The following is a 71,244-nucleotide window of genomic DNA, read 5'->3' on the forward strand; positions in this document are numbered from 1 at the left end:
TCTGGACTCAATGCTGGCCACCTTAGAAGTCTCCAGTGCTTTCTCTAAAACCATTTTCTAGTGCTTTTTGAAGTGTGTTTTGGGTCATTGTCCTGCTGGAAGACCCATGACCTCAGAGGGAGACCCAGCTTTCTCACACTGGGCCCTACATTATGCTGCAAAATTTGTTGGTAGTCTTCAGACTTCATAATGCCATGCACATGGTCAGGCAGTCCAGTGCCAGAGGCAGCAAAGCAACCCCAAAACATCAGGGAACCTCTGCCATGTTCGACTGTAGGGACTGTGTTTTTTTCTTTGAATGCCTCTTTTTTTCTCCTGTAAACTCTATGTTGATGACTTTGCCCAAAAAGCTCTACTTTTGTCTCATCCGACCAGAGAACATTCTTCCAAAACGTTTTAGGCTTTTTCAGGTAAGTTTTGGCAAACTCCAGCCTGGCTTTTTTATGTCTCGAGGTAAGAAGTGGGGTCTTCCTGGGTCTCCTACCATACAGTCCCTTTTCATTCAGACGCCGACGGATAGTACGGGTTGACACTGTTGTACCCTCGGACTGCAGGGCAGCTTGAACTTGTTTGGATGTTAGTCGAGGTTCTTTATCCAACATCCGCACAATCTTGCGTTGAAATCTCTTGTCAATTTTTCTTTTCCGTCCACATCTAGGGAGGTTAGCCACAGTGCCATGGGCTTTAACTTCTTGATGACACTGCGCATGGTAGACACAGGAACACTCAGGTCTTTGGAGATGGACTTGTAGCCTTGAGATTGCTCATGCTTCCTCACAATTTGGTTTCTCAAGTCCTCAGACAGTTCTTTGGTCTTCTTTCTTTTCTCCATGCTCAGTGTGGTACACACAAGGACACAGGACAGAGGTTGAGTCAACTTTAATCCATGTCAACTGGCTGCAAGTGTGATTTAGTTATTGCCATCACATGATTTTTCGAACAGTGCTAATACTTTTGTCCACCCTTTTTTTATGTTTGGTGTGGAATTATATCCAATTTGGCTTTAGGGTAATTCTTTTTGTGTTTTTTCATTTAAGACAAATTAAATGAAGATAATAATAACAAAGAATTTGTGTTTGCAATAATTTTCAGGAAGAAACTGAGTATTATCTGACAAAATTGCAGGCGTGTCAATACTTTTGGCCACAACTGTAGTAAGACTTAGCAGCTTTACTGTTAGCTGGAAAATTGGGGCAGTAACTGCTGACATCTCCATTTCCCTCCCCTTCTATTATCCCTGGGGCAGAATGAAGAGTAGCATCACAGGGCAGTGCCATTTTGTGGGTGACTGCCCTGTGATCTGCTATCATCAGCAGTTACTGTCTCTCAATCTCCCATCAGTCTTCATTTGTCTCTCTCACCCAGATTACATGATTCTCTCATCCCCCTCCACAATATCTGGCCATTCACTGCAGACCTGCAGCTCCTTATCTTATCTTCCTGAGGGATGAATCACAATTCCTGGCAGCAGCTGACAGCTAATGCTAATGATACACTGTTCCTCCTTGTCTTGGCAGTCTCTGCTACTCTGCCCCCGCTTTTCTCCTGCATGAATCTAGGATCTGTTCTGCTGGATGCAGAACGGCTTATGTTAGCAGATCCCATGGCTCCATGAAAATGGCAGCAGAACACTCCCACTACTGTGAATTGTGCCGCCCACAGAGGTGTGCCCAGTTCACAGCAGTGACAGTTGCCTTCCAATAGATAGGGTCGGCGTCCATCTGTTATCTCCTATGACCATGGGGTGCCGTATTATGACACTGAAAGTGTCGTGCTGCTACTGTGAAAGCAAGATGTCAGCCCCCAGTGCCTTCTTCAAACTCCTATAACATAAGAAATATGTTTCAAATGCAATCAAAATTTGGTTATAACAGCAGGTTATGCTACATTACATTGATTTATTAATGAATAATGATCTACAAACGCAGTACCTACCCTTTAAAGTGCCACCACAGTTTTGTGCACTTCTGAAAGGAAGGATGCCGGCGAACAGAAGCCAACTCTGCTACCTCATTACAGAGAATCGATCCCTCAGGGGTTTCATCTGAATCACTCAGAGATTTAGATGGAAACCCTGATGAAAGTGCTCAGCATAGAGTCAACTCAATCCACAAAAAAGCAAGTCCCCACTCAGGTCATCTGTTAATGGAAATATAGGGGCTTCCACGTTACTGGTTGCACAAAGGCTCTGGAAAAGCGAAATGGCTCCTTGCCCCTCAAAAGAAATTCAGCAAATTCTGCACTCCCAAATCCAAATGCCCCCCTCCTTTCTGAACCCCGCAATGTACCCAAGCCACATATAACGTCCATATGTTCTCATTTCTGTAGTGACGAGAGCCCGAATAACTTACAGGTGCATGTCTCCAGAAGCATGAGCTGGGCATAATGTACTGGTCACTATAAGGTGATGGTCACTACAATGGCAGTTTGCAATTTTCACTGGACAACTTTCATTGCTGCTTGTTTCTGGAAAACACCCATGGATTCAAAATCATCACTACATCTGTAAATAAATTACTAAAAGGGGTATAATTTCCAAAATGGGGCCACTTGAGGGATCGATTCTGCTCTTCGAGCACTTAGGGCCTCTGTATATGGAGCCCACAAATTATTCTAGGAAAATCTGAGCTCCAGAAGGCAAATAGCGCTCCATCCCTCCCGAGTCTCTCCATATGTCTAAGCAGTTCTCTACAGCCGCATATGGTTGCCACGTTCAGCAGAAATGATGGGACAACTTATGTCATTTTTACCCACTTGTTTTGTGAAGATGTAAAATCTGAGGCTAAACTAATTTTTGTGGTCAAAATGTAATTTTTTTCTTTATAGCCCAATGGTATAAAATTCTTTGACACACCCATGGTGTAAATATAATCACTGCACCCTTAGATTAATTCGTTGAGAGGTGTAGTTTGTAAAATGGTGTTTCTGCTGTTCGCTGTTCTGGCAACTCGGGGGCTCTCCCTAAGGGTCATGGCACCTGCAAACCATAACAGTAAAATCTGCACTATAATATGGCACTCCTTCCCTTCTGAGCTTTGCACTGTACCTGTAAAATATTTCCCGATTACATAAAGGGTATTGGTGCATTCAGGAAAAAATGGACCCAGTTTGTTGTAAAAAAAATGTTCATATTAGCCCTTAGAAAAATTAAAGACTTCAGGCTAAAACAAAATTTTAGTGGTAAAAATGTAATTTATTCTTTCTTCTCCACTCAATGGTATAAAATTCTGTGAGGCACATATGGTGTCAATATGATCACTGCATATATCGGGTATCGGCATGCTCAGGAGAAATTTCCTATCACTCAAAGTCACTGCAAATGTAAGGTGGTCTTTGAAAAAATGGTTCTGTATATTTTGTTGGAAAAATGAGAAATTGCTGGTTAACTTTTAACCATTATACCTTCCTAACAAAATAATAATAATAATCTCTCTGATTTAAGAGCAAAAGAATTCCACGTTTGAAAATTGAAAAACTTTCAAAATTTTCACCAAATTTCCATTTTTTTTTTTACAAATAAACCCAAGTTGTATGGAAGAAATTTTATGATTATCATGAAGTAGAATTTGTCATGAAAAAACAGTCCATTGAAATGTTCCAGCATTATAACCTCATAAAGTGAAATGTGGTCAGAATTGTAAAAATTGGCCTGGTCATTAACGTGCAAAGCATTCTTAGGGTTAAAGAGGTTAATATCTGCTACTGCCTTAAAATCTGTATTTCCTTTATGGACAAAGAGCCAACAAATGATTGCCTGTTAATTCTATAGGTAATTGAAGCTATGTGGGATAGTAGTTTAACAGGATAGGTAAGCAGATAATTTTTTTTTAGCCTGCAGCGCAGGATGGTGTGTGTCCATTCATCGGTGATTAATGTTAATAGCTGTGACCTCGCGGTGGGGCATCTCAAGAAGGTAAAAGAGCTCCAAGGGTTCACACCTACAGCTATGGCAAAAATTAAGAGACCACCACATCAAAACCCTGTCACGCACATCCCATTTTCCAGACCTGAACCCCATTGAAAACCTTTGGAATGTAATCAAGAAGAAGATGGATAGTAACAAGCCATCAAGCAAAGAAGAACTGCTTAAATTTTTGCACCAGAAGCAGTGTGAAAGGCTGGTGGCAAGCATGTCAAGACGCATGAAAGCTGTGATTATTCCACAAAATATTGATTTCTGAACTCTTCCTGAGTTAAAACATTGCAGAGCTAGAAATGAAGCACCTTTTCCTTAATCACGCCTGGCTGGCACTCCTTTTTGGACTGTCTCACTTATCGCCTGAGTTAAAACAGTATTGTTGTGTCTAAATGATTATGAACTTGTTTTCTTTGCATTATTTGAGGTCTGAAAGCACTGCTTTGTTTTATTTTGACCATTTCTCCTTTTCAGAAAAAAAATGTATTGCTTGGAAATTCGGAGAAATGTTGTCAGTAGTTTATAGAATAAAACAGCAATTTACATTTTACTCAAAAATCTAATATATAAAGCTCAAAGTGTGTATGTGTGTATGTATGTATGTGTGTGTGTGTGTGTATGTGTGTATGTCCGGGATAGGCATCCGCACCGTCGCAGCTACAGCCACAAAATTTGGCACAGTCGCATGTCTGGACCCCGAGAGCGTCCTAAGCTATGTTGTGAGGTGAAATTTTAACCCTGCGCATTCCAATTCACCAAACAATTTTGCCCCTATCTACATACTGGGGAGAAAGTGTGTGTGCGTCAAGTCCCGCCCCTCATTATGATGTAATAATGCCCCTATTTGCATACTGGGGAAACAGTGTGTGCGTGTCAAGCCCCGCCCCTCATTATGATGTCACAATGGTTGCCATGGCGACGCTTATGTCATCATATATTGCAAGCCCCGCCGCTCATTATGATGTCATAATGGTTGACTATGGGATGGAGGATGTGTGATGGGTATATGGGCACTGGACTATGGGATGGCGGATATGTATGACGGGTATATGGGCACGGGACTATGGGATGGAGGATATGTATATGGGCACGGGACTATGGGATGGAGGATGTGTGATGGGTATATGGGCACAGGTCTATGGGATGGAGGATATGTATGATGGGTATATGGGCATGGGACTATGGGATGGAGAATATGTATGATGGGTATATGGGCATGGGACTATGGGATGGAGAATATGCATGATGGGTAAATGGGCATGGGACTATGGGATGGAGGATGTGTGATGGGTATATGGGCACTCGACTATGGGATGGAGGGTATGTATGATGGGTATATGGGCACGGGACTATGGGATGGAGGATATGTATGATGGGTATATGGGCACGGGACTATGGGATGGAGGATATGTATGATGGGTATATGGGCACGGGACTATGGGATGGAGGATAATCATATTTTTCTATAACTAACCACAGTTAGTTACTATGCCCGGGCAGCGCCGGGCTCTTTAGCTAGTATACCTATAAAGAGAAAAATCAGGCAAACAGAGCATTTGGAAGTGGTCTTTTAATTTTTGCCAGAGCTGTATAATGGGTGAATGGGACACGCTGTAGGAGATGGGTTCCAGAGGCTGGTTCCCCAAGCCCGTTACTGAAATTCTTGCTTTTATCTTGATTTTGCAAACAGAGCATTTCAAGCTTGTAAAAGCAGCTATTAATAATGAGTGATGTGTGATTGATAAAATGTTTATATATAAATGAAAGGAGGAAGCTGATAAATAAAATAATAAATATCACTTTTCTCTGATCAACGGTGAAACTGTTTTGAAAACGATGATTTATGACAGGTTTCACGTCTATAATATGATGATGAATGTTCTTGTGTTTATCAATATAAGAACAGTGCAAGAACATTATCTCTTATCTCAATCTATCCCTTTTCATTTTAACTTTTATTCAAAATAAATTTCCTTTTTATTCAAATCATCTGTGAAGACTCGATCCTTGCTAGGAGTACATTTCCATATCTCTTAGGTGATTAGTTCTTTGGAGCTCTATCATTATCTTCTGTTGAATCATCTAGACCTCACTATGCAGATGTTGTAAAATCTAGGTTTCATTATAATCTACAGAAATCTCATTTAATTATGACCAGGATCTGCATTGCATGTTTTACTATGAAACGCTGCATAATTTCAGAGAAAACATACTTTGAAAATTTGACCAGGGATTATGTGTCTAAGATAACCCGTCCAAGGCAGATCCCCGTTGTCTTATCCTCTCCCAGATCCTTTTAACAGGAAGGTCTCTTCCTAATACATAGGAAGATATCTATCTGACCAAATGAGTGGAGTATGGAGAAGCCGTTGGTAATCACCCTTGTACTAGACACATAGTACCTGGCCGCCTTTCAAATTACGGTATGTTTTCTTTGAAACTCAGCAGCATTTAGTAGTGTAATACTGCAGCCAGTGTCTGATTCATGCTGCTTGATGTTTGGGTAGAATGAATCAGATGACAATCAATTTGTCAATCAACTAACCTTGAATAATTAAGAAGATTCAAATCAGGGGGATACTATGAGTGTTCTCGGCCTGCTAACTTCTATTCTGGGTGTAGTAGTCCTTTGGACCAAGACCAACTTAGGGTCACTACAACAAGAGATATTGTCACAATGGAACAAGTCTTCTTTTGGTCTGGATCAATGGATACAAAATTCAGTCTCCATGAAGCAAGATCTCTTATGGTAACTTCATCCCAGTCACTTTTCTTAAGGAATATCTAAGTTAAATGTTCCATGATTAACTCCTACTATGGCCTCCAATACGGGTTGAGGAACAAACCTAGAACAGTCTTCGTTCAGAGAAAATGGATGCAAGGTTGTGACAGCGGCGTGTGTCTACCCAATGCACCACTGGATGGGCATTACTAAGTGGCTACCTAGTTTTCAGTACAGCCTGTGATGGTGAGGATAGGCTTGACAGTTAGGGTAGCCACTAGGTGCCACTCCAGGGCAGTCTCTGGACCTGCAGCAGCTTACCGAAGGGGTCACAGGCAGAACACGATGTACAGAGGGCCAAAGCAGGAATCAATCAATCAATCAATCAATCAAATTTATTATCGCCAAGTACATATTACATATATACAAGGAATTCTTTGTGGCAAAGAGGCAACATAATATATAACAACAGATACAACAAGTAACATCTAACAAGACAGATACAGTATATAGTCTACACATGACGATTTAATTGTTGAACAGAGAGTGGATAGAAGCTGTTCATATGGAGGTTGGTGCTGCATTTGGGGACTCTGAAGCGACGTCCTGAAGGGAGTAGTTGGAATGAGGAGTGTCCCGGGTGAGAGGGATCGGATGAAATTTTCAATGCGTGGGATCGAATACTCTTATCATAAAGATCCTGGATTTTAGGCAGGGGGAACCTATAATTCTCTCTGCTGTTCTGAAAGTCCTTTGTAAGCGGAGTTTGTCATGCGCAGTGGCTCCCCCATACCAGACTATCAGAGAGGAACAAATCACAGATCTGATAACAGCATTAAAGAATAAGATCAGCAGATTCTTAGACAAACCATATCTTTTCAGCTGACGCAGGAAGGACATCCTCTGTTGTGCTTTTCTTATAACAGCATCCACGTTTTTCCCCCATTTAAGATCATGAGAGATGATAACACCAAGGAATTTGGTCTCTGTGACCCTAAGAACCACTTCGTCATGGATGTAGATTGGAAGTATCTCATGTTGATCTTTCCTAAAATCCACAACCATCTCAGCAGTTTTTTTAGTGTTGAGTACAAGATTATTGGCTTTACACCAGTCACATATTCTTTCCACCTCATTCTGATACAAGTCTTCAGCATTTCCCCTGATGAGACCAATCAGTGTCATATCATCGGCAAATTTCAAGATTTTTACTGAGTCTGCTGAAGAGATGCAATCATTCGTATAGAGAGAAAACAGTAACGGGGACAAAACACACCCCTGAGGTGCCCCGATGTTTGTGACCAAGGTGTCCGAAGTGAATGGTCCAACTTTTACACTCTGTATCCTGGCTGTCAGGAAGTTATAAATCCACAAGCATAAGTTGAGAGGGACTCCAAGAGCTACCATTTTCTTATGAAGTAAATTCGGATCAATGGTATTAAACGCTGAGCTAAAGTCCATGAAAAGAATCCGGACATATGAGTGCAGTTCATCTGTATGATCCAAAATGTACTTCAGTGCCAGATTGACAGTGTCGTTTGACGAAAGATTCTCCTTATAGGCAAACTGAAGCGGGTCCCATAGCTTCTGCGTGAATTTTCTCAGGTGGGACATCATTATTCTTTTGAAGACTTTCATAGCTACAGATGTAGCCAGGGGAAGAGTCTTGAGGAGATCATTTGCATATTCCCAGTGCCTTCTGGGATAAGTGAAGAGTCTCCGCGAGCTCAACGATCACTGGGTTTTGGGCGTTGCAGCTGAAAAGAGGAAATCGGAAAACCAGGGGAAGAGTCTTGAGGAGATCATTTGCATATTCCCAGTGCCTTCTGGGATAAGTGAAGAGTCTCCGCGAGCTCAACGATCACTGGGTTTTGGGCGTTGCAGCTGAAAAGAGGAAATCGGAAAACCAGGGGAAGAGTCTTGAGGAGATCATTTGCATATTCCCAGTGCCTTCTGGGATAAGTGAAGAGTCTCCGCGAGCTCAACGATCACTGGATTTTGGGCGTTGCAGCTGAAAAGAGGAAATCGGAAAACCAGGGGAAGAGTCTTGAGGAGATCATTTGCATATTCCCAGTGCCTTCTGGGATAAGTGAAGAGTCTCCGCGAGCTCAACGATCACTGGGTTTTGGCCGTTGCAGCTGAAAAGAGGAAATCGGAAAACCAGGGGAAGAGTCTTGAGGAGATCATTTGCATATTCCCAGTGCCTTCTGGGATAAGTGAAGAGTCTCCGCGAGCTCAACGATCACTGGGTTTTGGCCGTTGCAGCTGAAAAGAGGAAATCGGAAAACCAGGGGAAGAGTCTTGAGGAGATCATTTGCATATTCCCAGTGCCTTCTGGGATAAGTGAAGAGTCTCCGCGAGCTCAGCGATCACTGGGTTTTGGCCGTTGCAGCTGAAAAGAGGAAATCGGAAAACCAGGGGAAGAGTCTTGAGGAGATCATTTGCATATTCCCAGTGCCTTCTGGGATAAGTGAAGAGTCTCCGCGAGCTCAACGATCACTGGGTTTTGGCCGTTGCAGCTGAAAAGAGGAAATCGGAAAAACCGCGCGCCGATAGGGCTCATCTTTCATCGTTTTTAAGAAATCTCAAGATGGAAGAGGCCAGGAGCCATTTGGTGAGCTGCATTTCTTGCTACATGTTCACAGACTTACCAGTGGAAAAGCCAAACTTCACATGCCACAAATGCAAGCTTGTGTCCCTGTTGGAGGAAAAGTTGCAAAATCTCGAAGAGAGGTTAGCTACGTTGAAGATCATTAAGGAAGGTGAAGAGTTCTTGGACAGAGCAGAATTATCTCTTCATGTTACAGAAAGAGAAGAAATTCGAAGTGCACCTGAAGAAACAGAGGAATGGAGACATGTGACCCAGAGAAGCAGGAGGATCAGGAGGCAGTCAGCACCCATACTGCTCAGAAACCAGTACCAGGCTCTCACGCAGGAAAACAATGAAGAAATACATCAGGATAAGACTTTGCCAACAAGCAGCAACCTTGTACGCCTTCAGAGTCCTCCTGGATGGAGAAAGAAAAATGTTGTGAAGAAGAAACGGAGAGTGGTGGTCATGGGGGATTCCCTGTTGAGAGGAACTGAGGCCGCTATCTGCAGACCGGATATAACTTCAAGAGAAATGTGTTGTCTTCCAGGTGCAAAAATTAAAGATGTGTCTGACAGGATATCAGGACTCTTCAGACCTACAGATGACTACCCATTCCTGCTACTACATGTGGGGACAAATGACACTGCAAGAAACGACCTGGAAACCATCTGCAGAGACTTTGAAGACTTAGGCAAGAAAGTGAAAGAACTGGGAGCGCAGGTGGTCTTCTCTTCCATCCTCCCAGTGGATGGCCATGGAACAAGGAGGTGGAATAAGATTCTGCAGGTGAACAACTGGCTACGTCGATGGTGCCGTCAGCAACGATTTGGATTTCTGGATCACGGAGTGAACTACTTATACGATGGACTACTTGCTAGAGATGGGGTGCACCTTACGAAGACTGGTAAGCATGTATTTGGAAGTCGCCTTGCTACACTTGTAAGGAGAGCTTTAAACTAGAACAACATGGGAAGGGAAGCAAAAGACCAGAAAAAGCCATACACCTGACAAATGCTATTGAGAACTCTGCTATTAGAAGTGGAAAGGAAGAACAAAGACGAAAGAATCTAATTAATAAAAATATTGGAGAAAGAGAAACCAATCACAAACTAAAATGTTTCTATACTAATGCACAAAGCATGGGCAACAAACAAGGAGAATTGGAACTACTAACACAGGAAAAGAAATATGATGTCATTGGAATCACTGAAACTTGGTGGGACAATACACATGATTGGAATACAAGACTAGAAGGATACAACTTATTTGCAAGAAACAGACTTGATAAACGAGGAGGGGGTGTCGCATTGTATGTTAGAAACGCGTATATCTGCACAGAGATTGAAGCTTCAGAGACTGGGAGTTCTGTGGAAACTGTTTGGGTAAGAATACAAGGACAGAACAATGGAAAGGACACCATTGTAGGCATTTACTACAGGCCGCCTGTGCAAGCTGAAGCTATGGATGAACTCTTTATGCATCAAATGGCCAAGTTCTCCAAAAAATATGACATAGTTGTCATGGGAGATTTCAACTATCCAGACATTTGTTGGGAATCTCTCTCAGGCAAAACTAACAGGTCAAGGAAATTCTTATCCTCTCTTGCTGACAACTTTATCTTCCAAAAGGTCAGGGAGAAAACAAGGGGAACTGCTACCTTGGATCTAATCCTTATAAACAGGGAGGAAATGGTTGAGGAGGTAAAAGTGGCTGGGACCCTAGGAGGTAGCGACCATGCTATTTTAGAATTTTGGATAACTAGAGGCGGAAGACCTGTGAAGACTCAGACGTCAAGGTTAGATTTCAGAAAGGCAGATTTTAAGGGATTCAGAAAGAGAATTGGAGGGATCCAATGGCTGGATATCCTTAAAGACAAAAATGTCCAGGAAGGATGGGAAATCTTGAAAAATGAAATTCTCAAAGCACAGTTGTTAACAATTCCGAAAAGAGGGAAGAATAGGAAGCAGTTAAGGAAACCAGGATGGATGAACACAGAACTTAAGCACATGCTAAAAAGGAAGAAAAAAATGTTTATAAAATGGAAAGAGGGAGGCATATCTAAAGAAGAATATAATGCTGTCTGCAGAACCTGCAGGGCACAAATCAGATTAGCTAAAGCTGAAAATGAATTGAGGCTTGCAAGAGATGTCAAAAGCAATAATAAAGGATTTTGGGGATATGTCAAAAGTAAAAGAAAAGTCAAAGATGCTATAGGATTTTTACAGGATGAAAATGATGAAATGGTAAGACAGGATGTTGAGAAGGCTGAACTTTTAAATTCCTATTTTGCATCTGTTTTCTCTCAGAAAGGAAATGTAACATCAACTGTTATTCACTGTCCTATTAAGGGAATAGAAGAATCCAGGATATCTATAAACAGAAAGATAGTGAGGAAACACTTAGCTAGCCTAAATGAATTCAAGTCTCCAGGTCCAGATGAATTACACCCCAGAGTACTGAAGGAGATAGCAGAAGAAATTTTTGAACCCCTCTCTATAATCTTTGAAAATTCTTGGAGAACAGGAGAAGTGCCAGAAGACTGGAGAAGAGCAAATGTTGTTCCTATCTTCAAAAAGGGGAAGAAGGTGGACCCAGGCAACTATAGGCCGGTGAGTCTGACTTCTATACCAGGAAAGATCTTTGAACAAATTATTAAACAACATGTATGTCAATACCTGGATAAGAATGAAGTGATTAAACAGAGTCAGCATGGGTTTGTAACTAATAAGTCATGTCAGACTAACTTAATTTCCTTCTATGACGGTATCACTGATTGGGTGGATCAAGGAAATGCTGTAGATATAGTATATCTTGACTTCAGCAAAGCATTTGACAAAGTCTCTCATACAATCCTTATTGAAAAAATGATTAAGTATGGAATGGACAAGGCAACTGTTAGGTGGATTCATAACTGGCTTAGTGATCGGACCCAAAGAGTGGTCGTAAATGGCTGCACATCCAGTTGGAAGAATGTCTCAAGTGGGGTACCACAGGGCTCTGTCCTGGGCCCTGTATTGTTCAACATCTTTATCAACGATTTAGATGAAGGAATTGAGGGTAAACTGATTAAATTTGCTGATGACACAAAGCTAGGAGGGATAGCTAATACTAGAGAAGAGAGAGAGAGGATTCAAAAAGATTTAAATAAACTGGAGAAGTGGGCAGCAACTAACAGAATGGTTTTTAACAGGGAGAAATGCAAAGTACTACATCTGGGCAATAAAAATGGAAAAAGCATATATAGAATGGGAGGAATAGGGCTAAGTGACAGCACATGTGAAAAAGACTTGGGTATACTAATAGATCACAGACTGAATATGAGTCAACAATGTGATGCAGCAGCAAAAAAGGCAAATGCAATTCTAGGATGTATTAACAGAAGCATACAGTCTAGATCACGTGATGTCATTATTTCCCTCTACTCCTCTTTGGTCAGACCTCATCTGGAATATTGTGTCCAGTTTTGGGCACCACATTTTAAAAAAGACATCAACAAACTGGAGCAAGTTCAGAAAAGAGCGACCAGAATGGTGACCGGTCTGCAAACCCTGTCTTATGAGGAAAGGTTGCAGGATTTGGGAATGTTTAGTTTGCAAAAGAGAAGACTGAGAGGAGACTTAATAGCTGTCTACAAATATCTAAAGGGCTGTCACATTGTAGAAGGATCAACTTTATTCTCATTTGCACAAGGAAAGACTAGAAGCAATGGGATGAAACTGAATGGGAGGAGACACAGATTAGATATTAGAAAAAACTTTTTGACAGTTAGAGTGATCAATGAGTGGAACAGGCTGCCACGAGAAGTGGTGAGTTCTCCTTCAATGGAAGTCTTCAAACAGAGGCTGGACAGACATCTGACTGGGATGATTTAGCGAATCCTGCTTTGAGCAGGGGGTTGGACCAGATGGCCCAGGAGGTCCCTTCCAACTCTACGATTCTATGATTCTATGATTCTATGTGAGTGCTACTGGTCTATAGTCGTCAGACTATACTACTACTAAATGTGGTCAGACAATCCGGGGTCAGGGCAGGCAGCACAGGGTCAGAGTACAAAGCGCAGGTCAGTAATGGATAGATCATATAGAATGATTAAACAAGCTGGATCAGTAACAGGAAAGACTAAACAGGAAAACACCTTGAAGACTTCATCCACTTCAAATTTATGTTAAGAACCTATAACGCTGCCCTTCACCTTGCCAAACAGACCTACTTCACCACCCTGATCTCCTCACTAGCCAACAACCCCAAGAAACTTTTTGACACTTTTCACTCCCTCCTCAGGCCAAAAGCACAAGCCCCTATCACAGACATTTGTGCTGATGACCTGGCCTCCCACTTTACAGAAAAAATAGATAATATCCGTCAAGAAATCTGCTACCAACCACCAAGTGCTGTGACTCCCATCCCTTCCTACATCTCCCCTGGCTCACTCTCCACATTTGATCCCATCACAGAAGAAGAAGTCTCCAGACTCCTCTCTTCTTCTCGTCCGACTACATGCACTACCGACCCCATTCCCTCACATCTCCTCCAGTCTCTCTCTCCAGTCGTCACAACCCACCTAACTACAATCTTTAATCTCTCCCTCTCCTCGGGCATTTTCCCATCCTCCTTCAAACACGCCATCGTTACTCCATTACTAAAGAAACCTGCTCTCGACCCATCCTGCACAAACAACTACAGACCAGTCTCCAATCTCCCCTTCATCTCTAAACTTTTGGAACGCCTAGTTTACTCCCGCCTTACCCGTTACCTCTCCATTCACTCCCTTCTAGACCCTTCACAGTCCGGCTTCCGCCCCCTACATTCGACTGAAACTGCACTCATCAAAGTGACCAATGACCTTCTGACAGCAAAACGTAACGGTGACCACTCTCTTCTCATTCTTCTTGACCTATCTGCAGCTTTCGATACTGTTGACCACCATCTCCTACTCTCTAGGCTCCAGTCACTAGGCATTAAGGACACTGCACTCTCCTGGTTCTCTTCCTATCTCTCTGACCGCTCCTTCAGTGTTTTGTTCTCTGGCTCCACGTCATCTCCTCTTCCTCTTGCTGTCGGGGTACCTCAGGGCTCAGTCCTTGGCCCCCTTCTTTTCTCTCTCTACACGGCCCCAATTGGACAGACCATCAGCAGATTTGGCTTTCAGTACCATCTTTATGCTGATGACACACAACTATACACGTCTTCCCCCGACCTTACCCCCGCTGTACTACAGAACGCCAGTGACTGTCTGTCCGCAGTCTCCAATATCATGTCCGCTCTCTATCTGAAACTCAACCTCTCCAAAACTGAACTTCTTCTCCTCCCGCCGTCTACTAACCTCCCTAAATCTGACATTTCCTTCTCCGTGGGTGGTACCACAATAACACCCCGGCAGCAGGTGCGCTGTCTGGGTGTTATGTTTGACACCAATCTCTCCTTCACATCCCATATACAATCCCTTGCCCGCTCTTGCCGCTTACACCTAAAGAACATCTCTAGAATCCGCCCTTTTCTCACTATGGAAACAACAAAAACCCTCACTGTTGCATTGATCCACTCTCGCCTGGATTACTGCAACGCTCTATTAATTGGCCTCCCCGTCACTCGACTATCCCCTCTCCAGTCCATACTCAATGCAGCGGCCAGGATCGTCCATCTGGGTAATCGGTACTCGGACGCGTCCGCTCTTCGCCAGTCCTTACATTGGCTGCCCATTCATTATAGGATCCAATTCAAAGTACTTGTTCTCACCCACAAAGCTCTCCACAGTGCGGCACCCCCTTACATCTCTTCTCTCATTTCTGTCTATCGGCCCAGCCGATCGCTGCGCTCTGCAAACGACTTTCGACTAACCTCTGCACTAATCCGTACCTCCCACTCCCGACTCCAAGACTTCTCCCGTGCTGCTCCTATCCTCTGGAATGCTCTACCCCAAGAAATCAGGACTATCCACAATTTGCATAGTTTTAGGCGCTCCCTCAAAACACACCTGTTCAGAGCGGCCTATCACATTCACTAATCAAAGTCATTCTCTGTGTAAGTGTGCGTGCATAGCCCATTCACTATCTCCATCCATCCTTCACTCCCGCAAGATGGCTGGACCTTTATTGTAAATACACCATTGTAAATACACACCTGTACTCTGTATCTCACTCATCTCATTGTAGATTGTACGCTCTCACGAGCAGGGTCATCTTATTTCGTCTTATTTTGCTTTAATTATTGTATTGTTAGCGTTGTTACTTATGACTTGTGTTTTGAAACTGTTAAACTGTAAAGCGCTGCGGAATATGTTGGCGCTATATAAATAAAGATTATTATTATTATTATTATTATAGGAAAATTAGAAGCAGACTACAAACTAGAATTTAAGCTCAGGCAAGGAGTGGAGGGATTAGCTACCTATTATATGCCCTGCTCGCAGTGGATAGGCCATGGAAGCAGAACTCTGCAGGACACAACAGGATTAAATTCCTGCAGAGTCCAGCCAAGCATCATTATATTCAGGTGGACGCAAAGGTAGATGCAGCAGTGCTGGAAGTGCTGCAAGAGACAACGCAGCAAGATGGCCTGACACAAGGACAAGCAGAGCGGTGAGAGAAGTGAGTAGGACAGCGCTGAGAAGGCGCGTGAGTTACTGATGTGACATAGGGAAAGCCCAAAAGTCTTCTAATTACAGAAACTACAGAGTTGTATACTTGGCACTTCTTCAGTTTACTTCTCTATTACAAGGACACAAAGTATTAATTCTATCAGATAATCTTCCCACTGTCTTTTGTCTCGATAAGCAATAATAATAATAGCAACAGCAATAATTTTCTTCTTTACCGGAGTTCAAAGTCAGCAAAGATTTCCCACCCATTAAAATTTGATATTATTGCTGCATACTTCACCCCTCGTTATAGTGTCATTATTGTGTATTTATGGATCAGTGTGGCTAATTAGTTAATTTGCTCAAATGAGAGCTGACACTCTGCTGTTTTCCTATGTACCAACTGGGAGGACAATGGAGATGTTTAATGCACCCAAATTGTGTGTCTGTAGCTTCATGGCATGGGTGTACATGGACAAGCCTTATATCACCAAGCACAATGCCAATGATTTGATGGATTGGTATAAAGTACATCACCAATGCAATGTGGAGCAGCGTAAATGAGTTCAGTGCAGTGATGAATAACACTTATCTGGCTGTCTAAAGAATAAGGCTGAGTTTGGCAAATGACAGAACATTCCTGTAAAGTTTGGTGGAGGAGGCCCATAAAGCCATGGTTGGGGAAGTTTGATGTGGAAGAATTTGACTGGCCGCACAGAGCCCTGTGTCAATTCAAGCTAGGTTTCTTATGTCCAACATCAATGTCTGACCTTCTGAATATTCCTCTGGATGAATAGGTAAAAATTCCAATAAGCACACTCCAAAATCTTGTAGAAAGCCCTCCCAAAAGAATGGAAGATGCTATAGCAGCAAAGGGGAGATCACCTTTATAGTAATGCCTGTGGCTTTAGAATGGCATGTCATACAAGCTCCTATAGATGTAATATGTATGTGTCCCAAAACGCTTTTCCACATAGTGTATGTTGTAATGTCAGGCTCACTAGGTGAGATGGATCCTCAAAGCCCATGTCCAAGTCGGCAGACAGGTGCAACAGTAAGTTGAGGCACGCGTGAAACAGCAGAGGTTCGGGAGACTGCAGAGCGACAGGAGTTCTGAAACAGGTAGCAGAAGTGCTGGAGACCACAGACAAAACTCCAGAGTAACAGGAAAGTTGTCATACCAAGACACAGGTGAGTGTGCCTTGGTAGGCCTTATATAAGTGCAGGCAGATGATCACATGGTATCACGCCGGGCCCTCTGCAAAGCCCAGCAAGGAGCACAACAGAGTTCAGCGGACTTTAAGGCTGCAATAACTTTTTAAGGTATTCCTATGGATTTTCTTTATCTAGGTTAAGTTAGTTACAACATATACATATTATTGTCCTCTTATAAAGGTGTAATTTACTAGAGCTACTCCCTCGTATTTCCTTTCTAAAACACGTGTTTGCCTTTCCTAGTTTGTATCACCAGGAATGTCCTAATGGGTCTGACGTCTGCACACCTACTGATACAATACGTTGAATAGAAGAAAATGCTAGAGAACCTGAGAGATGATCTGGGTGGAGACCAAGAGTGAGACAAACTAACCCCCATTGGATTGAACGTCCCCATCACGTCCACGTTTACACAAGTCTTTTCTTGAAGGATCGCAGTAAATTCCTTAAGGCTATAGACAAAAAAAAAATGGCATTTCTTTGCAAGACATTTCTGCTGTAAAGGGAAGGGGCTGTATCAACAACACGTCACTACTTGTTCTACCTGTTTCACTGCTCTTCTACAAAACCCAAGCCCCCTACCTACAGTTTTATTCACTTACTCACCAGAGTGTGTCTTCTAAGCATCGTGGCTGAAAGATGACGGCCTTCAAAGGAATATGGACAAGACAGTTTTGGACCTCCATGGCTGGAGAATTTCTGGCTGTTTTCCTTTTTTTGGTCATAAGCTTAGGTTCAACTGCAGGGTTGAATGAACCTGGACCTAGTGATACTCATATCGCTTTCTGCTTTGGACTCAGCATTGCTATATTGATTCATTGCTTTGGACACATATGTGAAGCTTTCTTGAACCCTGCCGTGGCAGTGGCTATGATATGTACCAGAAAAATATCAGTGGCCAAAGGAATTTTTTACATCGTTGTCCAATGTGTGGCCGCTATTTCTGGTGCTGGAGTGATAGCTCTCATTACACCACAAGATAAATGGCCGGTTGGAATCACCAAGGTAATTGTGATCATCCTCGAATTCTCTGAACATAATTTGTAATTACAGAGGATGTTACCTAATTTTTATTTTTTGATGACTAAGGAAAACTAAGGGAAAGAGTGAGGACTGCATGATCAGTTTAAGTATCTAAACCTAGCAATGCATCTATCTATCTATCTGTCTATCTATCTATCTACGGGATTTCTACCTATCACATGTAACTCTAGATTGAGAAAGTTAAAGGGATGACATTTTTTAAAAACGTCTGCTTTTCCCCAGAAATTCCTGCACGTAAATAGGGTTGATCTGCAACCCCTCTGCCCATGTACAGCAGTGGCGCTGTTTCTTGAGTAATAACAAACCTTTTTTTTCAATCCCATAATATTTTGTTTTCTTAATCTCAGTTAAAAATGTCCTTTAGGAATTATAGTTATAAGATTTTTTTTGCACCTTTTATGAATATTTTTTTTTATTGGTGCTCAACAAAAAGAAAATTGATGACAATTGACATCGTCAGATCTCTCTGATCTTGAGGAAATCCAACATTGTTAATTGCATTTTTTTTTCCTATGGCCCATTAGTACTGAAAGAAAGATAGCGATGGTGGCCAAGACTGAATTCTGGATTTCTCCTGTAGCAATGCTAATGTACAGGCCCTACATCTTAAAGCCCCAGTAGCCCTCTTCTTCCGATGGATTAGTTGTGTCCATTCCATTATTTTCCATAGACGCATATAGAAATAAGTGGAGAACCCATTTTGCCATTATGATCACAAATGTTGTATAAACTATTTATTGGTGTTAGAGATGGAGCTAATTATGCAAAATGGAAGTTCTTGGAAGATTAATCCCACTGGCAACGCTTATGTACCTCACAAAGGTGAGTGCTAATCCACACAGTAATAATAATAATAAATAATAATCTTTATTTTTATATAGCGCTAACATATTCCGCAGCGCTTTACAGTTTGCACACATCATCATCACTGTCCCCGATGGGGCTCACAATCTAAATTCCCTATCAGTATGTCTTTGGAATGTGGGAGGAAACCGGAGTGCCCGGAGGAAACCCACGCAAACACGGGGAGAACATACAAACTCCTTGCAGATGTTGTCCTTGGTGGGATTCGAACCCAGGACCCCAGCGCTGCAAGGCCACCGTGCTGCCCTACCATCTATGTAGGAGCACACAATCATAGCTGATTGCACTATTTGGACATGTCTCCTTTAACTAGTGGTCTAGATATCTGTGAATTCCAGTTATATAAAATCCCTAAACTGATGTTTACATGTCCAATCTTTATGGACGTAGACTTGTCCATTGTAGAACATGGAATTGTCCCATCAATAAGCAGATATGGATGGTTCGGTATATTCTGGTCTAGCCTAATATCAAGCCTAATAGAAACCATAGCTATGCTCATAATTCAATGTATATACCATGATTTTCCAATTACAGGACCATGCTACTATTTCCCATGGACAAGCCCTTCTGGTGGAAACAATCATATCATTCCAGTTGGTCTTCACAATTTTTGCGTCATGTGATAAGAAAAGGAGCGATATCAAAGTGCCCATTCCTCTCATCATTGGCTTATCTGTTACCATCGGACACCTGTTTGCAGTAAGTGTACAACTTCAATTATAATGGATTTATTGGGAAAGGTATAATATTGGTCTAAAGGCAGTGATACTCAATGTATGAATGTTGCCCGAACTCACTGACGTCAGATGGAGTGGCCAACCAGCTAATGTGTATGGCGGTATATTGACTTTCTCAGACATTTGAAGTGATAAAAAAGGATCAGGTGTGTTGTCTTTCAACATGCCCTATCATTTTTCTAAAGGGGAATTATTTTTTTCCCTTCTCCCTGTTGAGCACACATGCTTGCTTGACTAAGCTAAACTCGGTGAACAGCTGTCTAATATAAAATCTACTATAATAGAAAATACCGGCTGGAAATATTGTGCCTCATAACACATATTTTATGAAATAAAAGGAATTGTTAATGAGGCTTTATTCACATTATCATTTTTGTTAAAAATAGAAACCACAACGCTACACGTGATCGATGATGTAAGTCATTTCAGCGGCAACAAATACTATTGACTTGTAAAGGGGCCTCTTGTTTGTTGGGATGTCCGTCATTTTTGCACCTTTAGGAATGAAATTCCAGGACGCTCATGTACAGCAAGGTGCATTATAGGGCTGTTTTAATACAATGATATTGATGACCTGTCCTTAGGACAGGTCATTAATAGCAGATGGGTGGAGGTTGGCACAGACACTCCCACAATCAGATGTTTCCCAGATTCCCAGATACATGCAGTTGTGGAGTTCAGTAGCACAGCTTGATCAACTGTCTAGATGCCGTGGCCAGTTATCACAGATCTGTTCCTATTTGTACCCACCAGCGGCCACTAAACTCTTGATGAAGCTTTGCTGTTTAAAGAGGTTTTCCAATACTTTAACATTGATGACCTAGCCATAGGAAAGGTCATCTATGTCTGATTGGTGGGGGTGTGACACTCAGCACCCCTGCCAATCAGCTGCTGTCAGTGCCGGCAGCAGTCAGAAGTGCTCAGTTACGGAGCTGCTCAGTATATTGATAGTGGCCGCGGCCAAGTACTCCACATCCATTTTGATTTGAATAGGAGGTGGATGTTCAGAACCCGGCCGCGACCACTATCAGTAGGCAGAACAGCTTGAACACCAAGAAAAGCTGACCAGCAGAGCTACCGCACCCCCAACAATCAGACATTATGACCTACCTTAATGATAGGTCATCAATGTTAAAGTAGCGGACAACCTCTTTAACTCCACAACTGCTTACATCTGGCCGGCACTTAGAACAGCTGATCATGAACGTGCCGGATATCATATTCCCAATCATCTGATATAGATGATTCATCTTATGAATAGGTGTACGAAGACTCGGCACCCAGAGGTATGCAGTAAAGGTCCAATATAACAGAAAAATTAAGGTTTTGGGTCCTGAATCTGAACCTTCATCAGAATGGTGTGGATTACTATGGGGATTTTAGATACAAAACTGTGAATTGCTTTAGTGAATGTGACAACCGCAATTTAAGATTCAGAGCTGAAACATATGGTACATTTTTCTGATTGCATGAATAAACATTCCCTTTTCTTCACTCCATACCTCTGAGTGCCGAGTTTGCATATACCTACATTTACAGATTAGAACAATACTCCAGCACCAACTCATCTACGGACTGACATGTGCCATTACCTGCTATGTATCATCTCATGGATAGGTCATCGATATTAAAGTAGTGGAACAACCCTTTAAGGCATTAATAAGCAACGCAAGTATTTACTAAAACGGATATCTCAGCTGAGTGACAAGTCCTGTATTATTCCGACAAATTCCTACACAGAATAAAAATATAATACCTACGCGCAAGAAGCTACGTAGAGTCCTCATGCACCTCAATGTGAGGGGTGCAGAATAAAATCACTAATAGACATCCCAATATCAGTGCCCATATGACTTCTTATTTTAGCCTCTGGATGGCCCATGACCGAATTTAAGAATACAATCGAATGTGTCAATGCCAGTTTCACACGACCATCAGCCACGACCATCTGTTTGTGATGTCTGAACCGGAGGCAGGTGACAGGTCTCCTATCCTGGACTCGGCAGCCTCATGGCCATATGTCACATATCTGCACATAGCCTGCTGGTGGATAGTAGTAAGCCCTGAACCATTTCATGTAATTTGTCCAAATTTATCAAAATGGAGCCAACTCTATTCAGTAACAGATTTGAAGATATTTTTCCTTTCGTCGCGCCATCTCATGATTGTTATACATGTTTTTTGCACCATAAACTAAGTAACCATTAGTGCAAGCTTTGAGTTTTGCAAGTATCGATACAAGTTCAGAAGAAACATAGAATCCCGACAAGTGACATATTACATGGCTTACTCATGTTACCTGATCCAATTACCTGACTGGTAAATGAGTGGCTCAGCCCAGCCCGAGTGTAGGCAGGAGATACATTTTGCATTGTTGTATAAGCAGTCTTGTCTGATTTTAGACTTTTTTTTATACTTCTAGTGTTACAGTAACCAGTTACACAAAGCAGACAGTATAGGAAAGTGATTTTTCCATTGACCTTATTTTCAGCTGATACTCTTCTTAACCCAAGCAGGATTATCAGTCCAAAATAATTAACGTGGTGGTCAGAAACCAAAGGTCAATTTCATACTAAAGGTCCATTTATTTATTTTCATAATCTAATGACTTTTCAAATATGTTTCAATTCATTGTCGGACACAAACAGCACAGGGCTCCATGCAAGAACAATATATGGGCCTTTTACAGTCAATATGTCATAATGATGCACAATTTCTACCTCTAGAGGTGGAAATGGGCCCCTTACTTCTTGGGCCCCAGGTTGCATCAATGGTATGTCCACTACTGCTTTAATTAATAATTTCCCACCCATTCCTCTGTTCTCTAACTTACTCAAAAATATTTCCAGAATCCGTCCCTTCCTCAGCCCTCAATCTACTAAAACTCTTGTACATACCCTCATCATCTCCCGCCTTGACTACTGCAGCACTCTCCTCTGTGGCCTCCGTGCTAACTCTCTTACACCACTCCAGTCTGTCCTCAATTCTGCTGCCCGACTAATCCACCTCTCTCCTCGCTACTCCCCTGTCTCTCCCCTCTGCAAATCCCTCCACTGGCTCCCAATTCACCAACGAATCCAGTTCAAACTACTAACACTGACCTACAAAGCCATCCACAACCTTTCCCCTCCCTATATCTCTGAACTAATCTCCCAATATCTTCCCTTACATAATCTTCGATTCTCCTAAGACCTCCTACTCTCCTCCACACTTATTCGTTCCTCATACAACCGCCTCCAAGATTTCTCCCGAATATCCCCTATCCTCTGGAACTCCATGCCTCAACACGTCCGATTATCCACCACCCTCGGATCCTTCAAACGGAACCTGAAAACCCATCTTTTCAGGAAAGCTTACAACCTGCAATAACCATTCTGCCGTCTCACCTCCACCCGAGCTGCCGCCTCAAAACCACCAGAGCTGCTGCACCCCCGACCTTCTGTCTCTTCCACTATCTCTCCGAATGTAAGTCCACAAGGACGGGGTCCCCTCCCCTCTGTACCAGTCTGTCATTGTAAATTTGTTTACTGTTAACGATGTCTATAATTTTGTATGTAACCCCCCTTCTCATGTACAGCACCATGGAATTAATGGCGCTATATAAATAAATAATAATAATACTGTCTGCTTTTTTTTAACTTTTGAAGACATTATGTTAGGAAATCACTTTTGCATGTGGTATATTCAAACAGGATGTCATCTATGGGCCAGGGCTGCGGTCACTGCTACAGCTGCTTTTCCCCACACTGAAACCAAGCATCATCAGTGACATTCATTTCAGATACTGGGCTAGTTCCTGGTCTACTGAGCACATGCTGATCGTCGACCTCGACATGCTCAGTATGCACTCCTTGCGCTATACTCCTTTCAATGGTCACTGACATTGCACTCCCTCTTGAGCTCTAAAAATCAATGATTATCGGGAAGAGACCTCACTGTCAGGATTGAACATGAGAACAGAGACCAGCCCGTAAAAAAGACGTCACCACCCTGAAATGCGACATCTCAACATCTCCTTGCTCACCGCATTCTCTGCTTTTCATTGTGCACTGACAGTGCACTCTCTTTCTGGCTCATCACTTATATTTAGAGCGGGCAAGGGAGCGCACTGTCAGTGAGCAATGAATATATCACAGGGATTAGGATCTCATACTGGGCATGTTTCAGAATTGACAATTGGAGCATGCTCAGAAGACCAGGAACAAGTCTAGTTCATGAAACAGAAGTCACTGATGATGCTTCTTTTCAGGTTGGGGAAAGCAGCTGCAGTAGTTTATGAGGAATCGCTCCTGTCAAACCAATCTAATCAGTTTTTATGAAGAGGTAAGCTATAGACTGGACCAAGGTGAGTTATTGGATGTGGAATATCTTGATTTTTCCAAAGCATTTGATACCGTGCCACACAAGAGGTTGGTACACAAAATGAGAATGCTCGGTCTGGGGGAAAATGTGTGTAAATGGGTAAGTAACTGGTTTAGTGATAGAAAGCAGAGGGTGGTTATAAATGGTATATTCTCTAACTGGGTCGCTGTGACCAGTGGGGTACCGTAGGGGTCGGTGTTGGGACCTATTCTCTTCAACATATTTATTAACGATCTGGTAGAAGGTTTGCACAGTAAAATATCGATATTTGCAGATGATACAAAACTATGTAAAGCAGTCAATACAAGAGAAGATAGTATTCTGCTACAGATGGATCTGGATAAGTTGGAAACTTAGGCCGAAAGGTGGCAGACGCAGTTTAACAATGATAAATGTAAGCTTATACACATGGGAAGAAGGAATCAATATCACCATTACACACTGAACAGTAAACCACTGGGTAAATCTGACATGGAGAAGGACTTGGGGATCCTAGTTAATGATAAACTTACCTGGAGCAGCCAGTGCCAGGCAGTGGCTGCCAAGGCAAACAGGATCATGGGGTGCATTAAAAGAGGTCTGGATAAACATGATGAGAGCATTATACTGCCTCTGTACAAATCTCTGGTTAGACCGCACATGGAGTACTGTGTACAGTTTTGGGCACCGGTGCTCAGGAAGGATATAATGGAACTAGAGCGGGTACAAAGGAGGGCAACAAAATTAATAAAGGGGATGGGGGAACTACAATACACAGAGAGATTAGCAAAATTAGGATTATTTAGTCTAGAAAAAAGACGACTGAGGGGTGATCTAATAACCATGTATAAGTATATAAGGGGACAATACAACTATCTCTCCGAGGATCTGTTTATACCAAGGTAGGTGACGGTCACAAGGGGGAATTCTCTGCGTCTGGAGGAGAAAAGGTTTTTCCACCAACATAGAAGAGGATTCTTTACTGTTAGGGCAGGGCAGTGAGAATCTGGAATTCCCTGCCTGAGGAGGTGATGATGGCGAACTCAGTCGAAGGGTTCAAGAGAGGCCTGGATGTCTTCCTGGAGCATAACAATATTGTATCTTACAGTTATTATTAGGTTCTTAAGAAGGACGCAGATCTGGGAATTTATTCTGACAGAATTTTATAGGCTGAACTCAGTGGTGGGATTCAAATTTTTAACAACAGGTTCTGTGTTTGTTTGCAGGAAAACCACACCCACTTTAAGCCACACCCATTTAAAGACACACACATTATTAAGCCACACTCATTTACACGCACCTTTTCCTCAAACTTATACAAGTAGGGGCGCAGTCAAGGAGCTGTTCCCTATAGGCAGCACAGGTCCACAATAGGCAGCACAGGTCCCCAATAGACAGCACAGGTCCACAATAGGCAGCATTGTTCCCCAATAGGCAGGCACAGGTCCCCAATAGGCAGGCACAGGTCCACAATAGGCAGCATTGTTCCCTATAGGCAGCACAGGTCCCCAGTAGGCAGCATTGTTCACCAATAGGCAGGCACAGGTCCCCAATAGGCAGGCACAGGTCCCCAATAGGCAGCATTGTTCCCCAATAGGCAGGCACAGGTCCCCAATAGGCAGCATTGTCCCCTATAGGCAGCACGGATCCCCAATAGGCAGCACAGGTCCCCAAAAGGCAGCATTGTTCCCTAATAGGCAGCACAGGTCCCCAATAGGCAGCATTGGTCCCTAATAGGCAGCACAGGTCCCTAATAGGCAGCACAGGTCCCCAATACACAGCACAGGTCCCTCATAGACAGCACAGGTCCCTATAGGCAGCACAGGTCCTCAATAGGCAGCACAGGTCGAAAATAGGCAGCACAGGTCCCCAATAGGCAGCATTGTTCCCTATAGGCAGCACACATCCCCAATAGGCAGCACAGGTCCCTAATAGACAGCACAGTGCTGCACAGGTCCCCAATAGGCAGTACAGTGCTGCACAGGTCCCCAATAGGCAGGCACAGATCCTCTGTCCCTTCTGTCCACCCCAGACTCCTCTGTCCACCCCAGACTCCTCTGTCTCCTAAGTCCATCCCAAATTCCTGTGTCCCCTCTGTACTCCTCTGTCCCCTTTGTACTCCTCTGTCCACCCCAGACTCCTGTGTCCTCTGTCCACCCCAAACTCCTGTGTCCCCTCTGTACTCCTCTGTCCACCCCAAACTCATGTGTCTACCCCAGCCCAGACTCCTCTGTTCTCCTCTGTCCACCCCAGACTTCTGTGTCCCCTCTGTACTCCTCTGTCCACCCCAGATTCCTGTGTCCCCTCTGTACTCCTCTGTCCACCCCAGACTCCTCTGTCCCCTCTAGTCCTCTCTGGACTCCTTTCTCTCCCTCAGACTCCTCAGTCCCCTCTGGACTCATCTGACCCCTCTAGTCCTCTGTCCCTTCTGTCCCCTCCGGACTTCTCTCTCTCCCCCCAGACCTCTCTGTCCCCTCCAGACCTCTCTGTCCCCGAGACTCCACTGTCCCCCCCAGACTCAGCGTGTTCCGTCACGACGTGTACCTGAGCGCCTGACCGCGTCCTCACAGCACCACACGCTCTCTGGGCACTTGCTGCAGGATGGGGGCGCATCTCCTTGGTGATATACGGTAGCTGTAGTTCCAGGTTCTTGCCTCCTGGGGCTGGGCTGGAGGTGAGCTCTGTGCTCCCTGTGGATGTGACGCGGCAATCCCCGCACTGTGCTGGCTGCAGCTCCGGCCCCTGTATAGTCCTCAGAACCGGATCGCAGCTCTGAATCTCCCCGGTTCGGGGAACCGGCTGCTTTTTTAACAACCGGTTCCACTAATGTCTTTTTTCGGCCTTAGGCTACTTTCACACATCAGTTTTTTGCCGTCAGGCAGGATCCGGCTATTTTTAGAAAAAACGGATCCGGCATAAATTTTGGAGAACTGTAGAAACGGATCCGTTTTTTTGCTGGATCCGTCTAGCAGGTTATATCTGTTTCCTGGGGGCTGGCCAATTGGATCTGAGCATGCGCAGAACTTAAAAAAACGGATCCGGTGGCTGGATCCGTCTTTTTCTGGATCCGGCGCATTCCGGCGCCCATAGACTTTCATTGTAGCAAAAAGCTGGAAGCGCCGGATCTGGCGCTTCCGGCTTTTTCGCCGGAGAGAAAAAACGTTACAGTAGCCGTTTTTTCCAGACACCGGAATGAGACAAGTAGCCGGATCCGGCAAAAAACGGATGAAACGCAATGCGATCCGGCGCTAATGCAAGTCAATGGGGAAAAACTGGATCCGGCATTGCATTTTGCCGGATCCGGTTTTACAAAAAAAAGCCGGATCGCGCCTGACGGCAAAAAACTGATGTGTGAAAGAGGCCTTACTAACTATGTTACTATGTTAGTGATCCTTAGACCCTGGCCATCTGATGACTTCCCATTTGAGATCTGGGGAGTTTCTTGGCCAAGTATGCCATTCTTAATTACACTTGCAGGCATATGATAAGCTCAATTCATTATGAGGCGCACACCCCTTAATGAGATTGCACATGTTCTCAGGGTGTCTAGCCAGAAATGTTACTCCTGTCAAGTAACACTTCTGGTGTTATGTACACCGCCAGTTTTAATTATTTTGTGAGGCAGATATTGCCATCCTCTGTCCTGCCACAGGTCCTCCCCATCTCTTCGGCGTGGTGTTGCATAAAAATGCCACAAGTTGCAATTTTTGCTGCAACTTTGAGTTTTGAAAAAAATTTGCAACTTTTCAAAGTGTTTTATGTTAGAATTCTTGCGTGAAGACTTTGCTGAATAGGGGCCTATCTGACCACCCAATGGTTGCAATTTGAAGCAGCCCATGGACGAAAAAAAGGAAGGTTGCTAGTATAATGCAATATTATATCAAATTATTTTTATGAGAAAATGGTAATTTCTAAACAAATTCTAGAAAATATAAGGAAGATAACATCTGTATTCCACAGCACGTTTATACAGTGATTGCGAAAGTATTCGGCCCCCTGAAACTTTTCAAGCTTTTCCCAAATATCATGCTTCAAACATAAAGATACCAAATGTAAGTTTTTGGTGAAGAATCAACAAGTGGAACACAATTCTGAAGTTGAAGGAAATCTATTGGTTATTTTACATTTTTGTGGAAAGTCAAAAACTGAAAAGTGGGGCTTGCAATATTATTCATCCCCTTTACTTTCAGTGCAGCAAACTCACTCCAGAAGTTCATTGTGGATCTCTGAATGATCCAGTGTTGTCCTAAATGACTAATGATGATAAATATTATCCGACTGTGTGTAATCTAGTCTCCGTATAAATGCACCTGCTATGTGATAGTCTCAGGGTTCTGTTTGAAGCACAGAGACGTGATACTGTTGTGGAGAAGTTTAAAGCCGGATTTGGATACAAAATGATTTCCAAAACTTTATACATCCCAAGGAGCACTGTGCAAGCAATTTATTGAAATGGAAGTAGTATCATACCACTGCAAATCTACCAAGACCCGGCCGTCCCTCTAAACTTTCATCTCAAACAATGAAAAGACTGATCAGAGATGTAGCCAAGAGGCCCATGATCACTCTGGATGAAATGCAGAGATCTACAGCTGAGGTGGGACAGTCTGTCCCTATGACAACAATCAGTTGTACACTGCACAAATCTGGCCTTTATGGAAGAGTGGCAAGAAGAAAGCCATTTCTCAAAGATATCCATGAAAAGTGTCCTTTAAAGTTTGCAACAAACCACCTGGGAGACACATCAAACATGTGGAAGAAGGTGCTCTGGTCAGACGAAACCAAAATCGAACTTTTTGGCAACAATGCCAAACGATATGTTTGGCGGAAAGGCAACACAACTCATCACCCTGAACACACCGTCAAACATGGTGGTGGCAGCATCATGGTTTGGGTCTGCTTTTCTTCAGCAGGGAAAGGGAAGATGGTTAAAATTGATGAGAAAATGGATGGAGCCAAATACAGGATCATGACTTATGGATATGGGACGGACCCCCACTCCATCTTAAAACCACCATAACTACAGTAAACTTAGGCACTAGAATAAATACACAACACATTTTTTTGGTTGTCAAAATGGCCACAGCTTTATTTAAATCACAGGATTAAAAACAATCACAGTAGGAGTCAGGTGAAGTGCTAGTACATTGGGATTCACAAGTACTGTGATATCCCCAGCTGTCTGACATACAGAACCAGGCCAGACAGCCATAAAGGGGGCGGCACGCACTGGCTTGCCATTCAAGCAGAGCCAGTAAACTTTCAGGGCACCAATGACCCTATTATCCTCACTCCTGTGCTTAACCACTGTGCCCGCCCCTGATTGACGTTACCATTACAACGTCCTTGAGGCTGGCCACCAAAGCCGAGCCTGTTCACCACCATGAGGTTTTACATCCTCTATTAGTTAAAATGAGTCCCCCTTAACTTGCCTGCAACTTCCACCTGACTCCTAAACCGCAAAGCTGTGACGGGTTATAAATTCACATTTGACACCTTTTTTTTTTTTTTTTTTTTTTTATAAATCACTTTAGTAAACTTATAAACTAGAAGTCCCTGCAAAAGCATTAAGGGGACTAGCTTGGCAAACCTCCGACTCACAAAGAGTCATCCTACAGCACTCAGGAGAGGAAAAACCCCCTGTGGAGGAAACCTCTAGGGAACCATGGCTGAAGGATTGCCCTTCCCTTGGGCTTAGAAGGTTAATGCCGTTAACTCTTTATAGCCATGATAAAATTGAACCTGGAACAAAATATACAATGGTAAGTTCAAAAATACAATAAAGCATTCATCATACAAGCAATAATTAAAACGTTTTAGGACAATGATTATAAACAGGGCGGGTGGGCGGGAAATGCTTCCTCCTGTTCATCCTGTGCATGAAAGAGGGAGAGAGACAGATTTCCTGCTCTATATAAGCCCCACCCTCCTCACAGTAACCCCCCAGGCACAGACATACTGGGCTTCTTACTCTTATAGCAACATCCCTCGTGCTTAAAAATCTATACCACTACACCAAAAAAGCTGCAGGAGTAAAGGTCCACCCATCCCCAAGTCATGTCCTCCTCCGCCTATGGCTCCAGTGGTTTCTTTCTTAAAGAAAACATGTTGGAGTCTGCAAAAGACCTGAGACTGAGATGGAGATTTGTCTTCCAACAAGACAATGATCCCAAACATAAAGCAAAATCTACAATGGAAAGGTTCACAAATAAACGTATCCAGGTGTTAGAATGGCCAAGTCAAAGTCCAGACCTGAATCCAATCGAGAATCTGTGGAAAGAGCTGAAAACTGCTGTTCACAAACGATCTCCATCAAACCTCACTGAGCTCGAGCTGATTGCCAAGGAAGAATGGGCAAGAATTTCAGTCTCTCGATGTACAAAACTGATAGAGACATACCCCAAGTGACTTGCAGCTGTAATTGCAGCAAAAGGTGGCGCAACAAAGTATTACCGTAAGTTAAAGGGGCCGAAAAATATTGCATGTCCCACTTCTCAGTTTTTCTGCAAAGGAATACGTGGATTTCATCCACGCTGCCCAAATGATGAAATTCCACCTGGTATTTCCTGAAGAAGAGGTTGCAAAAAACCTTGAAACGCGTAGAATAAACCACTGTCAAACTTTATTAACCTTCTGGAATTTCATCATTTGGGCAGCGCAGACGAAATCCACGTATTCTTTTGCAGAGTTCTGTTTCAGATAGTCAGTGACCGACTTGTGGATCTGCAGCAGCCCTTATCTATACATGCTTTGAATACCTACTACCAGGTGAGCAGTTTTCTGTCAAACCGCTTACTTTATTTGTGGGATAAGACCCTATATTGCACTTGTGTCTCCCTCTTTCCTCACAATACTTTTCAGTTTTTGACTTTCCACAAAATTTTAAAATATCCAATAACTTTCGTTCAGCTTCACAATTATGTTCCACTTGTTGTTGATTCTTCACCAAAAATTTACACTTGGTATCTTTATATTTGAAGCATGATATGTGGGAAAAGGTTGAAAAGTTCCAGGGAGCCGAATACTTTTGCAAGGCACTATACCTACAGTCATATGTTAAAGTTTGGGCACCCCTATTAATGTTAACCTTTTTTCTTTATAACAATTTTGGTTTTTGCAACAGCTATTTCAGTTTCATATATCTAATAACTGATGGACTCAGTTATATTTCTGGATTCAAATGAGGTTTATTGTACTAACAGAAAATGTGCAATCTGGCTATGAAGTTCAAAGCTCAATGAGGTTACAAAACCAATTTAGTGCTTCAGGAAGTCAGTAAAAAGTAGTTAGGAGTGTTCAAATCAAGAAAATGATAAGGGTGCCATACTTTTGCACCGGTCAAATTTTGTTTAAATGCAGATTGCACATTTTCTGTTAGTACAATAAACCTCATTTGAATCCAGAAATATAACTGAGTCCATCAGTTATTAGATATATGAAACTGAAATAGCTGTTGCAAAAACCAAAATTGTTATAAAGAAAAAAGGTTAACATTAATAGGGGTGCCCAAACTTTTACATATGACTGTATATTTATATATAGTGGGATATATTGTTTTTCTTGAGGTATGTAAAAAAATGGGCAATAGCCTGATGTGAACAGGATCTTACTCTGAATTCACATATATAGAAATGGGAATTAACAAATGCTTTGTGATAATTCTGCATATAATATTGCTGCACACGGCACTCATGTCCAAACTTTACTAGAAATACTATCTGGAAAAAATCTATTGTTTTATGACATCTACAAGCAGCAGCTCAAAAGGAGTTTTGGCGAGTGTTTGGTTGCAGTAAGAACATCAGTAGTGTACACGCTGTTTCACTTGATAAATCACATTATATACAGATACATTATTCTCATCCTATTGTCTTCATCAGATTCCATACACAGGAGCCAGCATGAACCCAGCCAGATCGCTCGCAACCAGTATTGTGTTTGCCAAGTGGGATAATCACTGGGTGAGTTGACATTCTGTCTTTTTAGGTTTATCTCCTAACAGTCTTGGAAATGTAAACATTTTTAAATGGAATCTGTCAGCAGGTTATTGCTATGTAGTCTAACAGCAGCATGAGGTAGGGCCAGAGATCCTGATTCCAATGATGTGTCACTTAGTTTACTCAATGCAGCAGTTATGATAGAATCACTGTTTTCTCTGCTGCCCATCTAGCAGAGCTCAGTTGTTGATCTGTGTAGCTCCTACCCATCCACCACCAAAATAATTTATTGGACTAGGAAGCATGAGGTCAGTTGTCCTGTAGTGATAATCTCCCGATGATTAAACACTAATTGAATTGAAACAATAATGCAGCCCCCATAGAATATAATGTAGCCCCCTCATAAAGTACAATGAATCCCCCATAAAATATAATCTAGCCCCCCATAGAATATAATGCAGCCCCCCATAGAATACAATGTAGCCTCCCCATATAGTGTAATGTAGCCCCCACATAGAGCATGATGCAATCACCCCCCATAGAATATAATAAATATAATACAGCCCCCCATAGAATATAATGTAGCTCCAAATAGAATATAATACAGCCCACCTCCCCATAGAACATAATGTAGCCCCCATTTTATATAACACAGCCTCCCCCATAGAATATAATGTAAAATGTACCCCCCATGGTATATAACCGCATAGTATATAGCCCAGCACCAAATGGTATATAGCCCAGCACCACAAGATATACAGCCCAGCAGAACATGGTATATAGCCCATCCAAACATGGTATATATAGCCCAGCACCACATGGTATATAGCCCAGCCACACATGGTATATAGCCCAGCCACACATGGTGTATATAGCCCAGCACCACGTGGTATATAGCCCAGCCACACATGGTATATATAGCCCAGCACCACATGGTATATAGCCCAGCCACACATGGTATATAGCCCAGCCACACATGGTGTATATAGCCCAGCACCACGTGGTATATAGCCCAGCCACACATGGTATATATAGCACAGCACCACATGGTATATAGCCCAGCCACATATGGTATATAGCCCAGCCACACATGGTATATAGCCCAGCACCACATGGTGTATATATAGCCCAGCCACACATGGTATATATATCTCAGCACCACATGGTATATATAGCCAAGCACCACATGGTATATAGCCCAGCACCTCATTGTATATAGCCCAGCCACACATGGTATATAGCCCAGCACCACATGGTATATATTGCCCAGTCACACATGGTATATATAGCCCAGCACCATATGGTATATAGCCCAGCCACACATGGTATATAGCCCAGGCCACATAGCATATAACCCCTCCCCCACACCAAGAATGGCCCCACAGTCCAGCACACACAACGATCTATTAAAAAAAAGCAAAAAAAACACACTCCTCACCTTCTCTTGCCCGTGCTGCTCTTGGCTCCTGTCTCCTGCACTGCCTGGCACACAGTGAGTGTGCGATGACGTCATCACGCACCCATTGTGTGTCAGTCTGTGAGAGGCAGAGTGGGGAATGATGGGAGAGGGAGCGTCAGCTGACGCTCTCTCCTCCATCATTGCTTTGATCTGCGTTTGATCTGCGTTCAATGCGGCGACGGCGGGGGGAGTCGGCGCTGAGAGCAGGTGGTGGCGGTGGTGGGGCGAGTCGGCGCTGGGGGCAGGGGGGCCCCCCTTTCTCACAGGGGCCCCATAGCGGCTGAGTGATGTGCCGCTAGCTGGGGGAGCGGGGGCCCTAGCCAGCTGCCTGGTCTGCCTGCCCCTAACACTGGCCCTGCCTATCCTTGTATGCATGGTTCCTAGGAAAAAAAATGTCCTACTTACCTTGCCTGCGCACCCTCGATGCATCTTGTTACGGCGCCAGCAGCTCTTCCTGCCGAGCGATCACGTGACCCTGCTCATTAAGGTAATAAATATTCACTTTACACCTATGGGAGTGGAGAGGCGTGTGTAATCATTACCTTAATGAGCGGGGCCACGTGATCGCTCGGCCAGAAGAGTTGCTGGCACTGGAACGAGATGCAGCGAGGCCGCGCAGGAAGGTAAGTAGGATATGTGCTGGAAGCTGGTGCCTGTGGCTGTCACTGTGCGCGCTATAAGAGAAATGAATATTTATTTCTCTTTAGCAGCGGCACAGGTTTTAGCTGCCAGCTCCTGCCTCTGTCACCTGCTGCTCCACCACTCCCCCTCCCCCATTGTCTTTGTGGGACAATTGACTTGTGTATAAGCCAACGGGACCATTTTCAGCACAAAAAAATGTGCTGAAAAACTCAACTTATAAATGAGTGTATACGGTAACACACACACATCTTTGGATACTGTTTTTGCAAGACCCTCCTCACATTTTCCCCCTTTACACAAACCTTATAGTGCTCTAGACAGTAATAATACCCCATCTGTGCCGAAGGTGGACCCAGGCAACTATAGGCCGGTGAGTCTGACTTCTATACCAGGAAAGATCTTTGAACAAATTATTAAACAACATGTATGTCAATACCTGGATAAGAATGAAGTGATTAAACAGAGTCAGCATGGGTTTGTAACTAATAAGTCATGTCAGACTAACTTAATTTCCTTCTATGACGGTATCACTGATTGGGTGGATCAAGGAAATGCTGTAGATATAGTATATCTTGACTTTAGCAAAGCATTTGACAAAGTCTCTCATACAATCCTTATTGAAAAAATGACTAAGTATGGAATGGACAAGGCAACTGTTAGGTGGATTCATAACTGGCTTAGTGATCGGACCCAAAGAGTGGTCGTAAATGGCTGCACATCCAGTTGGAAGAATGTCTCAAGTGGGGTACCACAGGGCTCTGTCCTGGGCCCTGTATTGTTCAACATCTTTATCAACGATTTAGATGAAGGAATTGAGGGTAAACTGATTAAATTTGCTGATGACACAAAGCTAGGAGGGATAGCTAATACTAGAGAAGAGAGAGAGAGGATTCAAAAAGATTTAAATAAACTGGAGAAGTGGGCAGCAACTAACAGAATGGTTTTTAACAGGGAGAAATGCAAAGTACTACATCTGGGCAATAAAAATGAAAAAAGCATATATAGAATGGGAGGAATAGGGCTAAGTGACAGCACATGTGAAAAAGACTTGGGTATACTAATAGATCACAGACTGAATATGAGTCAACAGTGTGATGCAGCAGCAAAAAAGGCAAATGCAATTCTAGGATGTATTAACAGAAGCATACAGTCTAGATCATGTGAAGTCATTATTTCCCTCTACTCCTCTTTGGTCAGACCTCATCTGGAATATTGTGTCCAGTTTTGGGCACCACATTTTAAAAAAGACATCAACAAACTGGAGCAAGTTCAGAAAAGAGCAACCAGAATGGTGACCGGTCTGCAAACCCTGTCTTATGAGGAAAGGTTGCAGGATTTGGGAATGTTTAGTTTGCAAAAGAGAAGACTGAGAGGAGACTTAATAGCTGTCTACAAATATCTAAAGGGCTGTCACATTGTAGAAGGATCAACTTTATTCTCATTTGCACAAGGAAAGACTAGAAGCAATGGGATGAAACTGAATGGGAAGAGACACAGATTAGATATTAGAAAAAACTTTTTGACAGTTAGAGTGATCAATGAGTGGAACAGGCTGCCACGAGAAGTGGTGAGTTCTCCTTCAATGGAAGTCTTCAAACAGAGGCTGGACAGACATCTGACTGAGATGATTTAGCGAATCCTGCTTTGAGCAGGGGGTTGGACCAGATGGCCCAGGAGGTCCCTTCCAACTCTACGATTCTATGATTCTATGATTCTATGACTACAGTAATAGCACTCTCCTGCTGTGCCTCGCACAATAACAGTGCCCCGTTGTGTCCCTAAACAGTAATAATGCTTCCTCTGTACTTCCTCGAAGTAGTAATGGTCCCCTGTGCCCCTGTAGTTATACTGTACCATAACAATATAAATAATGTACCCCTGTGCTGCTTTATAACAATAATTTCCCCTGTACCTCATTTAAAATAATAACAATAAATAATACTTCCTCAGTGTCTCCTTTAATAAATACCTCCAAAATGCTCCTACACAAAAAGATGGCACCCCAGACCACAGAAAGTATGATGCTCTGCAGCCCCTATACAGTAAGTCACGACAACATCCCATACAATATGATCGTACCCCACCGTCCCCCGTATAGTATGATTGGTACCCCAAAGCCCACCACACAGCGTGATTGGTCCCCTACAGACCCCGTATAGTATGATGGATCTCCACAGAGTCCCATACAGTATCATGGTCCACCACAGACCTCATACAGTATTATGGTCCACTAACAGACCCCCATATAGTATGAAGGTCCCTCAAAAACCATTCGTATAGCATGATGGTCCATCAGCCACCATTTAGTATGATGGTCCCCCACAGCCCCTATATAGTATGATGCTCCATCACAGAACCACATACAGCATGATGGTTCCCTATTGCCCTCAATAAAGTATGATTGTTGCTTGTAGCTCCCCATATAGTCTGATGGTCCTCACACAGCTCCCCATACTATATGATGGTTCCCACACAGCGCCCCATACTATATGATGGTTCCCACACAGCGCCCCATACTATATGATGGTTCCCACACAGCGCCCCATACTATATGATGGTTCCCACACAGCCCACATATAGTATAATGGTTACTACAGCACTCCATAGATTATTTGGTCACCAACAGACCCTGTACAATATAATGGTTCCTAAACATCCCCCCATATAGCATGATAGTCTCTCGCAGCCCTGCATATACTATGATGGTCTCCCAACATCCCCCCATATAGCATGATGATCCTTCGTAGCCCTCCATATACTATGATGGTCCCCCGCAGCCCCCGATATAGTATGATGGTCCCTCACAGTCCCCTATACAGAATGTTGGTCTTCACCCAGCCCCCATACAGTATGGTGCTTACCACAACACAACCACAACAGTATTTCTGCCCTGTCAACAGGAGGAGAAACTGCTGCTCTGTTGACAGGGAGCAGCTGAATTTCTGGCAGGAGCGGTCAATGACCGACGCTGGGTACAAGAGGCAGGCAGTTGCCTCGGTGAGATATCTCCTTTTAACATATATGTCTGAAGTCATACAGCCAGTGTCTCATACACGCTGCTTGTACATCTGGCAGCATAAAAGGCTTTTGCAGGATTATAGTTTTGATGACCAATCTTAAAGTATCCATCTTTGGTTCTCTGCTGATCAGCACAATTGGACTGCGGTGACCCCACAAGAGCTGCGTCCCCTACATTGCTTAGCCACAGTGGCTCGTCCATACTATGTTTTTTGTGGCTCCGCTCCAATAGAATAGAACAGGCTGTAGTACCAGGTAAAGCCGCCTGTATGGACAAGCCACCACCACATCCTACAGTTCTGTATGTAACTTCATTAGGTGTCACCTGGATTAGTGACTGAGCCGTGAAGTCTTTTTGTTGACCAATGTGTTAATTTCCCCACAGATCTACTGGGTGGGTCCATTGATGGGCAGCATTCTTGCCAGTTTTATCTATGAATACTTATTCTGTCCAGACCCTGAACTTAAACTCCGGATGCAGGCTAGTTTCAGGAGAGCCCCGAATGAAGACGAATCTGTGCAGCTGACAGTGAGACCAGGAGGAGAATATAACAAACTGGAGACGACGGCATAATATTATCCGACATGTCATGCTTGTGTGTATGTATATTATAGAATGACAGAGGTCAGAAGTGGCGGTGTAAGAAAGAATTCATGAGATGCCGCTGGTTATTTATTCTGGATATGTTATATGTTAACACATACATGTTTATTACAGTCCTACTGATATTAATGAGAGTTTTCTATTGTATGCTACATTTTAATATTCATCAAAAATATGTAACCTGCAGAATGAATTAAATGGGTATTCCCATCTCCAAGATCCTACCCCAATATGTAGTAGGCGTAATAATAATAATAATAAGAATAATAATAATAATAGCAAATACCTCCAATTAGAAATGTAGTATAGTTCTTCTGATAAGATATGTTGCTTACCCTATGTTCAGGGCATTGTAGTAACTCAGGCATCCATGGTTATGGCAACTCATATAGTGACAGCTAGTTGCCAGTGGTCATAACCATGGATCCCTAAGCTACTGCAATGCCTGCACGTGAGATAAGCAATGTAGCAAATCAGAAGAACTATACTACATTACTAATTGAATAAAAATACCTTTGACAAGTATCTGCATTTTAAATATCAGGAAATCAGCATAATAATTCAATAGCAGACACAAATAGATGGACAATAAGGACAATCGCAATCTGCCAAGAGAACAAACTGAGCAAAGCTCCAAAAAAGCGCCTATAAGTCCAAAGTAAAGTCAATAATTTTTATTATTAAGACAAATCCAGATACAAATGGGGGGAAGTGGACAATAAAGTGCGAAAACCGCACACCGCATGGATAAAAAGGGGTTGCTGTACAATCAGAACCTATGCAGTAACAAGAAAAACATACATAAAGTTACTAAATTATCGCAAAGTGCATATAGTGCATGGCAATGTATGGCAATTAAGAATGCACCGCCAAAAAGTATATATATATATATATCTTATACGAGCTCCATCCATCAAGTAAACAGCTAAATACACAGGTCATTATCAGATAGCAGGTGATCATTCACCATGGTTAGACAGGTATATGACACCTAAGAAGCATAGTAGTAAGAGAGGAAGCATAAATTACCTAATGAAATGGCGGGCAGAGGTTCCAGCAGTCAGCAATCCACCCCTATGATCGTTTCAGAGGGTTACTCCTTCATCAGAGTAACCCTCCGAAACGATCGTTGGGGTGGATTGCTGACTGCTGGAACCTCTGCCCGCCATTTCATTAGGTAATTTATGCTTCCTCTCTTACTACTATGCTTCTTAGGCGTCATATACCTGTCTAACCATGGTGAATGATCACCTGCTATCTGATAATGACCTGTGTATTTAGCTGTTTACTTGATGGATGGAGCTCATATAAGAGATATATATATATATATATACTTTTTGGTGGTGCATTCTTAATTGCCATACATTGCCATGCACTATATGCACTTTGCGATAATTTAGTAACTTTATGTATGTTTTTCTTGTTACTGCATAGGTTCTGATTGTACAGCAACCCCTTTTTATCCATGCGGTGTGCGGTTTTCGCACTTTATTGTCCACTTCCCCCCAATTGTATCTGGATTTGTCTTAATAATAAAAATTATTGACTTTACTTTGGACTTATAGTCGCGTTTTTTGAGCTTTGCTATGTTTGTTCTCTTTACATTTTTAATTGGAAGTATGGAAGTATTTGCTAATATTACTATTATTATTATTATTATTATTATTACATCTACTACATATTGGGAGAGCGCAGAGAAAGATTTCCAGTTTGTCAAGGAGCGCTTTCGGCTGATTCATTAATTACTCCGAGTATTTCAAAGAATATCCAGAAAAAGAAGGGGGGTGCAGATCTAAGTGCAGAGTTTTAATTATGTCAGATAGAAATAAAAAATTCTTCTCACCTTTTTGGTGTCTTGTTGCTCAGCGTATAACGCTGTGTTTGGGTACTGGAGTAATCGTCTGGATCTGCTGGCCTGCAGCTCAAAACAGGTGGAACGAACTACCTTGTAGGAGATTCGTCAGAGAATGCAGAAAAGGATTTCCAGTTTGTCAAGGAGCGCTTCTGGCTGATCCATTAATTACTCCGAATATTTAAAGGAATATCCAGTTTATTATTAGACATAAAAACACAACATGTTTCGGCTATTCATAAAATTAGCCTTCATCGGGTAAAAACCTGATGAAGGCTAATTTTATGTATAGCCGAAACGCGTTGTGGTTTTATGTCTAATAATAAACTGGATATTCCTTTAAATATTCGGAGTAATTAATGGATCAGCCGGAAGCGCTCCTTGACAAACTGGAAATCCTTTTCTACATATTGGGAGAGGATATTGGAGATCTTAAATATATCATGAATGTACATTGATATGTCAATAGTATATGCTATCACAATAGTATACCATATGCTTAGTTGTATCGTGCGACTATTGGCAGGAATTCATCTATTGCTCAGTACTGAAAACTAATCATAGGAGATATAAAAGAAAAATCCTAAAACCTGATATAATTCTTTAAAAAGACTGATTAATATGGCAGCATAAGGGACAAAAAGAGCATAGCATTAGCACTGCCGAGACTGCTTTGCTCCCTGCTCTCTGCATTGCTGAACGCTGTATTAATCTGAGAAGCCAAGACAAATGGGATTGGCAAACAGCCTGATTCTTAGGCGGAGATCACACTTGCGAGAAACTCGCACGAGCCTCGCACCTCAATATCCGGCACTGCCGCCAGCACTCGGGACCGGAGTGTGCGGCTGCATAGAAATATATGCAGCCACATACTCCAGTTCCGAGTGCCGGATATTGAGGTGCGAGACTCATGCGAGTTTCTCGCAAGTGTGATCCCGGCCTTATGGAGGAAGAGTTACAAAATATATGTCATCAGGATGAACTGGGAATGTTGGAGGGGAACCGTTCTGATACTTTGCCCTCTCTGACACTTCTCTGTGCTTTGAAATAACCATATTTATGGGTAAAAACAGGGTTCTAAAGAGATACCTGATGGCCAAATTTAGGGCAGTGTTCTCCTAGAGATTGTAAAAGACTGTTTTTCCCCTCTTTGACAGGTGAAGGAGCGATATTGAGATAAGGTCATTCCCTAGCTTAGTCAGCACTATTAATCACATTTTTTCAGGAATATAACTCTAGACCAAAGAAGTATAACAATTATGTTTGGGTATTTTTATGAGTGTCAAGTAATGCTGGTTACCTTCTGTAATCACAACTATTGTTGGGCAGTTGTTGACCCCTGATAGCTCAACTGAACGACAATGTCTCTGTAATTCCCATTATTCCCTTTCACTTCTATAGGAGTTATGGAAACAGTGTAGCCCAACAGTATAAGTATCTTGGATAGAAATGACCATGTAAAGAAGGCTTTTCATCATATTTTTAATTTAAGCTATCTTTTCTATTTGGTGATCCTAACCTGATTCGGGTCATAGCTTCCTCGGTTGATGAAATGTTTGAGGCATCATTTAATACTTTTTGTGCCATTTTATGTTTACTACCTATTTATTACCATTCTGTAGGCTTTGACTTCTAGATGGTGTTAGAATTTTTGTCAAGTTACATGTTATCATAGTTTCTTTGTAGAATTAGTGTATGGAAGCTTAGCTTATTTTATCGGAGCAGCATTGTGCATATTTGTAGATTTGCGAGTGGATCCGCTGCTGCAGATTCTTACCGCCCCTGGTATTTCTGTACGACCTGGCCTCCTGTGATGTCTTACCCCTTATGTAACTGCTGTAATCAGAGGAGCAGAAGTCATCACAGGAAGATTTATGTTACACTCGCACAACCATGTGAAGTGTCGGTGTGTTGCCTAAATTTTTATCAGACAGTACATAGATTTATTGAGTAAGTCTTATTGTGATCCTCAAAATCAGAGTCTAAAGGATCTGACATTCAGATCTGGGATTTTCAAATGTGACTACAACCATTAAACTCTATGGGTCGCTGCGCCGTCTGATAAAAAAATTGGGCAGCATACGGACGTTTCACATGGATCTGTAAATGTAGAGACCTACTACAGAGACCAGCAGGGATCCAGACAAGGAAACCTTTGAATCATCAGTGGAGGAAGTTATACTGCTGCAGACTACTAGGGTTCTTTGTAAATTTCTAATTTCCCATTGAAAGTAATACTGAAAATTTGGAGCAATTTTACAACCGATCCACAGCGTAAATTGACATTTTGTTGATTTAAAATTTAATTTTTATGTTGATATTCTTCTGCAATGTGTAGATGAGATTTGGTAAAACTTTTCTGCACTGTAACACACTGAGGATTTTTTTAGCTTCCAAATCCAGACAGGAAATCTGCCCCATGTGCCATTAAAGAGGTTATCACGTTATTATTGACTGTCGCCGATCCAGCACCTGAAACTTCTGATGATCAGTTGTCGTCATGTGAAGATGGCTTTGCAAATGGGAAAACCCTTCTAAAGAGCAGTACGGCTACCTTCTTTTAAAATACATAGAATTTTGATTTAGTTTTCCTTTATTTTAGACTTGGAATACGTTCAATCAAAACAAACTTTGTCACAACATTTCGAAAAATAAACCTGACTTTTGTTTCCTATGCAGGCGAATTGTACAAATTTTCATTTCTTACGACATTTCTGTTGTTTCAGGGGAAGTCTGCTTCTGTCTCTCGCCAGCTCCCCTTTCACCCCCTCTCTCCATAGAGTCTTATGGGCAGCAGCTGCTATTTCATCCCCCAGATCACCTGAAAAATGTGTGTTCACTGAAGACAGATTTTAAAAGTGAATTGAGAGGGAATGACCAGTCTAGGTGAAGAAAGAAGCAGATTTCTCTGATAAGATTTTTACAAAGTGTCGGCTACTATCTAAACTGTAAACCACTCATCTTACAAACCTTCTTCTATAATGTATTTTTTCTGTTTTTGTATGAAATAAAATGTAATATAAGAACCCAATTCTGGACTAAATTGATTTGAAACATTACAAAATTTTGGTGCAACTCGAAGTTGTGCAAAATTTTAGCGACTTTTGACATTTTCACCAGTTTTGAGGCAGGATTGGGATGCAGCGGGTGACGCCATAGCATGTATTCCCTACTCCAGAAATTTTACTCCAGTTAGAGACTGAAGTAAGATTTCTGGGTGATGTACTTCACTCTTTAGATACTCCAAATTCATGAAAAGGCTTGTACCTTTTCATGAATCAGGAGAGTCTGACTCCATTATGCCCCCTCATCAAGACCGCCAAAAAAAATTGTCGGTATTGATGAATTAGGGCCTTAATGTTTAGGAATTTATTACAAGACCAAAATGATTTTGATCCGTTAACAAGCACTAATAGACTACATACGTACATGGTCCAATGAAAATTACAAAGCTATTATCAATATGATAATTTTTTATTATACAGCACCATGTTGCCTACACAAGGTGATATACTACTGGTAACGATGATATTCCTGCATGTGTGAATGATCCAATGATGTATACACGGGCCAATAATGGGCATCCCTCAGATCAGCAGTTGTGTCACTGTACAGAGTGGGTCATTATATGGATACACCTGTGAGGGCCATTTATAAAGTTGGATCCAAAATGCCCGACTTCAAAATGGTCACCACCCATCTTGAAAAGTTTTCCCCCTCCCATATACTAATGTGCCACAAACAGAAAGTTGATATCACCAACCATTCCCATTTTATTTAGGTGTATCCATATACAGTACATGGCCCACCCAGGTGTATCCATATTAATGGCCCACCCTGTAGATAGCGCAAAACCGCTGAGCCCAATAATTGACTGCAGCAGTCACATTACTGGAGCAGCGGTGGGTGAGATAAGCTTAGTTTGTCATTTTTCTGAACTGCTGAGAAAGTCACATTTTATTAATATGCCATGCTGAAGGCCTCTGAGATCTTCAGTACAACTCATTTACTCTTGGTGGTGGTCAATGAAAATACATTTGTTGTGTTATGGATCTTTTACTGCATGATTGAGAACGCGAATCAGAAATGGTGTCCATATTCATTGGCCCATACAGTATATATTGATAGATGATCGTAGATGATTCTCCTGACTTCAAACACTTGAATCAGTAAATGTTAGAATCTGGGTATAAGTCTATGCTCAAAGCTCATACTAGATCTCATGTTTCAAGACTGAAGAATACCAGAACAACTAACCAGTATTGGGTGCTATGGACAACATGGACCAGGATATATGTGGTGTGCAGGCTGAGGCTCAGTTCTTCTCTCCATACCATCCATATAAACTTAAATTAAGTAATTACAAATAGCATACACAAGGATAATATAGGCTGATCATTCAGTACTTACAGTACATAATAAGTTCAAGGAAAAGAAAGGTCCAACTTCCAGATTCAAAAATAAAATAAATGATGGGGAGACCACTGTGAAACCTATGTGTATCTGATGCCAAATATTATTAATCCTGGTACCAGACTTTCACGGTGGTCTCTTCTTCGTTTATTTATTTATTTTGCAATGTGTATTTCTTTTTAATGGGTCATGGTTTTATTTCCACTTGGCTCTGGAAGCTGGACCTTTTTTTTCCCTTGAACTTGCAACTACAAACGCTGGGTGGTGGCATGACCTCGTGCTTCCCTACTATTCGGAACAGAAAGGGTGAGCTGGTGTTTTTCCTTTATATTTTGAACTTACATCATAAGACAACCATGACGGATGCATTTCTCATATCTGTGAGTCTTGTGACTACAATGATGCTGTTACAAAGTCCAATAAATTTCACACTGAATTTCATGAAAAACTGAAGTTATATTTATCACATGGATAAGGAAAAGGCAAGACAGAAAATGTTCTTACTGGGAGCGAACACAGAAATCATGTTCAGTATTTTCTTTATTATGATTTGTTAGTTATGCAGTTTTAACGAAATGTAGCCTTTTTTCACGTTAATGTGTTAACTTGGTTTAAAAAATGTAAAGTCCACTAAAAAAACAAAATCACATGGGTCAAGTAATGTCTGATTCTAACAACTTCTAAAACTATGAAAACTATGCAATGGCAACTTCAGGTAATGCCAGATGTCGCATTTTGTCAAGTTCATTGCTACAGGGTAAATCCCCCTTGAAAATTTGTAATATTTCTGCAATAGAAAGAGAAAATGCATGATTTTTAGCATGTTCTGAATTCCTCACAGATTTATATATATATATATATATATATATATATATATATACACACACACAGGTGCTTCTCACAAAATTAGAATATCATCAAAAAGTTAATTTATTTCTGTTCTTCAATGCAAAAAGTGAAAGTCATATATTATATAGTCATTACAAACACAGTGATCTATTTCAAGTGTTTATTTCTGTTAATGTTGATTATTATGGCTTACAGCCAATGAAAACCCAAAAGTCATTATCTCAGTAAATTAGAATACGTAGCGAAAAACACCTGCAAAGGCTTCCTAAGCACATAAAAAGGTCCCTTATTCTGTTTCAGTAGGCTCCACAATCATGGGGAAGACTGCTGACTTGACAGATATCCAGAAGGCAGTCACTGACACACTCCACAAGGAGGGTAAGCTACAAAAGGTCATTGCTAAAGAAGCTGGCTGTTCACAGAGTGCTGTATCCAAGCATATTAATGGAAAGTTGAGAGGAAGGAAAAAGTGTGGTAGAAAAAGGTGCACAAGCAACCGGGATAACCGCAGCCTTGAAAGGATTGTTAAGAAAAAGCCATTCAAAAATTTGGGGAGATTCACAAGGAGTGGACTGCTGCTGGAGTCATTGCTTCAAGAGCCACCACACACAGACATATCCAGGACATGGGCTACAAGTGTCGCATTCCTTGTGTCAAGCCACTCATGACCAATAGACAATGCCAGAAGCGTCTTACCTGGGCCAAGGAGAAAAAGAACTGGACTGTTGTCAGTGGTCCAAGGTGTTGTTTTCAGATGAAAGTAAATTTTGCATTTCATTTGGAAATCAAGGTCCCAGAGTCTGGAGGAAGAGTAGAGAGGCCACAATCCAAGCTGCTTCAGGTCTAGTGTGAAATTTCCACAATCAGTGATGGTTTCGGGAGCCATGTCATCTGCTGGTGTAGGTCCACTGTGTTTTATCAAGACCAAAGTCTATTAACTCCCTGCGAGGAGACTACTTTACCTTTTACTGTTAAAAAGAATAAATAGTATTGTTATACCGTGCTGCTCTGCAATCCCTGGGTACTGCATCTGTTTAACCTGCTTACATACTTACCATTGACGTTCAAGTTGTGCTTGATGGGAGACTAGTCCAGAGATGATGCAGCTCATGGTAGCACATATAGATATTGCAGGCTGCTCACAGTAGCCCGAGCAACATGTGACATAGATTGTCAAGAGCGGGAGAAGAGGGTTGCATTGACAATCCAACACAATGGGCAGCACTTTGAACACATTTTATAAGTAACATAGTAACATAGTTATTAAGGTTGAAGGGAGACTTTAAGTCCATCTAGTTCAACCCATATCCTATCTTAACTTGCCCTAACATGTTGATCCAGAGGAAGGCAAAAAAAACCCATGTGGAAACAAGTAAGCTTCACATTGGGGAAAAAAATTCCTTCCTGACTCCACATATGGCAATCAGACTTGCTCCCTGGATCAACGCAATATTAAGGAAACTAGTGTATATACCCTGTAATATTATACTTTTCAAGAAAGGCATCCAGTCCCTTCTTAAATTTTAGAATTTTAGTAGGGAATCACTCATTACAACATCATATGGCAGAGAGTTCCATAGTCTCACTGCTCTTACAGTAAAGAATCCGCGTCTGTGAGTATGCTTAAACCTTCTTTCCTCCAGACGTAGAGGATGCTCCCTTGTCCCCGTCACAGGTCTAAGAGTAAAAAGATCATTAGAAAGCTCTTGGTATTGTCCCCACATATATTTATACATTGTAATAAGATCACCCCTAAGCCTTCGATTCTCCAAACTATATAACCCCAAATGTAATAACCTGTCTTGGTATTGCAGACCCCCTAGTTCCCTAATAACCTTGGTCGCTCTTCTCTGCACCCGCTCCAGTTCAGCTATGTCATTCTTATACACCGGAGACCAGAACTGTACACAGTATTCTAAGTGTGGTCGCACTAGTGACTTATATAGAGGTAAAATTATGTTCTCCTCCTGAGCATCTATGCCTCTTTTAATGCATCCCATTATTTTATTTGCCTTTGCAGCAGCTGCCTGACACTGGCCGCTAAATGTGAGTTTGTCGTCCACCCATACACCCAGGTCTTTTTCAGTGACTGTTTTGCCCAGTGTTTTACAATTAAGCACATAATTATACATCTTGTTCGTTCTACCCAAGTGCATGACCTTACATTTATCCCCATTAAAGCTCATTTGCCATTTATCAGCCCAAGCTTCTAGTTTACATAAATCCTCCTGTAATATAAAATTGTCCTCCTCTGTATTGATTACCCTGCAGAGTTTAGTGTCATCTGCAAATATTGAAATTCTACTCTCTATGCCCCCTACAAGGTCATTAATAAATATGTTAAAAAGAAGCGGGCCCAAAACTGACCCCTGTGGTACCCCACTGCTAACCGTGACCCAGTCTGAGTGTGCTCCATTAATAACCACCCTTTGTTTCCTATCCCTGAGCCAGCTCTTAACCCACCTACACATATTTTCCCCTATCCCCATTGTTCTCATTTTATGTATCAACCTTTTGTGTGGCACCGTATCAAAAGCTTTTGAAAAGTCCATGTACACCACATCCACTGCATTCCCTTGGTCCAGTCCGGAACTTACCTCTTCATAAAAGCTTATCAGATTAGTCTGACAGGAACGGTCCCTTGTAAACCCATGTTGATATTGGGTCATGAGGTTATTCTTCTCCAGATACTCCAGTATAGTATCTCTTAGAAAACCCTCCAGGATTTTACCCACAGTTGAGGTTAAACTTACTGGCCTATAATTTCCAAGTTCAGTTTTTGTCCCCTTTTTGAATATTGGCACCACATTTGCTATACGTCAGTCCTGTGGTACAGATCCTGTTATTATGGAATCTTTAAAGATTAAAAATAATGGTCTATCTATGACTGTGCTTAATTCCTGCAGTACTCGGGGGTGTATCCCATCCGGGCCCGGGGATTTGTCAATTTTAGTGATTTTTAGACGCCACCGTACTTCCTGCTGGGTTAAGCAGGTGACATTTAACAGAGAATTTTTATCCCTGATCATGTTATCCGTCATGGGATTTTCTTGTGTAAACACTGTTGAAAAAAAGGCATTTAGCATATTGGCTTTTTCCTCATCCTCATCCACCTTTTCACCCAGACTATTTTTAAGGGGGCCAACACTATGATTTTTTAGTTTCTTACTATTTATGTAGTTAAAGAATATTTTGGGATTATTTTTACTTTCTCTGGCAATGAGTCTCTCTGTCTCAATCTTTGCTGTCTTGATTTGCTTTATACAGAATTTATTTAATCTTCTGTATTTAGTTAATGCCTCATCACTACCTATTTGCTTTAAATCGCTAAATGCTTTATTTTTGTCCCTTATTGCGCCCCTTACAGCTCTATTTAGCCATAGTGGTTTCTTCCTATTTCTCGCATGTTTATTCCCATACGGTATATATTGTGCACAGGTCCTATTCAGGATGCTAATAAACGTCTCCCATTTTCTTTGTGTATTTTTATGTCTCAGGATATCGTCCCAGTTAATTGCACCAAGATCATCTCTCATCCGTTGGAAATTTGCTTTCCTGAAGTTTAGTGTCCTTGTAACCCCTCTACTACACATCTTATTAAAGGATACATGAAAACTTATTAATTTGTGATCACTGTTACCCAAGTGACCCCCAACCCTTACATTTGATATGCGGTCTGGCCTGTTGGTTAATATTAGGTCTAGCAGTGCCCCCCCCTCTTGTTGGGTCCTGAACCAGTTGTGAAAGGTAATTGTCTCTCATAGTAGTCAAAAACCTATTACCTTTGCTGGAACTGCAGGTTTCTGTTCCCCAATGTATTTCAGGGTAGTTGAAGTCCCCCATAATAATGACTTCTCCTTGAGTCGCAGCTTCATCTATTTGCTTTATGAGGATATTCTCTGTTGCTTCCATTATTTTTGGAGACTTATAACAAACCCCTATCAGTAATTTATTATTTTTCCCCCCTCCCCTTATCTCTACCCACAGGGACTCTACATTTTCATTAGATTCATATATATTATCACGAAGGATGGGTTTTAAGGATGATTTTACATATAAACACACGCCTCCCCCTCGCTTATTTGTTCGGTCATTTCTGAACAGACTATAGCCCTGTAAATTAACCGCCCAGTCGTGGCTCTCATCCAGCCATGTCTCAGATATCCCCACCATGTCATAATTATGTTCCAACAACATTAACTCCAATTCCTCCATTTTGTGGTCATAAACTTGTAAATAACTCATGAAAGAATAAAGTTACATTAAAACCAAGCACACCATTGTTTTTCTTGCGAAATTCTCAATAAGTTTGATGTGTCACATGACCCTCTTCCCATTGAAAAAAATAAAGTTGGATCTAAAATGGCCGACTTCAAAATGGCCGCCATGGTCACTACCCATCTTGAAAAGTTTCCCCCATCCCGTATACTAATGTGCCACAAACAGGAAGTTGATATCACCAACCATTCCCATTTTATTTAGGTGTATCCATATAAATGGCCTACCCTGTATATTTTTTACAATAACCAGGTTCCTCGCATCATGTTCTCACATGCTTTATGCATTTAATAGCCCTCTGTGTCTGTACTGTTACATATTTAGACTAACTGGTTCATGCAGCATCACAGGAACACCCGATTCTTACACTATGGCTGGTCCAAACAATAAAAGCAATTGTTACCATCCATCTTTCATGTCTCCCCTATTTCCTCACAGATTGTAAGCTTGCGAGCAGGGCCCTCATTCCTCTTGGTATCTGTTTTGATCTATGTGATTATTGTTATGCTGTAATGTCTATTTTCTGTCCAAGTCCCCTCTATAATGTAAAGTGCTGCGGAATATGTTGGCGCTATAGAAATAAAATTATTATTATTATAGGCACATTAACTGGATTTATTGAAACAAGAGACAACAGTGGTGGTTATACACCCCCCAAAAAATGTCAATGTCTCAATAAATTGTCATGTGGCCTTGAGCATCAATTACAGCTGACCACGATGTCTCATGCTGATCAAAAATCTAGTTATTTTCTGCTGAGGCATGGCATCCGACTCTTCTTGAAGGGCGGCCTTCAGGTCATTGAGGTTCTGCGGTACAGAGTTACGAGCCTCTACACAGCAACTCAGCTGCTCCCATAGGTTTTCTATGGGATTTAGGTCTAGAGAAAGTGCAGGGCACTCCATTTGAGGTACCCCAGTTTCCAGTAGTGGTTCCCCAATGATGCAACCTCAATGAGCTGGAGCATTGTCGTCCATGAAGATGAAATTAGGCTTGTGTTATTCGTGCAGAGGCACAATGACTGGATGAATGATGTTATTCAAGTAGTAGAAGTTTGTCACTGTAGCATTCACAAAGTGTAGAGCAGTTCTGTATTGATTAGACACACCTTCTCACACAGTAACACCACCACTACCAAATGCTCATCTGATAACAGTGGTTGATGCATAATGCTCTCCCTGACATCTCCAACATCCGTGGTGGCCATTATTTCTGCTCAGCGTGGATTGACTTTTATCAGTGAACATCACTGATGTCCACTGGTCCCTTGTCCAGCATAGATGCTCCCTGGCAAATGTACCTGTGTCTGACAGTGTGATCAGGCACCCTTGCAAGTCGTCTTGCAAGCAGACCACACTGATGTATACCTGACAGTGTTTTTTTTTTTACAGAGCCCCTGATTTTCCATTTGTTAATCACAGTTTGAATGCTGCTGCCTGGCATTATCAATTCATTAAATATCTTTTTTATATCCCTTTCTTCAGGGCCGGACTGGGACTAAAATTCAGCCCTGGCATTTGAAGTTACACAGGCCCACTAGTCACATGGTGACTATATAATATCTTTGTACACTTGTAGTTTACAAGAAGTGAGAGGAGATTAACACGACTATATAACATGTAGTCACAGCTGTGCCCAGTATTTCAGCTCAGTCCAATAGTATTTATTGCTTTTAGGTACAGTACTCCTCCCAAATCTCTGTCCCCTTTTGTATGCATGATTACAGAATTCCTGGCAGAACTGCTCTCTATTGGGCAACCAGACCCCCTGGTCATAGCCGCCCCTATCATACCTCCCAACTTTTGAAGAAGGGAAAATTTTGGCCACGCCCAGCCACACCCATTTCACAACTAGTCACACCCATGTCCACACCTAATCGCACCCATTTAGCACTGCTGATCACACTGACTGGTACTGAGAGCACAGCGGCTGGCATTATGGGCACACTGACTGGCACTAAGGAAGAGAGAAAACAGAGAGAGAGAGAAAAAAGAAAACAGAGAGAGCGAGAAAGAAAGGAGAGCGAGAGAGAGAGAGAGAAAGAAAGAACAGTGAGAGACAGAGAAAGAACAGAGAAAGAACAGTGAGAGACAAAGAAAGAACAGTGAGAGAAAGAAAGAAGTAAAGAAAAGAAAGAAAGAACAGAGAGAAAGAGAGGAAAGAAAAAGAAAGAAAGAGGGGAAGAAAGAACAGAGAGAGAAAAAAGAAAGATTAGAGAGAGAAAGAAAGAACAGAGAGAGAAAGAAAATGAGGGAAAGACAGAACAGAGAAAGAAAGAAAAAGAGAGAAAGAAATAAAGAAAGATTCTACAAAGATACTGTAGCAGCCGGGCTCCCATTGTAGTGCCCACCTGAGCCTCCCGGTGCAGGACCTATCATGATCCGCTCACATGGCCGGCATCCCCGATTCCAAGGTGATCCTGCTGTCTGCGCTGTTGGAGGAGGACACGGTGATGGATCTGAAGCATTCCTGGTTCCGTCACAATCTCCTCACAAAATTATCTCATTTCCGGTCAGCTTCCAGCACATCACTTCAGGTGGAACGTCATGTGTGTGTTTTAAAATGCTCCTCGGGGCTCCGCCATGTACTCCTGTGTCCGTGGGAAAAGCCCGCTTTGTATGCTTTGTACACACTTGGCTCTGCTCCGTACATCCCGTACACATATGGCTCCACTCCATACACACACGGCTCCACTCTGTCCACCTCGTACACGCGCGGCTCCGCTCCATCCACCTCGTACACACGGCTCCTCTCCGTACACCTCATACACACGCGGCTCCTCTCCGTACACCTCGTACACGCGCGGCTCCTCTCCGTACACCTCGTACACGCGCGGCTCCGCTCCGTACACCTCGTACACACGGCTCCGCTCCGTACACCTCGTACACGCGGCTCCGCTCCGTACACCTCGTACACGCGGCTCCGCTCCGTACTCCTCGTACACGCGGCTCCGCTCCGTACACCTCGTACACGCGGCTCCGCTCCGTACACCTCGTACACGCGGCTCCGCTCCGTACACCTCGTACACGCGGCTCCACTCCGTACACCTCGTACACACACGGCTCCTCTCCGTACACCTCGTACACACGGCTCCGCTCCGTACACACGGCTCCTCTCCGTACACCTCGTACACACGGCTCCTCTCCGTACACCTCGTACACACGGCTCCTCTCCGTACACCTCGTACACACGGCTCCGCTCCGTACACCTCGTACACGCGGCTCCGCTCCGTACACCTCGTACACGCGGCTCCGCTCCGTACACCTCGTACACGCGGCTCCGCTCCGTACACCTCGTACACGTGGCTCCGCTCCGTACACCTCGTACACGCGGCTCCGCTCCGTACACCTCGTACACTCGGCTCCGCTCCGTACACCTCGTACACACGGCTCCTCTCCGTACACCTCGTACACACAGCTCCTCTCCGTACACTTCGTACACACGGCTCCTCTCCGTACACCTCGTACACACGGCTCCTCTCCGTACACCTCGTACACACGGCTCCTCTCCGTACACCTCGTACACGCGGCTCCGCTCCGTACACCTCGTACACACGGCTCCTCTCCGTACACCTCGTACACACGGCTCCTCTCCGTACACCTCGTACACACGGCTCCTCTCCGTACACCTCGTACACACGGCTCCGCTCCGTACACCTCGTACACGCGGCTCCGCTCCGTACACCTCGTACACGCGGCTCCGCTCCGTACACCTCGTACACGCGGCTCCGCTCCGTACACCTCGTACACGCGGCTCCGCTCCGTACACCTCGTACACGCGGCTCCGCTCCGTACACCTCGTACACGCGGCTCCGCTCCGTACACCTCGTACACACACGGCTCCTCTCCGTACACCTCGTACACACGGCTCCACTCCGTACACCTCGTACACACGGCTCCTCTCCGTACACCTCGTACACACGGCTCCTCTCCGTACACCTCGTACACACGGCTCCTCTCCGTACACCTCGTACACACGGCTCCGCTCCGTACACCTCGTACACGCGGCTCCGCTCCGTACACCTCGTACACACACGGCTCCTCTCCGTACACCTCGTACACACGGCTCCGCTCCGTACACACGGCTCCTCTCCGTACACCTCGTACACACGGCTCCTCTCCGTACACCTCGTACACACGGCTCCTCTCCGTACACCTCGTACACACGGCTCCGCTCCGTACACCTCGTACACGCGGCTCCGCTCCGTACACCTCGTACACGCGGCTCCGCTCCGTACACCTCGTACACGCGGCTCCGCTCCGTACACCTCGTACACACACGGCTCCTCTCCGTACACCTCGTACACACGGCTCCGCTCCGTACACCTCGTACACACGGCTCCGCTCCGTACACCTCGTACACACACGGCTCCTCTCCGTACACCTCGTACACACGGCTCCGCTCCGTACACACGGCTCCTCTCCGTACGCCTCGTACACACGGCTCCTCTCCGTACACCTCGTACACACGGCTCCTCTCCGTACACCTCGTACACACGGCTCCGCTCCGTACACCTCGTACACGCGGCTCCGCTCCGTACACCTCGTACACGCGGCTCCGCTCCGTACACCTCGTACACGCGGCTCCGCTCCGTACACCACGTACACACACGGCTCCTCTCCGTACACCTCGTACACACGGCTCCGCTCCGTACACCTCGTACACACGGCTCCTCTCCGTACACCTCGTACACACGGCTCCTCTCCATACACTTCGTACACACGGCTCCTCTCCGTACACCTCGTACACACGGCTCCTCTCCGTACACCTCGTACACACGGCTCCTCTCCGTACACCTCGTACACGCGGCTCCGCTCCGTACACCTCGTACACACGGCTCCTCTCCGTACACCTCGTACACACGGCTCCTCTCCGTACACCTCGTACACACGGCTCCTCTCCGTACACCTCGTACACGCGGCTCCGCTCCGTACACCTCGTACACGCGGCTCCGCTCCGTACACCTCGTACACGCGGCTCCGCTCCGTACACCTCGTACACGCGGCTCCGCTCCGTACACCTCGTACACGCGGCTCCGCTCCTTACACCTCGTACACGCGGCTCCGCTCCGTACACCTCGTACACACACGGCTCCTCTCCGTACACCTCGTACACACGGCTCCGCTCCGTACACCTCGTACACACGGCTCCTCTCCGTACACCTCGTACACACGGCTCCTCTCCGTACACTTCGTACACACGGCTCCTCTCCGTACACCTCGTACACACGGCTCCTCTCCGTACACCTCGTACACGCGGCTCCGCTCCGTACACCTCGTACACGCGGCTCTTCTCCGTACACCTCGTACACGCGGCTCCGCTCCGTACACCTCGTACACGCGGCTCCGCTCCGTACACCTCGTACACGCGGCTCCGCTCCGTACACCTCGTACACACACGGCTCCTCTCCGTACACCTCGTACACGCGGCTCCGCTCCGTACACCTCGTACACACGGCTCCTCTCCGTACACCTCGTACACACGGCTCCTCTCTGTACACCTCGTACACACGGCTCCTCTCCGTACACCTCGTACACACGGCTCCTCTCCGTACACCTCGTACACACGCGGCTTCGCTCCGTACACCTCGTACACACGCGGCTCCGCTCCGTACACCTCATACACACGGCTCCTCTCCGTCCACCTCGTACACACGGCTCCTCTCCGTACACCTCATACACACACGGCTCCTCTCCGTACACCTCATACACACACAGCTCTGCTACATCCACACTGTAAATCCTGACCCCACACATACTTACCTCAACCAGCACCATGACAACAGCAAAGCAGAGTCTTGCAGACGGTAGAGGCAAGGCTGAGCGCACAGGACCTGTGATGAGGTCACAGGAGGGGCGGAGTCAGGGGTGACATGATCGGGGGCCTGCGAACAGAGCGAGCAGGCAAGCGAGTGCGACGCTGTGAGTGGCTGCGGGGGCGGGGGGTCTCATGCTAAGGCGAGGATGGGGTGCGTGGGGGGGCGTGGCGGCTTATCTCCCTGAAGTGCGGGAGGAACTTGAAACTATCACCGCCGTGCCCGCAGAGGGCCGGCGGCAGGAGCAACAGTGGCCGCAGCAGCTGGCAAGCGGCCAGATGATCGGGCTCTGCCGCCCGCGGCCCACGTGACAGCGGCCCAGCGGGAAAATGCCCGGTTGGTTATATTGCCAATCCGGGCCTGCCTTTCTTGTTTAATACAGTTCACCTACATTTTCCTGTAGATCCATTGACAATTCTTTTGCTTTCCTCATGACTCACAATCCAGAAACGTCATCCAGTGGCTGGATGAAAGATGCAAGAGTCTGTCTGGATCCCAGAAACTCACTCAGCTTTTATGCACACACACTGATTACAAGCTGTGCATGTAATCAGGCCAAAATCATCACCAGGGTCATTTGGATGGTTTGGGTTGCCTTTATGATTTAAAAATAGAACTAACCATGAGTGGAGAAAAAGTTTTGGTTTTATCGTTCATATTCTCTGAATAAAGGCCAAGAAAGCAAAAATTCTGCCGGGGTATGTAAACTTTTGAGCACAACTGAGTCTGTCTATTACCGGTATCTATCTATCATCTATCTCTATTATCTATCTATCTTTCTATCTATCTATCATCTATATATCTATCATTTACATAGCTATCATCTATCTAATATATCTAATATATCTACATATCTATATAAGAATCCTCAAATAAACTGATAATATTCAATAAAAACAGGATGGTGTGCTCTTATCTGCATTCGGCATGGGAGTCTTATGATTTTAAAAGTACCCATGGGATAAAGTTTTCAGGCATACCCTATTCTTTCTGTGTATAGGTGACGGGCGGAACTAGTGACTGTACATGACATCAGCAGTGACCGGTGTTATTACAGGTTGAGTCACATTTCATGACATACAATGAATCAGTGATTTTGTTTTCTACTTTTGGTTATATGACTTTTTACAAAGCACAGAAAGGTTATGCAATAATGAGATCTTTGTGTCCGCTTAACACAGGAATAGCTTTTTTATTATATATGTGGCACAGAGGTGATAAGTGTTTTGCGCCTTTTTTTGTTTGCATCAAATTCATCTTTCCATTGTGCCTTTTTTTGTCTATTTTATATGTGTAGGCCTGTTTGGTTTTTTTTCCAATTCACCACTATAGGCAGAGCTTAGGATCTCCAGATGTTTTCACCTGATTCATCATTTGCGATTTTTCGAAAAGTTGCAAAGTTTGTCCTTTGGTTCCTGGAGTGAATTTATGTACACCAAAATGTTTGCAACATTTTACAATACATGCAACATTTTTTTAGTTAAAGAGATGTAAAAACAGTTAAAGACAGAAAAATTTTTTTTTGGTTTTGCACAAAATTTATGAATCAGGTGTACCGTTTTGATGAACTTGGCGCAAAAAATGTCAGTGAATACCAAAAGTCAAAAAAAGAAAAGTGGCTTAAAAAACTACCAATGATGGATCGGTTCACTGACACCAGATAATAATCTAGAGTCAAGAAGTGTAATAGAATGAAGGTAAAAAAAAGTTTTTATTAATATAACATAAATAAAATGCAATTTATAACAGGATGCCTTATGCCAAAATGAGGATCTTGACCGACTACCGTATATACTCGTGTATAAGCCGAGATTTTCAGCACATTTTTTTGTGCTGAAAACGCCCCCTCAGCTTATACAAGAGTCATTGTCCAGAAAGCCGGCGGGGGAGGGGGAGTGGTGGAGCGGCGGCAGGAGCCGGCGGCTGTGGCACAGTGACAGATGCAGTTGAAGCCGCTGGCTTCAAGAAGACATCATACTCACCCTCCTCGCGTTATCGCTGCATCTCAGTCCCTGGATCTCTGTCCTGGCAGCTTTTCCCCTGTGCTGAGCGGTCACGTGGTACCGCTCATTAAGGTAATGAATATGCACGCGTCTCTACTCCCATAGGTGTGGAGGGCATATTCATTACCTTAATGCGGGACCGGGGGAGCCGAGCCATGCGGGACTGGAGGAGCCATGCGGACCGGGGAGCCATGCGGGACCAGGGAGCCATGCATACAACAAGGGGAGCCACACATAGACATAGCAGGACAGGATGGGGGAGCCACACAGAGCAGGACAGGACAGAGGAACCACACAAATCAGGACAGGACGGGGGAGCCACACATAGCAGGACAGGACGGAGGAGCCACACATAGCAGGACAGGACGGAGGAGTCACACATACCAGGACAGGACAGGGAGAGCCACACATAGCAGGACAGGACGGAGGAGCCACACATAGCAGGACAGGACTGGGGGAGCCACACATAGCAGACAAGACAGGGGGAGCCACACATAGCAGGACAGGATGGGAGGAGCCACACATAGCAAGACAGGATGAGGGGAGCCACACATAGTAGAACAGGACGGAGAAACTCTGTGGTTGCTATGGGACCATGTTCACATTGGTCTCAAAACAGGTGTACGCAAGATGCAGTGACGAGTCGCAAGACAATTTGGTGCTTTCTATAATAACGTTTATAAGACTAGAGGGAACTTTCCTCAGTCACAGCTTGATTACCAAAAGGGGTAACACGGGTTGCCCTCGCAGGGGCTCTAAAACAAGCAAACGAGTAGAACACGACTACTTCCGGCAATAGACGGTCACTATAGGGCCGCGGTATGGCCGACTACGGGTCCGTAAATATATAGTCAACTTAGCTGTCCAGACGTCCCTCGCCGTTCAGGATGGTGGTCTTTTGGCGAAGTAGTCGCTGGGCCCAGTTGCTGAGGCGTTGGCGAAGTCTTCGCGTGCTCCGGCGCGCTGATAACACTGGAGCCCCACAGGCCCCGGCGGAGTCCTTGGACGGATGGGCCGCAATCCCCGGACTGGGGCAAGCGGCAGCGATGTAGGGTGGCGAATCACAGACCACCTGCGATGGGGAGTCCGTGGCCAGCAGAGGCTTGGCCCCTGCTGCGGACCGGAGCGGGACAGTGGTGGCCGGCGGCACTGTACTTGCCGCAGCCACTGGCGAGAGCAGGGCGGCTGCGGGTGGCGGGGAACAGGCCGCAGCCACGGGCCGGAGCGAGATGGCAGCAGCCGCGGGCCGAGGTGAGGCGGCCGCGGGTCGAACTGGGGCCGCAGTGGCCGTGGGCTGGAGCGGGGCAGCAAATCTCAGATGATCGCCCTGGCGCCGTCCCTCTGGAGTCCTCAGTCGGCATCTTCCATGGCACTGGTAGGTCGCTCTTTCTTGCTGTCGCTCCCACGTTATCCTGCTGCCTCTGTCTCGGTCTGCTGACTCATCGTCCCGGGGATTCCCCACCTCCTTTATACTGGTCCCTCCCCCAGCCCATCTGTCTGTCACAATGGTCCGTCCTCGAACTCTGTCCCCCGGGGACAGTTTCCCCCGGAACCCAGATGACGGCTCCCTCGGTTCCGGCCCGGACACTCGACGGGGCCGTTCCTCCCACACTCCCCCGCCCTGTATGCTCGCCAGTCCTCGGGCGGGGGTTTTTGTAGACTCGGGTTAGTTTTTTGGGACGACAGTTATTGTTGCCATACAAACCGGTCCTGTTTGTAACGTTCAGGGGGTTTGCCAGCTGTTGACCACTCGGAGCATCAAAGCTCGGGTGTAGTGGAGTCTTCTGGGGAGGAGGAGGGTGGTCGCATAGTTGGTTCTGGTGGAATTCCCGGGTCTATTGTCGTGCCACTACTGGGGTGACCCGCAGCAGCGATGGGGAAGTCCTCTTCGTCATCCAGGTCCCAGACCGCGGGCGGGGGGTCGGGGACCTGGAGGGTCGGTTCGAGCCGTGGGGGATCGGTAGACGTACAAGGCCATAACATGTTACAGTGCACAACCTGATAGAGGGGCGCATTGCTTCCTTCAGATTGTATTTCATACACAGGCCCGTCGGGGCTTATTCGGCGCAACACTTGGTACAGGTTCACCTCCCACCATGGTTCTAACTTGTTTTGGGGACGTTGATCAAGTACGAGTACCCGATCCCCAGTCTGAAAGTCAATGCGTGGGGGCAGTGCTCCCCCCTTGGTGTTCTAAATCCTGGAGCTTCATATGGACGATACGGTGCCGGTGGTTGCGGACCCACGAGGATACCCCGGTCCACTTCCGTAATTCCTTTGCCTTCCCGGCCGAACAGCAATGAGTAGGGGGTGTAACCAGTCACTCGATGCACCCGATTGTTATATATCCACACCAGCTTGGGGACATATTCAGGCCAGCAGGCCTTGCGGTTGCTCTCCAGGGTGCGCAGCATTTGGATTAGCGTGCGATTGAATCGATCTCAGGCTCCGTTTCCCTGCGGGTGGTACGGCGTAGTCCGCGATGTATCGATCCCGTAAAGATGGTGTTGCTCTTCCATGACTTTTCCTAGGAAGCATGCTCCTTGGTCAGAATGTATTCGTTGTGGACAGTCATACACTTGAATAAAGTTGAATCGCATAGGCGGCCGACTCCGCTGTTTGGTCTCAAGTGGGGGTGACCACGGCGAACTTGGTGAAATGGTCCACCATAACGAGACAATGTTCATATCCCTGATAGGCAGGACCTAAGGTCAGATAGTCCACCATAAGAAGCTCCAGAGGGGCTGATGTTATGATAGTTTGCACCGGGGCTCGTTGCGCGGGGGGTTTAGCGAGCTCGCACGAGCGGCAGGTTCGGCAAACTTCTTCTACAGCAGCGAGGGTGGTATGCTATCTGCTGCAACCATTGTAAAGTCTTTTGAGCCCCAAAATTAGCCCCCTTCTCATGGGCTTCCCGGGCCAGTTGGTTGAGATGGGCTCCCGGCACGATCACCTACCATATCGTAGCTGACGTGGTTCGTGACATGGCTTTTCGATATAAAAGTCCCTATTTGATTATTAGTTTTTCCCATTGGCGCAACATTAGCAACATATCTTGGGTCAAAGCCTGTCTCTGTGAGACCGTGGGCAATTTACCGGTGGCCACCCATCGGCGCAGGAGTCCAATTTCCGTATCTTCCTGTTGCTGCTGAATCCATTTGTCACGGGGCTGTTCCAGCATCCTTCCTAGGAGCCCCGGATGAGGCACTTCCTGCGTGTTGACTGTAGGCACAGCGGTGGTGAGGGCGAACGGCGTCTAATCTGCCTCTAATTCGTCGTCTCGACTTCTTCTTAGGGTGGTGTGTCAGATTCTGGAGAGCGCATCGGCGTGCACGTTTTCAGCTCCCCGTTTGTAGATAATCTTATACTTGAATTTGGCCATCTGAGCCACCCACCGCTGCTCTAGGGCCCCCAGTTTGGCATTCTCCAAATGGGCTAACGGGTTGTTATCGGTCCCCACTACTACTTCGGAGCCCGCCAGGTAGTCTGCGAATCGCTCCGTCAATGCCCACACTACCGCGAGGAGCTCGAGCTTAAAGGAGCTGTAATTGTCCGGGTTACGTTCTGAGTCATGCAGCGACCGGCTACCATAGGCGATCACTTTCTCCCGGCCGTCCTGCACCTGTGACAACAACACAGCTCCAAGTCCCTGGAGGCTCCCGTCGGTATGCAGGATGAACGGTTGCGAGAAATAAGCATACGCCAACACCTGGGCGTCCGAGAGAGCAGCTTTAAGATCTTGACCGCATCCTCTTGAGGTTACTGCCACTGGATCTTCCGTCCATTCGCCCCGGCGGGAGCCCCCTTCAGCAGGTCTTGCAGGGCTCAAGCTTGGAGTGCAAAATTCTTCAGAAATCGACGGTAGTAGCCGGCCAACCCCAAGAAGGCCCACACATCCTTTACCGTTTCGGGGGTAGGCCACCCCCGGATGGCAGTGACCTTTTCCAGGGATGGTCGGACTCCCTCTGCCGAGACGGTGTGCCCCAGGTATTCAATCTGGGTGCGGAACAGGTGGCATTTCTGGGGCTTTACCTGTAACCCGTACTTCTGCAGCCAGCCGAGCACCTGCCCCAACCGCTTCAGGTGGTCCTTGAACGTGGCAGAATAGATGATAATATCGTCCAGGTATATCAACGTGGCTTCAAAGTTGAGGTCTCCTAGACACTGCTCCATCAACCACTGAAAAGTTCCTGGGGTGTTGGCCAGCCCAAACGGCATCCGATTGAACTCGAACAGTCCCATGGGAAGGATGAATGCCCTCTTGGCTCTGTCTTCCTCCGACATCGGCACCTGCCAGTACCCACTGGCCAGGTCTAGGGTTGAGAAGTACGTCGCGTTCCCCAGGGCGGACAGAGACTCTTCTATGCGAGGCAATGGATACGAATCCTTGATGGTGCAGGCGTTCAACTTCCGATAATCCACACAAAAACGCAGAGTGCCATCTTTTTTCTGAACCAGGACAATAGGGGCCGCCCAAGGGCTCTGGCTTTCTCGTATGACCCCCTTCCAGAGAATTTGGGCTAATAGAGTCTTCACTTCCTGGTATAGCTGCGGTGGTATTTGCCGATATCGCTCCCGGATGGGGGCCGCTCCTGCCGTGGGCATCCCATGTGTGATGGCCGTGGTACATCTGAAGACGTCCTCGTGGCTGGCGAAGACACTGTTAAATTGTCCAAGAAGTGTCTCTACCTGGAGAAGTTGGGTTGGCGCTAGGCCGGAAAGTTCGGCCCGCATTCTCTCCAGGATGGCTCGACCTTTCTCCTGGGTCGAGGATACGGTAGTCTATTGGGTCCGTACCGTTACTGCCCAAGGATCTCCGGGCTGCACCTTCAACTGGACCGCGGGGTCCGGCAGCATCTCCTCCAAAGGCCTCACTAGTTTGGTCATTTCGGCCCAGGGCTTCAGGGCGATATCTTGGTCTTCTAGGTTGACACAATGCACCAGGACAGTCCCCTCCTGCACCATGGCCAGGGAGCGGGCTACCAGTATGCCAGGGTGCAGGCACTCCGAGTAACATGGTTCCACCTGCACCTCCACGCCCTCCAGTGGCATCGGGGCGCGGATTGGCAGAGCTACCACCGTCTGCCCTGCTGGAAGCACGAGCGGGTGGGTAGCCGGTGCGATGACCTTGCCCAGCGCCTCACCCTCCTGGCACTCCTGGAGCACTCGCGCCTCCCGCACCAACCGCTGGAAGACCTGCCCTTGGGCCGTGCGAGAACCCCAGTGGCTCAGAGTCTCATGTGTGGGTTCATTGAGGAGGAGGTTGCCAAACTCTCGTAGTATGTTCATACCAAGAATAACCGGATGTTTGCTGTTTGTGTCTCCCTGGGTCAGGACCACTCCCCGGCGGCCGAGTGATTTGCCGCTTATCGAAATCTGCATCCAGGCTACTCCGACGACAAGAACTGGTAGCTGGTTGGTGGCTACCAACTTTACCACTGTCCCCCACTGAGGTCTCACTGCTTTGGGAAAATGCTGCCGAAAATAAGTCTCTGGCATGGTCGTAACTTGCGATCCCGTATCTACTAGGCATCGCACGGCACGGCCTTCGATCTCTGCCTATACCACTGGGCACCGCGCGACCAGGTCTTCGTGACTTCCTCCACCCCGTGTGATGAGCTCCAGCTCCGGGCGGCGTCCCCATGGCTCAGGGTCCTCTGCTCCTCTTGGCCAGCAGGGCAGGTTCCCCCTAAACGGGCGGTGCGTCCCAATTCTCCACAATCGTAACAGGCAAATGGTCGTGGGAACCGACTTGGGTGGGGGCCGCGATGGTTCATGCCTCCTTTACCCGGCCCTGGCCGACTCCTTGTGGCCACTTTCTTGGCTTCGGCCAGTTCACCCTTAATACTCTGTATCTCTTGCTTCACCTCTTGTACCCAGTGGGGTTCACTCAGAGCGCTTACGGATGCTTCGAAACTCTGAGCCATCCCCACAGGGACTGTCACTTCTTGCTCCTGCTCCCAAACCTGTGCCTCCTTCCCTATCTCTGAAAAGGTCAGATGTGGGTCCACTCGCACCCGCTCTCGCAAAGCCTGTCTTGTCAGGGTGTCTCGTAACCCGGTCACTAACAGGTCACGTAATGTTACGTCCACGGTCCCCACGCCGACTCCATCCTTCCTTTCAATGGCTAAAAACAGTTCCTGCAAAACATTCATATACTGGGTCATTGTTTCCCACTCTTTCTGCATGCGTCTAAACATCTGGGTTCTCAGTTCCCCCACATCGGTCGGGTCCCCATAGGCCTCTTCTAAGACCTGTAACACCCTGACGAAGGTGTTTCGCTGCCCCCGGGGCCTCAACATTACGGTATCCCGGGCTTCCCCGTCCAACGCCATCAGGGCCACTTCTGCCTCTAGGTCAGAGGTAAGCGGATGCATCCTGAATAACCCACGCATTCGCTCCGTCCAATTCCACAGCATAGTATTGCTGCCGGATAACCTGGGTAGATTGCTTAGCATGGCCCCCAAAGAAATGCTGGGCCGGGGGCCCTCGTTGTCCGTGTTCGGAGACTGCAGTGACGAGTCGCGAGACAATTTGGTGCTTTCTATAATAACGTTTATAAGACTAGAGGGAACTTTCCTCAGTCATGGCTTGATCACCAAAAGGGGTAACACGGGTTGCCCTCGCAGGGGCTCTAAAACAAGCAAACACAAACGAGTAGAACACGACTACTTCCGGCAATAGCCGGTCACTATAGGGCCGCGGTATGGCCGACTACTGGTCCGTAAATATATAGTCAACTTAGCCATCCAGACGTCCTTCGCCGTTCTGGATGGTGGTCTTTTGGCGTAGTAGTCGCTGGGCCCAGTTGCTGAAGCATTGACGAAGTCTTCGTGCGCTCCGGCGTGCTGATGACACTGGAGCCCCACAGGCCTCGGCGGAGTCCTTGGACGGATGGGCCGCAGTCCCCGGACTGGGGCAAGCGGCAGTGATGTAGGGTGGCGAATCACAGACCACCTGCGCAGCTAATGGCTGCGACGGGGAGTCCGCGGCCAGCAGAGGCTCGGCCCCTGCTGCAGACCGGAGCGGGACAGTGGTCACTGGTGAGAGCAGGGCGGCTGTGGGTGGCGGGGAACAGGCCGCAGCCGCGGGCTTGAGCGAGATGGCAGTGGCTGCGGGCGACCGCGTGTAGGCCGCAGCCGCGGGCCAAGGTGAGGCGGAAGCGGCCGCGAGTCGAACTGAGGCCGCAATAGCCACGGGCTGGAGTGGGGCAGCAAATCTTGGATGATCGCCCTGGCGCAGTCCCTCTGGAGTCCTCAGTCGGCGTCTTCCCTGGCACTGGTAGGTCGCTCTATCTTGCTGTCGCTCCCACGGTCTCCTGCTGCCTCTGTCCTGATCTGCTGACTAATTGTCCCGGGGATTCCCCATCTCCTTTATACTGGTCCCTCCCCCAGCCCATCTGTCTGTCACAACGGTCCGTCCTCGAACTCTGTCCCCCGGGGACAGTTTCCCCCGGAACCCAGATGACGGCTCCCTTGGTCCCGGCCCGGACACTCGACGGGGGCCGTTCCTCCCACACTGGCATCAATGGTGCCCAGAAAAAGGCTGGTGCCCAAGAACAAAGTGCTAAGTGCATTAGTATACTCACAGCACAATACATGGGAATGTGCACATTCACATAGCAAACAGTCTCAAAACGGGCACCACCAGTGCCGAAAAAATGAGGCTAGTGCCCAAGAACAAAGTCTTATTAGTAAAGTGCTAAGTGCTTTAGTATACTCAGAGTATGATACATAGGAAATGAGCTCAGAAACATAGCAAACAATCCTATTGATGGTGTCATACCCCTGAAGAAGAACAGCTGAAACGCACATCGGGCGAGGGACGCTGATGGTACCTAGTAATATAAATTTACAGGTAAAATTCCACTTAGGTACTGACATGTATAGGTTCTTTTTTAATTAATTGGTGAAAAAAAAATTTCAAATTTGTAAAAACAAAAATGGTGCCAGTTTCAGAGACAGGTAGCATCTCTATTATCCATGATCTAGAGCTGGGTGAGGGCTTATTTTTTGTGCGCCAAGCTGACATTTTTATTGATACAATTTTGATGTAGATGCAATGTTTTGATCACCTGCTATGATCACCGACTACGGGGCGGCGCTCATAGCAATCTGACAATGACAACCACAGAGGTCTGCTGCAGACGTCTGGTTGTCATGCCGACCCATTGGTGACCAGTGATCATGTGAAGGGGTCACCGATGGGCGGAGCCATGATGCGCTTCCTTTAAGTGCAAGCTAAATGCCGCTGTCAGAGATTGATAGCGGCATTTAACTAGTTAACAGCCACGGGTGGATTGCGATTTCACCCGCGGATGTTGGGGGCACATGTCAGCTGTATAGATCAGCTGTCATCTGCCCGGAAAGGTCCGGTCTCCGGCACTGAGCCCGCACCTTTCCGGGCACATGACAGCTAATCTACATCAAACAGGGGGAGTCCAACATGTGCGTATTATTATGGCACATGTGAGAAAGGGGTTAAAGATAACATTAAAATAAATATGCTCATTATTGTCCCTATAAAGTTTTAGTAATTTATACTAGAACTCAAATATACAATCTTTTGATTTATGTACTATGGATAAAAATAGGGTAATCAATCAACGTCCTCATTTTGGCATGAGGCATTCTTTTATATATTGTTTTTATTTATGATATATTAATGAAATTGTTTTTTTACCTTCATTCTATACACTTCTTGACTCTGGATGTTTACTGAAGAGTGACTTTGCTAGTTCAAGGAGATAGGGACTGATATGTTTGTCAATGATGAATCGGTCATCTACTGTACTGTACTTTGTGGGGGGTCGTCTGAACGAGATGCTCTTTTGGAGAGGTTTTCTCCCTTTCTTTTTAAAGCTGTAAACCTTTTAGATATAAGAATATTAGTGTTAAAATATTGATGTTATGCAGTGTCAGAGTATGATTCATTGTGTTATTAAGGTGATTTTCCACCATCTAGTCAAGTAGTCTCCAACCTGTGGCTCTCCAGCAGTCATACTGGTGTAAAGGGTAACAAGCAGGAACGCGGGATGCAGTGACGGTACGCAGGCAACAGAGCAAGGGGTAACAGGATTTATTTACAGAGGAATCATTCCATGCAGGGAGGTGTAGAGTTAAGCAATATTAATGGTACGGTACAATATAACGGTTCAAATATTAGCAAACGAATAAGGAAGTCCTGCCTCTGCAGCTTCTGCTGTGTAGTCAATAGCGCTAACAACAACGTGTGCTACACCTCCTCCTGGAGGTCGCTGTAGGCGTTGGTCTGTCTTTTGATGGTCGGTCTCCGGCACCTTCCACTGTCCCTTGTCCATATATCAACGTGGCTAAATAAAGGCCACAGTCCTGTATGAGCCCAACGTGGTTCCTCAACCATTTCCACTAGTAAAGTCCGGTCAAAAATGTCAGGGCAACTATCTACTGACCCAGTCAGGGCGCAGGTGTCAGTCTGGTATACGGTCTCTCTTGTGCAGTACGTGTGTGGTACTCACGGTCACGTAGGGCACAGCACCCGGTTCTCTGGCAGTCGCTGGGCACAAACTGTACGTCCCGCTCTCCCTGGTCCCCACTGTTGACAGCGGGCGATGGCGGAAGCTGGTCTGTGTGGCACTGCTCTGTGTGCACGACTCTGTGTGGTAATAGCAGGTACGTAGGATGTAGTGACGAGATGCGAGACAGAAATGACTTTAAACGTTAACTTTTATAGATAAATACCATTAGGGCTATTGTTACGCAACCAACAGAATAACAGTAGTTGTCCTCACAGGGAGCCAATACACATAAACAAGGATTGGGAGAACACAACTAATCCGGCAAAGACCGGTCACTATATGGCCGCGGAATGGCCTACTACGGGTCCTTAGTCACTATGTATCACTTATCCATCCTGACGCCCTCGGCGTTCTGCTCCACGGTGTGTCTGCGTCGCAGCCACTGGGCCCAGCCACTGAAGATCTGGCGTAGTCTTCGGGCCTTCCGACGCCCAGGAGGAGCAGGGGCACAACAGGCCTGCGGAGAGTTCTTTGGCGGGATGTCCCCCAGCGGAGGCAGCGGGATACCACCTGGGAGTGGGAGAGTGGAGGCCGTAACTCCCTGACAGGGACTGGCAGCGGCGGTGATAAGTGGCGGTTGATGGGCCACAGGCGCAGTCTGAGGCCACACTGGAGGATCCACAGCGGGCACAGGCCCAGTCTCTACCGCGGACTGGAGCGGGGCGGTGGCAGCGGCGGGCGGCAAAGGAGTCACCGCCATGGTCAAGAGTGAAGCAGCGGTGGCTGCGGGCAGCAGCGAGGAGGCCGCAGCCTCGAGCTGGAGTGAGGTGGCGTCGGCCACGGACGGCTGCGAGTAGGCCGCAGCCGAGAGCTGGAGTGAGGCAGCAGTCTTCTTTTGTCGGTAAGCTCGGCGCCGTCTCCCTGTGGTCTGCCAAGAGTCTCCCTCCTGTCGCTGTCCTCCTCTCTCGAAGCTGCTCGTGGCTCTCACTCTCTGGCCCTCCCCAAGTCTCCACCTCCTTCTCCCTTGTTCTGCTGACTCACACAGTCTGGCTCTTTCTGCTCCTCTTCTCTGGACTCATCCCCCAACTGCCCTGTCAGTCTCAGCAGTCCATCCCCTAGCTCTGCTCCCTGGAAACAGATACCCCAGGAACCTGGAAGACGGTCCCCTCGGTTCCAGCCCGGGTACTCGGCGGAGGCCTCTCCTCCTACATCTGCACTGCTCGGTACAACTCTGCTCTCTCTGGCTTTGCTCCACACGTCTCTGCACTCTCAGGCTCGTGGCACACGGCTCTGCACTCTCTAGCTTGCTGCTGAGCACACAGCTACTCTCAGCACAGCGGTCCCGGTCTCTCTTCAGGTGCAGCACTGCCTGTCACTGTCCTGGTACGCTCTGGTGAGGAAGGGGGACCTGTGCGCACTGTTTACCAGTCTCCTGTGCGCTGTGCTGTTCCCCGCAGCGCCAGACTGCAGTCCTTCACGCATTTTTTCCTTTTATCTCCCTGCTGCTGCGTGCCCTTTTTTGTCTCTCCCTGCCTCCTTCTGTCAGCAGGAAGCTCCGTCTCCCTAGGACTTCCCCCAGGCTTCAGGGGAAGGTTCACCCCTCTCAGGCTTCCCCCCGGGAACAGAGGATGCAGCCCCTTCAGTTCCAGACCCGGCATGCTGGTACCCACGGTCCGGTCTATCTCCTTACACTGGGACTTGGGGTTTTGCAACAGTTGGAGAGACACAGGTTGAAGACCTCTACTGTAGCCTATTAGAGATTATGTATATGGATCACCCTCCCAGGGCTGTGGGGTACTCGGAGCCGGGCCCAGTGGATTTCAATGGGAGTCGTCACGGCAGCTGTGACCCGGTCCGTGGCCCTGGGCGTCCATTGTAAAAGGGGGATGTTAAGTGTGCGATTGCTGATTAAAGTTTATGAGTGAATGATTCGTGACGCCACCTGTGGTGTTCGGCAATGAAGATGTTAAGCCGACGCTGCAGACAGATCCTCTGGGACAGATGGTGTGGCCCTCCACAGGTAGGGCAGTAGTCCCAGGGCAGTGTAGGTGAAGAGAGAGGGAGGAGATGTAGATGGTTCGGTGCCAGGCACAGCGATGTAGCAGTGCTGAGTGGGTTGGCGCAGGAATAAGTGGAGTACACCAGGGCATGTAGTTCCAAAGCTTTACTCACAGTCTGTTGTGCATACAGGTGCCCGCATCCATGCTGTGTCCTCCAGGTCAGGAACTCAGCCAACCCCCAGGCAAGATGAAGTATTCCGTTCCAACACTCCGCCAACATATGTGCCTTTTCTGAACGTCTCCCTTTTGCACCTATAGTGAAGTACTCTCAGTACTGAGTTACACTGGAGTTCCTCCTGTCAGATGTTCCTATGAACTCTACTTGTACGGCAGACAGCTGTAGCCTGCTTCGGGAACTCCTTGCTACCAAGTCCCGGCTCACTATCGTTGCTGTTGTGCCCCCAAGTCTTGTGTGGGAATAAAGTGGTGACAACTTCTATTCCTCAGGTGTCTGCTGCAGGACCATTAGTATCCATACAACCTCGGGGACCGGACCTCGGCCTTGCGCTGTGAACTTAGGAAGGGTTCTGCTCTAACCCTGATCCTTAGTCCTCCTCTCCTTGCATTCCGTACTAATCCTTCTTATGGAGAGAGTCAGGCTTCCCATCAATGTCTCTTTCCTGTGTCAGCGGACCTAGGTCACTGTGGTCGGCTGCAGCACTTCCTTCATCCATCCCACTCAGGGGATCTTCACTCCTCCACTCAATCTGTCAGACTCCTGAGTCAGACTGACTAAATCCTAAACTCCTTCCGCTCTTTTGTTACCAACTAACTCCACCCGCCTCCCAGCACGCTTCGTGTTCCAAGCAGGGAGCCACCAAAGGGTGCTTTGCTACACTACTATGCTGTGTCGGATGCAGGTGTTGGAGCGTGGTCAGGTGTCTCCACCTTACCTGAATGGTGGGGTACCACACCTCAGGAGGAGGTGCAGTACCTCTGTGGTGACTGAACCCTCAGGGGCGCCACATACACTTAGTGAGTTATACCGATATCTTAAAGGGAACCTGTCATGTCCCAAAACACTATTACGCTGCAGCTATGGGGGTAATATACACATTAATAGCATTCTAAAGCAGTGTGGCCGCAGCACTGACAGTCCGGCTACTGTGAGGAAATGGAGTTTGTCCCTCGCAGAAGCCTCCAGTTTTCAGTCATAGAAACACTGACAACCAGCTTTTAGGGTGCGTCACGTAGCTGTAGTCAGGTTACCTGGTTAGGGGGTCACTCAGATTTTTTGCCCCCCGAGCTGAAACCCTAGCTACGCCTCTGTGGAGGACATTACTACAGGAGCAGGTCCTGGATGGGAGACATCATTGCAGGATTGGGGACATTATTACATGAGCGGGGACAGGATGGGGTGCATTCTTTGCAAATGGGGGACATTCTTACAGGACGGGCAGCATTATTACAGGATGAGAGACAGAAAGGGCCACATTATTACTGGAAGGGGCCAAATTAGGGAACGTTATTACAAAAATGGCCCAGCACAGAGGATATTATTACAGGTAGGGGCAAGGAAGAGGAACATTATTACTGACTGGAGACTAGGATGGAGGTCTTTGTCACAGGATGGAAGCCAGGACAGGGGACATTTTTACAGGATGAGGGAAATTACTACAATATAGGTTTGGTACATTATCACAGGATGGGCACCAGGACGGGACACTCTTACAGAATGCCATAGCGGGGGGCATAATAAGGGACGGGGGAAATTATTACAGGACAGGGGCCTGGACTAAGGACATTATTGTGGGGCCCATAAATCTAACCAACGTGCCAGTGAATTCAGAGGGAAAGAATCACAGCCCTGTTTAAAGTGAAATAATTCAAGATCTTTGGTTACCAAACCTCTGAATGTTTCTTTTTTATTTATACTCAGAAAATAATCTTATTTTTTTATTCATGCTCAAATTTTTTAAATTTGTATCCTCTTGTTACATGTATTCATGCCAAACTATGAATCAGCACCAAAAAGAGGACCATAAAATACCTATTTGTGACTCTAGAGAGCAGCAGAGCGTCACTAACAATCCCGTCCACATTGTCATTTTATTGCTTTTCCTCTGAAGCTGAAGCAATAAATCAGTAAAAGATTTATTATAATATACAGTATAACCGGTAACACTCATACTTTAAAGAAGCATTCTTGTTCTTTTTCTCATTTCTTAAATGTGGGTCACGTGACAGTGATTCTGACTCTCCAGATCACACTACAGTTTATTTGTGAGACGGAAGTCGCTTTTGCAATGTAAGTCTATGGAACGTTACTGGAAACCAGAGAAGACGGCAATAGTTGAGTATATTTCCAAACTTACACTACGCTAAGATTTACAAAATTTTAGGAAATAAATTAAGGGGAATGCTTTTTGAACCGTTTCAGATTTTTAAAGATTTTTTTTCAGTGAATAAGTTCTACAGTGAACCTTAAGATAACTTACTCTCACCTGCTAGAGCGCTAAATAAACAATCTGCCATTCACTTTATTTCAAAATTGTGCTGTCTTACCCCAAAAAAATTACTTCAAAAGTGCCAGCCACTAGGTGTTCTTCTGCCTTGCTGTTCTCTGCCTGTTGTAAAGTGTAATCCATCTCTAGCAAAGAGACAGGTTACTGGAAGCAGTAGTCATGGGGGACTTTGTTCCTCTGTTCCTGTTCTCCTATCTGGTGGTCTTTCTTTTTGAACAGAGGTAGGAGCAATGAATGCTGGGAAGTGAAGGTGAGAAAGTTCCAGCTCCTATGGGGCTGCAGGATTCTGATGAAGAGGACCTGCCCATTAAAAAGTACTGCTTGGCTAGTAACAGAGCATG

General features: G+C 45.4%; 1 protein-coding gene across 1 annotated transcript; it reads left to right on the forward strand.

The window, feature by feature from the left end:
* The first annotated feature begins 17,640 nt into the window (after nt 1-17,640).
* Nucleotides 17,641-37,801, forward strand: LOC141053070 (aquaporin-4-like). The gene is made up of 4 exons (XM_073550388.1): nt 17,641-18,028; nt 19,469-19,633; nt 31,893-31,973; nt 37,454-37,801. Exons 1-4 carry the CDS (start codon nt 17,663-17,665, stop codon nt 37,640-37,642), a joined length of 801 nt encoding a protein of 266 aa, XP_073406489.1. The 5' UTR covers nt 17,641-17,662; the 3' UTR covers nt 37,643-37,801.
* The last annotated feature ends 33,443 nt before the right edge of the window (nt 37,802-71,244 follow it).

Source organism: Dendrobates tinctorius, unplaced genomic scaffold, assembly GCF_039654945.1.
Source record: "Dendrobates tinctorius isolate UK_male_01 unplaced genomic scaffold, ASM3965494v1 ptg000165l, whole genome shotgun sequence".
Lineage (NCBI taxonomy): Eukaryota > Metazoa > Chordata > Amphibia > Anura > Dendrobatidae > Dendrobates > Dendrobates tinctorius.

Coding starts and splice junctions, on each gene's coding strand:
- LOC141053070 (XM_073550388.1), top strand. CDS start 17,663: ATGACGGCCTTCAAAGGAATATGGACAAGACAGTTTTGGACCTCCATG. Junction 18,029..19,468: donor GGCCGGTTGGAATCACCAAG/GTAATTGTGATC, acceptor TTCCAATTACAG/GACCATGCTACTATTTCCCA. Junction 19,634..31,892: donor CCATCGGACACCTGTTTGCA/GTAAGTGTACAA, acceptor TGTCTTCATCAG/ATTCCATACACAGGAGCCAG.